Source organism: Octopus sinensis, linkage group LG24 (genome assembly GCF_006345805.1).
Source record: "Octopus sinensis linkage group LG24, ASM634580v1, whole genome shotgun sequence".
NCBI classification, from domain to species: Eukaryota; Metazoa; Mollusca; class Cephalopoda; order Octopoda; family Octopodidae; genus Octopus; species Octopus sinensis.
Window position 1 is genome coordinate 28910606 of NC_043020.1, and position 72089 is coordinate 28982694.

At 40.6% G+C, this 72089-nt stretch overlaps 2 protein-coding genes across 4 annotated transcripts in view; both read right to left on the reverse strand.

The window, feature by feature from the left end:
- Window positions 1–10761: 10761 nt before the first annotated feature.
- On the reverse strand, window positions 10762–38478 carry LOC115224012 (ubiquitin conjugation factor E4 A). 2 transcript variants are annotated; one of them, XM_029794799.2, is made up of 18 exons: window positions 38323–38478; window positions 35070–35289; window positions 33577–33659; window positions 31791–31967; window positions 30085–30235; window positions 26994–27205; window positions 25489–25686; window positions 22839–22956; window positions 21881–22096; window positions 20039–20299; window positions 18755–19011; window positions 16704–16867; window positions 16051–16243; window positions 15368–15481; window positions 13816–14067; window positions 12804–13055; window positions 11861–12018; window positions 10762–10905 (listed from the first exon to the last, which is right to left on the reverse strand). In XM_029794799.2, exons 1-18 carry the CDS (start codon window positions 38404–38406, stop codon window positions 10782–10784), a joined length of 3234 nt encoding a protein of 1077 aa, XP_029650659.1. In that variant the 5' UTR covers window positions 38407–38478; the 3' UTR covers window positions 10762–10781. The 2 variants fall into 2 exon arrangements, with proteins under 2 accessions (XP_029650659.1, XP_029650660.1); XM_029794800.2 differs by lacking the exon at window positions 38323–38478 and adding an exon at window positions 36113–36166.
- A 10451-nt stretch (window positions 38479–48929) lies between these two features.
- LOC115224013 (sialomucin core protein 24) overlaps window positions 48930–72089 on the reverse strand; it is a 30133-nt gene continuing 6973 nt past the window's right edge. The window contains exons 2-3 of one of the 2 annotated variants that reach the window (XM_029794804.2): window positions 51634–52000; window positions 48930–49468 (exon numbers count right to left, since the gene is read on the reverse strand). In XM_029794804.2, coding sequence (XP_029650664.1) covers window positions 49441–49468; window positions 51634–52000 — 395 coding nt within the window. In that variant the 3' untranslated portion in view covers window positions 48930–49440. Of the gene's footprint in view, window positions 49469–51609; window positions 52001–72089 lie in introns of both variants that reach the window. The other variant, XM_029794802.2, reaches the window with a different exon arrangement.

Here is a 72089-nt window from a genome sequence, read left to right on the forward strand (position 1 = left end):
TGATGTTGATGGTATTGTTGTTGTTGCTTCGGGCTCTGATGGTACCGCTGGTGCTGGTGCTGGTGCTGTGTTGAAGTGTCACCTTCCGCCCAGCTATACCAAGCCATGCCCCTCTCGTCGAGCTGGGACAATCGACTGGAAGCACTTCACGCGCGTACGGCAGCAGCACTCTGCTCATATACGGGTGGTTCAGTCGGATGGCTGGCTGTCTTGCTCGGCTTCTTCGATGGCTGGTTAGGATGCAGCAGCCGAGTAGACACTCTTTCTCCCACTCCAAGCTCTCTTTCTCCCTCTTAGCGCCTGTTGTAGGTAACTCTAGTTGTATTCCAGTTGTATTCTCAGCAGCTGATGAGAAGAAGCGTGCTCGGAGTGGTGGTGGTGGTGGTAGCTGGTAACATCAAAGGCAGCGGTAACTAGTCGTGCCATGGCGCTAACACTGATGATGAAGATGATGGTGTGGTTGGCCGTGGTGTTGCTGAAGCTGGTAGCAGTAACTATAGTGGTGATGGAGGCGGCTGCGGTGGTGGCTGTGATGATGGTGGTCGCAACACAACCAGTGAAAACGTTGAAGTTACTACAGATGGTGGTGGTGATGTCGGCAGTACTAGTGAAACCATCAGGAGCTGTAGTACTTTTAGAGTTTACTACTTGCTACTGAATTCGAATGTCAATGGGGCTGGATGCAGACTCTCGAAGAAGTAACGATAATAGCAACAAAAGATATATAATAATAGAGATGGCATTGGTAAAAGCGAGGCTGTTAGTAATAATATGTGCCTGGCAGCACCCACTGTTCGTTCATAGCAACAACAGCAATATTTATATATATAACTGAGGATCTATCGTTAGTCTAAGGAGTGGTGGAGATGGCGGTGGTGATGAAGGAGTCTGAATCGTCAAGTATTCACTTCCATTCTTCGCGGCATACCAACTTATCTGGATGGAGCGATCTGCTAGAAATAACTGACCAAATCGCCCTCAAATCACACAAACACAAACTACTCGGGGATGTTACATAATGTAGTAGTAGAATGTCCCCTAAAAAGGACGAGATGGTCATGGCTCGAAACGATGTCTATGGCCACAGATCTTGCTCGGTCGATCGATCAGGGTGAACCAGTGACTATAAACATCGATGTCCAGTTGTTTTGCTTTCCTTTCATCTACCTAAATATGCCGTTCCCACCATGCCTTCGTCCACACAACCAGTTCCTTTCCATTCCTTGGACATCGATCACTCTTCCTGCCACTCAGAGCCAACTTGTTGCCCCTCCTACTCTGCCACACCTTAGTAAACTCACTGCATTCTTCTTCTCATTAGTAAGTTGCCAAGTTTAGTAAAGACAGACAGACAGACAACCAGGTTGTTATATTGTTGTTTAACCACAGGTCAGCCAGGATCGAATATACTACACCATGTTGAAAGCCATTCCGATTTTGTTTTACACACTGTCTCTGGGTTTACATTATTCATTGTGTCTTTCTCCCCCTCCCACAAATACACCTTTTTGAAAGACAATCAGGTATGATCTAAGGGAAATTTGACTGCTATTTCTAGCAGATTAAGCGACCGTTTAGATTCTTTTTTTGTTATGTCGAACACAATGTGAAAGCTACGTAAGTATTGTAGTATGTAAGGCTATTTATTCACCAGGTCATCTACACCCCTCACCAGTTGTAGTAGTGGCGGTGGTGGTGGTTGTGGTGGTGTGGTGGTAGTGTCGGTTATAAATCTCTCTGACTCAGTAAGCAAGGGAGCAGCCAGATACTTGATGCTCGATGCCAGAATAGTAGATTTTCCAAATAAGGGAAGCTAGGAGTAAAAAGAAGAAGAAGAAAATTATAATAAATAATATAATGTATGGAATGGCTGTGTGGTTAAGAAGGTTGTTTTGGAACCATATGGTTTCAGTTTCAATCCCATTGCACAGCACCAAGAGCAAATGTCTTCTGTTATAGCCCTGGACAGCTCAATGGTTTGTGAGTGAATTTGGTAACCTGATTGTGCGAAAACCTGTCATACATAGACATACACACAAATCATCATCATCATCATCATCGTTTAACTTCCGCTTTCCATGCTAGCATGGGTTGGACGATTTGACTGAGGGCCGGTGAACCAGATGGGTGCACCAGACTCCAGTCTTGATCTGGCAGAGTTTCTACAGCTTGATGCCCTTCCTAACGCCAACCACTCCAAGAGTGTAGTGGGTGCTTTTACATGCCACCGGCACGGAAGCCAGTTAGCCTCTCTGGCAACGATCATGCTTGGATGGTGCTCTTAGCACCCTACGAGCACGGGGCTCAAGTGCCAGTAAGGCGACGCTGGTAACGATTATTGACCCCCTGAAAGGATGAAAGGCAAAGTCAACCTCGGTTGAATTATAAATAATGATAATGCGGAGGTATGGCTGTGTGGTTAAGAAGTTCAATTCCCATCTGCATGTTTTGGGGTTCAGTCCCACTGTGCAGCACCTTGATCAAGTGTCTTTTATAATAGTATAGCCCCGAGATAACGAGTACCTTGTGGATTTGGTAGATGGAAACTGTGTGGAAACCCAGTGTATATGACTGTGCATGTTTATGTGTGTATGTGTGTGTGTGTACCTTTGTGTTTATACCCCCTTCCCCTTAACAACTGTTGGTTTATTTACATCCCTATAATTTAGCAGTTTCAATAAAACAAATAGACAGAATAAGGACCAGACTTTAAAAAAAAGCAAAAAACAAAACACCATTCAAGGCATTGCTCCAGCATGGCTGCTGTGCTGTCCAATGACTGAAACCTTTAAGGTGTAAAAGGTACTGAAAATGATTATCAAAATGAATTAATTTCTGGGAATTGAACCAATATCCTAACCCTTCATCTGTTTATTATTATGATGATGAAGATGATGATGATGATAGGGGAGAAGAAAACAACATAGCATGGTATGTAAAAAATGCCACAGAACCACTATTATTAGAAGTAAGAAGGTCAGGCTTGTGTAGGATGAAAGATTGCAAAGATAAAGCACCATACAAGAAATTGAAAACGAATGGAACTGAAAATAGGTGGGTAAAGAAAAGAATGCATGGTCAATGTATGTTGAAGATAAGACAGACAGAGAAAAAAAGATGGCTATGGATGACTAAAAGGGATTTAAAACCGGAAACGGAGGCTCTAATGTGTGCTGCCCAAGAGCAGGCACTAAGAACCAATTACGTCAAATATAGAATAGATAACACAGCAGAAAGTGATAAGTGCAGAATTGCGGACAAAATGGAGAAACCGTATGGCATATTACCAGTCAATGTACGCCACTAGCCCAGAAGGAATAAAAGAGACGTCATAACAATGTAGCAAGGATTGCCTGTTGGACACTTTGCAACAAGTATGGACTTGTCAGAGCAGAAAAGTGGTACGACCACAAATCTGAAGGCACCATATAAAATGATAATGCAAAGATCCTATGGGATTTTATGATTCAGTGCGACCATGAGATAGAGAATAGGAACCCAGACAGAGTGTTAATTGAGAAAGAAAGCAAACTATGCTGGATCATAGATATAGCATACCCAGCTGACAACAAGGTGTGTGATAAAGAAGAAAGAAAAGTTGATAGATATAACAGGTTAGCTTGGGAGGTTAAGCAGTTGTGGTCGATGCAAAAGGTGGTAGTAGTACCAATAATTGTTGGAGCCCTGGGAACAGTGAGTAAAAATCTTGAGAAGTACGTGGAACAAATAGGGGCTGCAATAAGGGTGGAGCACTTGCAGAAAAGAGCACTGCTTAGAACCACCCGAATACTCCAGATGGTGTAGTACATCTTCAGTGCTAGAAGGTGTGCAAAGGCAATAATAATAATAATAATAATAATAATAGTAATAATAATAATAATAATAAAGTGACAAACCTTCTGAAGTTCTTATTAGAAACTTGAGTTCTTCAAAAGCCATTGTATAGTTTTTCATAACTTAGTTTGGAAAAGATCTGTTCCTCTTTGGTTAGGGGTGTGTCAGGCCTTCATCTGAAAAACAAAAAACAAAAATATTTACAATAAAAACTGAGTGAATAAGCTAACTCCCAACAAATTTTGAGCTAGGCATGGCTGTGTGGTAAGAAGCTTGCTTCCCAACCACATGGTTCTGGGTTCAGTCCCACTGCTTGGCACCTTGGGTAAGTGTCTTCTACTGTAGTCTTAGTCAGAATAAAGCCTTGTGAGTGGATTTAGTAGACGGAAACTGAAAGAAGCCCATTGTGTATGTATATGTGTGTGTTGTTTTTGTGACTGTGTTTGTCCCCCTGCCACTGTTTGATAACTGGTATTGGTGTGTTTATGTCCCTGTAACTTTGGTAAAAGAGACCAATAGAATAAGTACTAGGTTTACGAAATAAGTTCTGGGGGTCGATTCATTGAAACCCTTCAATGCAGTGCCCCAGCATGGCCACAGTCAAATGAATGAAACAAGTAAAAGAATAAAAAAAAGGATGTTATTGTTCTTGTTTAGTTCTATATTAACTCTGATTGATCAAATTCATGATCAAAATATTCCACCCATGGCCTTACCATTTTATTTTCTGACAATGTATCCTGCATTATTATCCAAATTGTGTCTTTGATTCTTAAAGATTATGGTTGCTATTCCTGACAGGTTCTGTGAGCATTTAAAGGGCTCCTCTTTGAAATATCAAGCTTTTTTATGGTTTTCAGGAGCAGAATACTATAACCAGGAATGTCTCAATTCCAATATTTATCGGGGAAAAGTAATTAATTATCTGGGGATATTATTTAAGGTACAAAAACCTATTTTATGCACTGAAACTGGAGATTAATGCTGAAGCTCAAAGACATTGCAAGATTTAGAAGACATTTATTGAACTAGATTATGCTAATACAATGTTAAGCTAGATTAAGCTGTACTACAAACATCTATTAATCCAATTATAATTATTGGCAGTGTGTCTCCATCTCTCTCTGTTTGTGCCCCAAAGGGAGATAACTCTAGTCATTTTAGATCTTTCTCCCTTGGTCACCGTATACGAACTTGAATGGGTATAACTACAGATGTGTGCTCCTCACTCCTGGCATTGATTTAGCCTTTAATTTTTAATCGTTTTTGTCATTCGAATGCAGTGAAGCCAGAACACCACCTTGGAGGGTTTTAGTTGAATGAAGCAACCCCAGCACTTAGCCTATGCTGGTTATCAACAGGTGGTGGTGGGAGCATACACAAACACAAACACACAAACACATACATGCATACATATATGACTGGCTTGTTTCAGTTTCCATCAACCAATTCTACCAGCTCACCACCTTAGAAATATACGAATATTGGAGTTGGAGTGGGGTGCCTTAAGTTTTTCTAAGTAAATGTATGTTGGTGTAGAGCAGTGCTTTTCAACCTTTTTGCTGGAGTGGAACCCCAAGGAAACATTTCACTGGCTCGAGGAACCCCTGTGCAATAATTTAATAGTCTTATTCACATATATCTGCACAGGAAAATTAAAAATCACTGCTGATTTTAGCAGTTTTGTAACTTCTTGCGGAACTCCTGGACTGTACTGGCGGAACCCTGGTTGAAAACCACTGGTGTAGAGCATTTTAAGGTTAGACTGGGGGAAAGATGTTAGCATAGGGAACCTAGAGTTTGTCTAGGGAACTACATTGGAGAAGAGTACCTAAAGACAGCCCAGGGAAATGCATAAATATGAGTATTTGGATCATCATCATTGTCATCATTATTATTATTGCTGAGGTCGACGTTGCTTTTCATCCTTTCGGGGTTGATAAAATAAGTACCAGTTAAACACTGGGGGCGATGTAATCGACTCATCCCCTCTCCCACCACCAAAATGGCTGCCCTTGTGGCAAAATTTGAAACTATTATTATTATTATTATTATTGCTCTGGTTATTATTAAGGTGGCGTTGTGCCGCCGGGGTCGACTTTGCTTTTCATCCTTTTGGGGGTCGATAAATTAAGTACCAGTTACGCACTGGGGTCGATCTTTCCCTCAAATATGAGGCCTTGTGCTTCCAGTAGAAAGGATTATTAAGGTAGCAAGCTGGCAGAACCGTTAGCAGGCCGGGAGAAATGTTTAGTGACATTTCGTCCATGTTTATGCTCTGAGTTAAAATTCCGCCGGGGTTGACTTACCCTTTTATCCTTTCGAGGTCGATAAAATAAGTACCAGCTGTGTACTGGGGGTCTATGTATTCGACTTCCATCGCCTTCCTGAACTTGCTGGCCTTGTGCCAAAATTTGAAACCGTTATTAAGATGGCGAGCTGTCAGAATGGTGAACCCGCCGAGCAAAATGCTTAGCAGCATTTCGTCGACTTTGCCTTTCATCCTTTTCGGATCGATAAAATAAATACCAGTTGAACATTGGGGCTAATGCAATCGACTTATTCCTCCCCTAAAATTGCTGGCCTTGTGCCAAGATTTGAAACCAATACAAGCCTAAGTTAAGGCGGCGAGCAGGCAGGATCGTCAGCATTTTGTCCGTCTTTGTGTTCTGAGTTCAAATTCCGCAGAGGTCGACTTTGTCTTTTGTTCCTTCAAGGTTGACAAAGCAATTACCTATTTCTGAAAAGGTAAATATTTTTTTTTATTTCCACGTGTCCCTATTTACACAACTATAAGGAATGAACTTCCTAGGTGTTTTCATTATAGTTCAGTTTAATTTCTTAAAGATGTAAGAAATTAATTATCCCAGCATCTTCCACCAAAATATCTGAATTCGTCGAGGAAGACCCTACGCGGCGGTTAGGTTTGTTAGAAAATGATACCAAATACTCCTCAAATCAAAACGTATCGTCTTGAAGAAAGAAAAAGTGGGGGAAGTGGAAGAATATATTCAATATTGCAGCCACAGAAAACATTATATTTGAAACAAAAATAGAGTAAAATCAATAAAAGTTGGGTTAATCACCGCTTGAACGAATTTCGTCCCATGTCTCCTGGACCAGGGACAGAGGGGAAACGAAACAACAGTTCGAAGTCAAGGAAGAAATAATTTCATTTTTCATAACATTCCTTTCTTGTATTATAAACTCCATTCACCTCTGGGATACCTTATAGGAACATTTAATCGAATTCAAGGACTTGGCTGGTATTTTTATTTCAACGGCCCTGGAAGAGCCGTGTCTATAACCCAAAAAGCCTTCCCCTCCCTGCCGGGGCAACTGTCCTTGTGTGCCGATTCCCCCTTCACAGGCAGCGCCTGAAGAAGGTTAGACAAGAATGAATGAAAGGAAAATGCTGATGTTGGCGGGATTTTAACTGAGAACGAAAAGGTTCGTAAGTTTATTTTTCTGATATTATCGGAAAAAGTAGGAATGTTTTGGTTAAACAAATACCTTAGAATTGGGGTCAGGTTTGTCTTAGAAACAATTATTTACATAATATGACGCGGAGAACCCAGTTTCGAAAACATTCCAAATTACTGCATTTTAAGTGTCTCATTCACTCAGGAAGATATTAATGTAATAATTTTCCCTCTTTCTTGTCTTAAGAAAATATTCTTGTCTGAAAAGAAATTCTTTATATTTTGGTCGAGGCATAACTACAATTTGGTACCCTTCTCCCTTCCAACTTTGTCACCGCATTAAAAAGATGCACTTTTAAGAAAGTTCTAATTAAAGAAAGATGTGCTTCGACTGATATATTTCCCGACGGATTTTTTTACAGCTTTACAATGCCTTGGAAAAAACCCCTTAAAACCGCAGTTAACATAAATTTGTATCACCGAAATCATTTTTTTTTTTTTTGTTAAACATCACCATCAGCACCTTTGAGAGGTCCTCCTGGCCTCATCAACCGCCCGTTATAAGTAGCAAAGCATCGTCCCATCAGAATCATTTCGTGTCTTTTCCCTCTCATTTTTCAAACAACAAAAAGCCAACAACACCAAGTTCCCTCTGCTCCCATCACCTTGCCATCGTCCCAACTACCATCGAAGCATTTCCCCGTCACTAAAGAAAAAAGTTTTACTTACCAGAAAAGCTAAGATTACTTTTAAGTTGTGGCTGTGAACTACGTGTAAGTTTGGTATCGATCGCCATGTGACAGTTTCTGTTGGGGCTTACGGCAAACAGATTTACGGACTGTTACATACATATTGGTAGACATTGCATGTGGTGGCATCTGGTGAGGCCTGGGACACCAAACCACGCGCTTCTTTTCACCGCGGAATGTGTGTATGTGTGTGTGTCTCCACCGCCGTCAGCGTCATTGTTTTAACGTCCACTTTTCCCTGCTTGCATGGATCAGACGGAATTTGTTGAGGCAAGTTCCCTCATGATCATCATCATCGTTTAACGTCCGTTTTACATGCTGGCATGGGTTGGACGGTTTAACTGAGGTCTGGAAAGCCAGCGGCTGCACCAGGCTCCAATCTGATCAGGCAATGTTTCTACAGCTGGATACCCTTCCTAACGTCAACCACTCCGAGAGTGTAGTGGGTGCTTTTATATGTTCCACTGGCACAGGAGCCAATCAGACGTCCCTGGCTTCAATCATGTTTGGATAGTGCTTTTTATGTGCCACCAGCATGGGAACCAGTCAGTGGGTACTAGCATTGACTGTGTTTGGATGGTGCATTTTACAAGCCACTGGCACAGGAGCCAGTCAAGGGGCACAGGCCACAGCTATGATTTTGGTTTTATTTGACTCAACAGGTGTTCTCAAGCATATCGTATATACCCCCCACCCATATATATATGTAATTCAAAATATGAACAAAAACAAACTATTTAATAAATTTTTAGTTTTCAAAATGAAACAAAACCGTCAGATGGAAAATAATGTATATTTTTCTATTCTTCCATTTTATTTTTATTTGAAAAGTTTTTACTCATTTGGATTTAAATGAGTTAACTTGGGCATTGAAAAAATACATATAACTTAACTATCTTCGATTTTTTATAAGATGTGTTGCTTTTAAATGATAATTCTTAAAACAAGGAGCTACACACAAAGTTATCTTGCAGACATCACACATGTATCTGCTTTCTCTTCAAATCTTCTTTCCTTTAGCGTCTCTCTTCTCTGTACATTTTGCACACTATCTTGTAGGGTTCTTTTTCTTATCACTTGGTGGTATTTCCATGGGAAAGTGACCAGCTGGGGCAAATCTTGTTGGATGTGGGATCGATGACGGTCTTCCTGGTTTCATGGGAGGCAATAAGGGCCTATATTTTATTCAATAATCTTGGTTATTATTTGCATTCTAAATTTCAGCGGTTTCATAGCAGACGCTGAAGTTTCCAAAGATGCTTTATACAAAACATAAACATTCCAGATAGCCAAATCCATCAAATGAAAAAATACTTATTTTTTTTAAACAACACAAGTAAATTCGTGATTGCTCAAACATGAAACGACACAAAACAAATAAACTTGTTTGAGTGCTAAAATTAAAAGTTAATTTTGCCCGAGTATACTCGTCTGGTTCTAAAAAGATACATTTGCAATGCATGAGTAAACTCGGGATAATCCATTAAGGGGTTAATAAAATGAATCATATACTTATTATTTATATATACATGTGTGTGTGTATATATATATGTGTGCGTGTGTCTGTGTATATATATATATATATATATATGATGCCAGCACCGCCACTCGTGGCTGATGCCAGCACCGCCTCGACTGGCTCCGTGCCGGTGGCACATAAAATACACCAATCCGACCGTGGCCGTTGCCAGCCTCGCCTGGCACCTGTGCAGGTGGCACGTAAAAAGCACCCACTACACTCACGGAGTGGTTGGCGTTATAGGAAGGGCATCCAGCTGTAGAAACATTGCCAGATTAGACTGGAGCCTGGTGCAGCCTTCTGGCTTCCCAGAACCCCGGTCGAACCGTCCAACCCATGCTAGCATGGAGAATGGACGTTAAACGATGATGATGATGATGATGATGATATATATAAGGAGAGTTTATGAAAAAAACAAAAGACGAAGACAGGTGGAGTATAAAACAAACAGATGTATTAGTATAATGCTCAGGAATAGAAAAAGTCTTTCACGTTTCAAGCCTATGCTCTTTTACAGAAAGGGACACAGAAAAAACAAGAGAAAAAAATGTGTGTAGTGGCTAACGATCTATCATGGCATCTATATATATATATATATATATATAGATAGATAGATTTTCTGTAGGTAAAATCTGGCAATATGTGGGTTCTGTCTGTGTTTGCTTGATACATATAGACTGTGTATTTGAGTAAACATTAACATAGCAATTTTGGATGGCGTTTGAGTTATTTTGTTAATCTCTAATATTATCGACAGGCATTGATGTTTCTAGCTGCTCTACCCTTAACAATCACCCTACAATGTTCTCAACTATTCACTAGTTTTATCTACCGTTCTTTGTCTCTTGACTATCATAATCCCATCAACAAAATATTGTGTATTATATTAGCACGAGCAAGGATGTATTGAATGCGTTTATTTTTGTATATACCTGGCGAAGACTGTTTCTACGGAACGCTTGCTTGCATTGAGAAGAGACAAACACTTCTGAGTTTGTCATGGGTTAGCCTACACGTTAAATAAAGTCCTTTTGAAATTCTCCCTGAGGATATACCCAATTCACTGGTTTTGAATAAGGAATTTTATTTTTGAAATTGAAGAATTGTGTATGGAAACAGGTGTAGGTAGGAAATCCTATGTTTGAGATTGAATGTCTTCAAATAAAAACTTCTGAACGTAAAGTTTTATCCATTTTCTTGTACAAAAACACAAAATCATAAAATTAAGACATCACGATTAGTTTTATTTAATATGTTTTAATATTCTTTAATTCGCTTTCGATTCTCTCTTAACCAACGGTCAATTTTGTCCTTCAAGTCCACATTGGGTATGACCTTATCCATAGTCAGTGGTTTCCGGCTGAATGGGTCTGACTGGTCACTGAAATATAAACAGACAGATGGACTTCAATAACATGAACAATGGAGTCACTAACTGAAGCAACACACACACACACAAGTATATATACTGTATTTTGACGTGTATAAAGAACCCTTTTTTTTGTCAAAAATTAGGTTAAAAAACAGAGAAAAAAACACAAGAAAAAACAACAATGTGAGGATGTGGTACATGCAAAGTATTAATTAATAAGATGCTCAGGGAAGGAAAGAAAGGGTGTTTTAGGTTTTGAGCAAAGCTCTTCTTCAGAAATAAAGAGGATGAAGACCTTTGGCGATATGCTGCACTTGAGAAGACCCGTCAAGCCAAATGAAATCGTTGTCGTGGCCAATGCTGGTGGCACATGAAAAGCACCTTTCAAGTGTTGGGCCTCACGGAGGCAGTAACAAATGACTGAGGCCTTTGCCATTATACTGTGCTTGGGAAGAAGACCCATCAAGCCAAGTGTAATCATAGTCAGGGCAGATACTGGGGTGACACAGCTGGCACCCATGCTGGGGCATGTAACAACACCCATTACACTCTCAGAGTGGTTGGTGTTAGGAAGGGCATCCAGCCATAGAAAACCATGCCAAATCAAACTGGAGTCAAACTCTCGGCCTTCCTTCATGCCAGCATGGACAATGGACGTTAAATGATGATGATGATGATGATTTATGTGTGTATTTGTGCTTCCTTGTTTTGGCATGGTATGATGGTTGCAAATGAATTCCATTCATTTCCAATATTCCGTGGAAATCTGCCAGGCTACGGGATAACATTATCTTTCTTGGAAACATGTGAGGATTGGCAACAGGGGGGAAGCAACCTGCCATACAGAAATCTGCCTCCACAAATTCCATTTGACCCATGCAAGCATGGAAAAGGGGACATTAAAAAACCATGGTGATGATGATGACAATGATGATGATGATGGCGATAGGTTTTGCAAACTTACCTCAACAGATGTCGTGCAATAACAGTTCGATCCAGGGTTTTCTGTGAAGTTGGCAAGATGACTGGGTCCTTCATTAATGTCCCCATTATAGGGTCCAAGAACTCATCAGGGGCTTCAGACAACATTTCATCCTCTTCTTTCTGTTTCACTCCCAAGTCCTTGAAATAAGAATTTAGAAAAACCGTGTTAGGATATTTAAATTCAAAGAAAAATAACGATAGAGACTAACGTGTAAACTTTACTGATGGCATACGAGGAATCAAGCCATTCTCTTCAACCAATAAACCAGCTCCCCCAACCCACCACCAGAGTGTACATCTATAACCACAAGATCTTTACACAGGGACACAAAGTTCAAGTGCTCCATCCCCAGGCAATACACCAGACATCTTTATAATTATCACACAATGGCAGTGAGTTGGCAGAAGTGGTAGCACACTACACTAACAATGCTTGCCATCATTTCTTCTGGCCCTTTACGTTTTGGGTTCAAATTCTGCCAAGGTCAATTTTGCCTTTCATCCTTTCAGGGGTCAATAAATTAAGTACCAGTTCTAAACACTTGGGTTCAAGTAATCAACTAGTACCCTCCTGCCAAATTTCAGGCCCTGTGCCTTTAACAGAAAGGATTATTATTATTATTATTATGGTGGCGAGCTGGCAGAATCGTTAGAACGCCAGGCAAAACGCTTAGTGGTATTTCATCTGTTGCTACATTCTGAGTTCAAATTCCACTGAGGTTGACTCCAGAGAGTGTACCTGGTGCCTTCAACGTGTCACCAGTATGTGTGTGTGTGTTTGTATTTGTGCCCCACCACACCACTTGATAACTGGGGTCAATTTGTTTGAAAAAACCCCATCAAGGCAGTGCCCCAACCTGGCCACAGTTCAATGACTGAAACAAATAAATCATCAAAGATAAAAAAGAAAAAAACGAACTTACTTTGATTTTCTGATCCAAAGCCTCAAAACTTTCAATGTCTTGTTGAGACCAGCCAATTTTATGCAAGATATGCTTTGCTTTAATCAACAAGCTTTCAGAATACGAACGACCATCCGACAGAACAGCGAAACAGAATTTCTCATTTTCAGCAAGGTTCAGGTAAGTTTTGCAGATATTAGAGACAATCTGCTGTGGTTTGAATTCATATTCGTTCTTGTCTTTCACGTTAAAATTCTTCTGTTTTGGACCAACCTAAAAAAACAAAAAAATAACTAATTAAAACATAAAACATTTCTTCGTAATTTACTCGTCTGGATATGTGAGAACGCCGAACGTATTATGGTAAGATATCTTTTATTCTTTTACAAGCGAACCTCCTGCCCTTTGGCCTAGTCTGTACGGTGCTTGAATGTGTGTGTGGATATTGAAATACGTTTAGGCTAGAAAGAGGGGATCTTTGTGTCAGATGAGGAAAGGTTATAGTGAGACTGAGAGACAGAAACAGGGGTTTCTCTGTAAGAATTAAAAACAATTTACACAGAATGGTCTTCTTCGTGTATTATATTTTAGACTGAATTTAGTGAAAAAACATCAGTCCTGCCACTTAAATAAATAAATAAATGCACCCTTTTAAAGCCTAGCCAGGCTCATGGGCCCGGTTTCCCGGTTTCAATGGTGTATGTGTTCGTTCCACAGCTGGATGGGATGCCAGTCCATCGCAGCGTTACTCATTTTTGCCAGCTGAGTGGACTGGAGCAACATAAAATGAAGTGTTTTGCTCAAGAACACAACATGCTGCCTGGTCCAGGAATCGAACCACAATCTTACAATCATGATGCTGGCATCCTAACCACTAAGCCATGCGCCTCCACTTCTGCCACTTACACACCACAAATTCTTCATTTCACCATCCACTCTCCCAATCCCTCCACGCCCACCACACCAGCAGTAGCAGCAGCTGCTGCTGGTTGCTGTCGCTTCATTCACCCTTGCTGATTCACTCCACACTTACCAGATGCACAAGGAAATAATTCAACATCTCCGAGATCCTGGTGACCATTGAGTCATGGGTAAAGATGGACTTGATGTCTGTGGTCAGCAATTCTATAGCCTGGATGGTAGAATTAGCCATGATGTTGTGGTATCTGGCCAACATGCTGATCTGACGGAGATTTGATGTATGCTCTTGTTGTTGCTCGTCCGACAAGTGTCTCCACGTCTCTGATTCCTCTTCCTGTTGTTTCTCTTTAATTTGCATCATGTACTGCACAACGGATTAAGAGATATAAATAAGATACAGTTAGGAGATAAAAGATAGAGGTAAGACAGAAAGAAGAGATATAGAGACATTGGGGCAGCCTTCCAATTTACCAGCCCTGGTCAAACCGTCCAACCCATGCCAACATGGACAACAGATGATGATGATGATGATCATCATCATCATCGTTTAACGTCCGTTCTCCATGCTAGCATGGGTTGGACGGTTCAACCGGGGATCTGGGAAGCCAGAAGGCTGCACCAGGCTCCAGTCTGATCTGGCAGTGTTTCTACAGCTGGATGCCCTTCCTAATGCCAACCACTCCATGAGTGTAGTGGGTGCTTTTTACGTGCCACCTGCACAGGTGCCAGGCGATGCTGGCAACGGCCACGATCGGATTGGTGCATTTTACGTGCCACCGGCATGGAAGCCAGTCGAGGCGGCACTGGCATCGGCCACGATTTGGATGGTGCTTTTTACGTGCCACCGGCACAGAAGCCAGTCAAGGCGGCGCTGGCATCGGCCACGATTCGGATAGCGCTTTTTATGTGCCAGGTTCAATTTCGATTCCGATAATATAGATAAGAGATAGATAAGCAATGTAGAGATATAGATGAGAGATATGTAGATACAGACAGATAAGAGGTAGAGATAAGAGATATAGATAAGATATATGATGCTGAGTAAAATGTAAGCAACGTTTTGAGACATGAAATTTCATCCCAATATATTTCAACAACGTGGAAATTTTATTCATCAAAGAAAGTACCTTTAAAATCAACAAATTTTTGCCAGCAAGTTATAATTTTGTTTATTCCACTGACATAAAAATCTGGAGTTCCGGAGCTGATGAACTCTTGGAACGCACTTTCAGCATTGGTGTGATTTTTTTTAACTCCTTCTCTCACAGGAAATCATCAAGGTGCTTGAAAAAGTTGTAGTGGGTAGGAGAAAGGTCTGGGGAATAAGCTGGGCGGGGAAGAACTTTGTAGCCAGTACTTAACTTTATTGACCTTGGAGGCATGGAAGGCACAACTGACCTTAGAGGGATTTGAACTCAGAACATAAAGAGCCAGAAGAAATATCACAAGACATTTTATCTGGTATGTTACCATGGGGTACAACAGAAGTTGCAGTAGAGCTTGAATAGTCATTAAAGAAGCATCGTTATCTAAATGTTCCTCATGGTTGCCTTGTTTATTTAAGTAAGCTTCGATATATAACATGCAAGCTGTAAAGATTACAGACCGGAGTGAGGTAGGAGGAGGAAGGGTGCGGCAGAAAGGAAATGCTGGGGGTTACTCACGGATAAAGCTTCATCCAGTAAGAAGATGGCATCGTTGATGAGTAAGTTGATGAAACGCAAAAAGAGGGGGGCATTGGGAGCTTCTATGTTCTCCTCTGCATACACAACCAATTCCTGCAATGAGAAAGAACAGGGTTAATGATGGTTAAAGAGTGATTGGAAGCAGGGGATAGGAATGGAAGGTGAAGTAAAGGAAGGTGGTGTGTTTGTGAGTGAGTGAGAGAGAGAGAGAAAGAGAGAGTAGACATAGATATATAAAGAGAGATAAAGAAACAGAGATACAGATATATAGAAGGACATAAAGAGAGAGGGAGAGAGAAATAAAGATAGACATAGAGAGAGCAACACAACAAGAAAGATAAAGACATATACAGAGAGAGAGAGAGAGAGATACAGGGAGTGACAGAGAGAGATAAACACAGAGAGAAAGAGAAAGTGATAGACATAGATATATAAAGAGACAAAGATATATAGAAAGACATAAAGAGAGAGGGAGAGAGAAATAGAGATAGACATACAGGGAGTAACACAAAAAGAAAGATAAAGACATAGACAAAGAAAGAGAGAGAGAGAGACACACACACATACAGCGAAAAGAAAGGACAAACAGAAAGTAGGGGCAAGGCTGTGAGAGTAGAATAAAGGATGAAGAAACTGATGGGAAACAAAAGAATTGTGAAGACCTTAATAGCTTCTCGATGGAGAGGAATTTCCCAAATGTATTCCAATACTGCGTACATTGGTCGACGGTAATTAAACTTCTGTTCAAATGCGACGCTCTGTCCCGTCATTTCGATACTCACAAATACATGGAGCAACATCTCAGCGACGTGTTTGGAAAGGTAATGTGTGTGGAAAATTTTACCTTCATAAAACCTGGGAAACGGAGAAAGAAATATAATTAGGTTGGGTGTCAACAGCCAGATCATCATCATCATCGTTTAATGTCCGCTGTCCATGCTAGCATGAGTTGGACGATTTTGACTGAGGGCTGGCGAACCAGATGGCTGCACCAGGCTCCAATCTTGATCTGGCAGAGTTTCTACAGTTGGATGCCCTTCCTAACGCCAACTACTCCAAGAGTGTAGTGGGTGCTTTTTACATACCACTGGCACGGGGGCCAGTCAGGCGGTACTGGCAATGACCTCACTCGAATCTTTTACACATGCTACCGGCACAGGTGCCAGTAAGGTGACGTTGATAACAATCACGCTCGAATGAGGCCGTTTCAGCCGGGTTGGTACCAAAACGGTTAATGTAAAATAGACTTCCAAAGACATTAATTTAGAAAAGTCAAAGGTGAAAAAAAACTAAAAAAAAAAACTGATTAACTTACAAGTTAAGGCCAATCATATTCCCATGTCTGTTTTCAGAGGGTGGTATAAGGGACGACAGGCTTTCAGCCAAGGAAGCTCGAAGATGGGGATTGCTCATGCGCTCAGGACTCCCCATAAAAACAAGAATGACAGTCATCAAGTGATCCAAACTATCCCCGGCTGCCTGAAAATATGCAAATGTAAAGACTCTAATTAAAGCAAGGAATTAGTGAAAGTTAATCAGGCATGGAAAAACAACATAATGTAAACAACAGAACAATGAACTCTCTCTTCAATAACACAAACGTTCTGACATCCATCCCTTCATCCGTCTCCTAACTGCGGTACGACATCGCCTTGCAAGAACATCCCTTCTGTCTCCTCTCAGCTCTTCCCTGACCCAATCCTATTTCCTTCACCCCTCCCCCAAACTAATATTTGTTACGCCTTCTTCAATGTCCCATCTCCAATCACCTGTCACATGCTTTAAACACTCAAGTGCACTTACTGATCCCCCCCTCCACCTTCTGTTCCTCTATAAGAGACTGTTTCTAGTCTCTTATATTCACCTTGATCACTGAAGATACACCTTCTCTCACTCTCCAAATGGAGAAGCTATGTATTCACTTCTTCAGCAAGGCACCTATTTCTCCCCTTCTATCATACTTCCACTCCCCCTAATACTTTACCCCACTCAATTGAGGAGCCTTGTCTTGAAAATGCTTGATAACCTCACTAGTGCCGGTGCCACAGAAAGAGCCCCCTGTATGCTCTGTGAAATGGTTGGCGTCAGGAAGGGCATCTCGCTACAGAAACCCTGCCAAAGCAGACACTGGAGCCTGGGGCAGTCCTGCAGCTTATCACTTCCTGTCAAACCAGTCAACCCATGCCAGCATTAGCTTGGTAGCCTCTTTTACAAAATAATCCTTTACAAAAGCCCTTTCCCCCCAGACAATTTCAAGTTAATTTTGCACAGTGGTTTTTATCACATCCAGTACGTGCCTTTTTTTTAAAAGATATTTGCCTAGACTAATGACCCTGAGATAGATATTTATGGAAAGTACTCGACACGGCAAGGACTCATGTAATGAAATTATATTGGGGAACACTGCTTCATTCTCAATTACATTTGTACTTATAACTGATAACAACACAATGTTCTACTTAGATTGTAATCTCAACAAAGATTTCTTTTCAAAATGTGTTTTGCACCAGGCCACTCAGCTGACAAAACTGAGTTGCATCTGTGATTCGAAGGGGCCAGCCTTGTCATTCTCTGGCATGGGTGTTCTTTTGCATTTCACCAGCACGAGTGCCCTTTTGTGTTTCACTGATACGAGTGCCTTTTATGTGGCACCAACTTGGGTACCTTTTAACGTGTCACTGGCACAGGTGCCATTTTGTGTCACTGGCACAAGTGCCTTTTAAGGTGCCAATAACTGAGAAAACATGATCACAAATAAAATCAGCCAAAATGGGGTTCCTCTGAAGGATTTCTGGAGTAATGTTACTTAACAGAGTTTGTAGCTTGGTGATCAGGGAGTCTCTCCATGATGGGCAACTAATTGTCTGCATTGACAAGTCACAGCTTCAGTACTAAGGACATTTGTTTAGAATGCCAAAGGGAAGAATCACAAGAGGGATTCTTCAAACTGAGCCAACCAACAGGAGACTTAGATGAAGACCAAGAACGAGATGGTTGGATTATATCCCTAATCTCAGTCGGTCAGACTTGGGAATCATCATCATCATCGTTTAATGTCCACTTTCCATGCTAGCATGGGTTGGACGATTTTGACTGAGGGCTGGCAAACCAGATGGCTGCACCAGGCTCCAATCTTGATTTGGCAGTTTCTACAGCTGGATGCTCTTCCTAACCAAGAACTGTAATAACAGTTGCTTCTGATAGGACCCTATGGAGGAGGTGCCTGAGAACACTCCCTCCATGACCCTCCCAAGAATAGTGGGTGGCAAAAATAGATAGATGGATGGAAATATGTAAGCAGGAGACAATCTGTCTTCCCGCTTTCATACAACTTTAAGGTAAACAAAAAAAATAATAATAACTTACCTGGTATGTTTCAGGTTTATAATGAGTAACAAACTTTGTGAAGGTCGTTAAGTTGTCCAAAGTAATTTCCGGGATTGTTGCTAAAATTGTGGGAGGTTTCTTTGCTAAAGGGAATGTAATAGCATTCGTTTTGTCCACCTTGCCAAAGACAGCAATCTGAGAGAGCCAGACGGCTGTTGTGATATGGAATTGAAGAGACATGTCTAGAAGTTGGGGTTCAGTGAGTGCTGCTTTCAAACTCAGGAATATTGTCACACCTGCAAAAGATATAATAATAATATTAACCCTTTAATGTTTAACCCTTTAGTGTTCAGATTAATCTGTTAAGTGTAATACTTTTTTCACTCAAATTGTTTTGAATTAATCATACTTTATCTTACAGCTTTGAAGTTTCGATGGTGTGATAGTTTATTCTTAGAATATCAATGTAGGTTAGGTGTGAGGGGCTAGATATGGCCAGTTTGAATGTAAAACATGTAGGATATTTGGGCCGGATATGGCCGGCTTAAACACCAAAGGGTTAAACCTGTCATATCCAGCCCCAAATTTTCTACCTGTTTTATGTTCAAAGTGGGCAGTTCTGGCCTCTCACACATACCCTACAATGTCATTGTAAAAATATACTATCATATCGGTGAAATTTCAAAGCTATGAGACAGTCCACGATTAATTCAAATCAATGTGAATGCCAGAAGGATTAATCTGGCCGATTCAGGTGCAAATATTCTACTTGTTTTATGTTCAAACTGGCCAGATCCAAATAAAGTCTCTGGTAATTTATCTGCATATCATTTCTTCCACCACCACCACCACCCCGGCTGTCATCAGGAGCAAAGTTGTTACCTCTTTGTCGTCATCATTGTCATTCAATGTCCACTTTCCCAAACTCTCGTGGGTTAGGCAGAATTTACTGAGACAGACTTTCTATGGCTGGGAGCCCTCCCTGTTGCTAACCCTCAACTGTTTCCAAGCATGATAATATTTGCCCAGGGCCAGACAGGTTCTCCACGGAAGACTGGGAATGGACAACATAGCTTGCATAACAATGATGTTCATTTACAACCACAACAGGACATCTAGACACACACACACACACATTAATAACAGGCTTCCTTCAATTTCCAAAATCTACCAAATCTACTTACAAGTCTTTGGTGGGCCTGGGGCTATAGCAGAGGACTGCTTCTACACAACTGGGACTGAACCCAAGACCACACGGTTGGGAAGCAAACTTCTTAACCACACGCCCACGCCTGCACCTGTAAACAGAACCGAAATACTTACCAATTTCCAGCTGCTCTTTGATACTTGTAGGCATTCCATCTTCTCCCTCCCGTTCGTGTGCATCGGCGTAGGTGCGCTGGATTCGATGCAACTCTTGGCTGAGACGCATAAACTTATCATTGAGTACTTGAAATCCAAGCATCAAACAAAAATGAGTTAAATAGAAACATTCTGTGATAAAATTGTACGTTTGATTGCTTGACAACGCCAGATCTTCTTCATTTTCGGGTTTTGAAATTAAGCAGGTTAATTTCATTAAATCTGAGCAAATAAAATGTAATTAATTGGATGTTAGACATTGACAGATATATACAAAAAAGACAACTAAAATGGACAAAGTGGTGAAAGACTGGCTGGCTTTATTTAGCACCCCGCTCCGCAACCAGCAGAAACCAGATTTTTTAGCCATTATTTAAGAAATCATGAAATAAAAGCAGTGCTTTGGTTTAAGAGTTTTGCATTTAAATGAGTCATATCTGGACCAAATATTCTGTTTTATATTCAAACTGGTCAGATCCAGCCTCTCACACCTATCCTTCAATGTCATTCTAAATATATACAATTGCATCATTAAAATCTCAAAGCTACAAGATAATGCATAATTAATTGAAAATAATGTGAACAAAAGCACTCAGAGAGCGCAAACCTCCGCCAAGGCAGCACCAACAATTAGTCTGAGATGATTTTTAAAATGAAAATATCTGAAATAATCTCGACTGCTCTCACAAACGAGAATACGAAAAATGAACCTGACCACTCTCAAAAATTAAGTAAAAATTCAAAAAATAGGAAAAATAATCCAGAATTCCTATCCGGTACTGGGTGGATCCCCAAATCTAGTCAGTTTGCACCAGTCATGAGGCAAAACATCTCTGAAACTTTCACCTGAATCCATTCAGCAGTTCTTGAGATATTTTCTCCATGGACAAACAAACTAATAAACCTGACCGAAAACAATATTTCTGCCTTAGAGAAGGCAGAAGTAATAAATAAGCTTTACATTGAACAGAGGAATCTGAATGTTCAGGGGTTAATCTTTACTGTACAGGGACTGAGTATATTCAGTTCCAAGCACTTGAGACAAAAAAAACTTGCTTACTCGTTTGTGATAGTCAGGTACTGTCTTGAACTCTCCAGGTTTCATACGATGTAGTATACTCTTTTACTTGCTTCAGTCATTTGACTGCGGTCATGCTGGAGCACCATCTTTAGTCAAGCAAATTGACCCCCAAGACTTTATTATTTGTAAGCCAAGTACGTATTCTATTGGTCACTTTTGCCGAACTGCTAAGTTACAGGGATGTAAACACACCAACGTCAGTTGTTGAGTGATGGTGGGGGGGACAAACACAGACACACAAAGACATACTTATATATATATATATACACACACACACATATATGTGTATATATGATGGGCTTCTTTCTCAGTTTACGTCCACCAAATCCACTCACAAAGCTTTGGTTGGCCCAAGGATATAGTAGAAGGCACTTGTCCAAGGTGCCCCACAGTGGGACTGAACCCAGAACCATGGGGTTGGGAAGCAAGCTTCTTACCACACAACCATGCCTATAAAACAAGCTTATTCCAGTTTCTGTTTAGCAAATCCACTCAGAATCTACTTTGGTCATCCTGGGGTTATAAAGTATTTGCCCAAGTTGCCATGCACTGAGACTGAACCCAGAACCAAGTGGTTGGGAAGCTAGCTTCTTAACCACACAGCCACACTTGCTCCTATTCAGAGAATTCTTAACACGTCAGTGAAACCATTACAAAGTTGCTGTATATGAACTTAGAAATATCAAATACTTGAGTTGAATCTCAACACCGTTTTGTCTTACCTTTAGCATGGATGTTCCTCTTCTTCGCATCCTCATCACTTGTTACCACGGCAGCCGTGTATGTTGGGTCGATTTTGAATATCTTCGAAGAAATGTTTTTACAAAACGGCTGACAAAGTTTCAACATCACATAGCAGAGATTAAGAAAGAATCGGTCAGAACAGTAGATGTTATCAAAAGGGTACCTCATCTGAGCGGTCCAAAGTTTGGCTCGATCTGTGAAATCAGATGATTTGGTGATTTAAGTAAAAAGCACACGGAAGAGAGAAAAAAACAACAAATAAAAACATCAACCACAATTAAAGTATAACAGAGTCATTCTTAACTGTAAAACCTATAAAACAGTCACATTAAATTATGTGGTAATCCTGCTCAAAACATGAAGAATCAAAAGAAATACTGCCAAGCATTTGGCCTGATGGGATCTTTTCTGTTTAGCTGCCAATTTTGAATTCGTTCAATTTTGTTCCAATTGATTTGCCAGCCCCCTCTGGCCCCTGTGCCGGTGGCATGTAAAAAGCATCCACTACACTCACAGAGTGGTTGGCGTTAGGAAGGGCATCTAGCTGTAGAAACTCTGCCAAATCAGATTGGAGTCTGGTTCGCCAGACCTCAGTCAAATCGTCCAACCCATGCTAGTATGGAAAGCGGATGTTAAATGATGATGATGATGATGAAAAGCAAATTAGACAAAAGACAACACAGAAACAAGTAGTTAAATAAAAGCTACAAAAATTGAATGTTTTATGTGAGATATTTGCAGGATGATGGAAAGAAGTCAGAAGGGAAAATCAAATGTGACAACAATGATGAATGATATCGTTAGATGCACACACCCATCTCCACAGCTCTGTAATCAGTATTGAATACACCTTTGCACTAGCAACATTCAGTTATGTGCAGTGAACATGGAAAAAAACAGAAAAACAGCAAATACAATGCAAATGCAGTAACCTACCTTCGTTAGAATGTAGGCAATTAGCCAACCAATTTAGGACTTGATGTCGTGTTTCGTCAGAGACTTTAATAAGTCCATGAAACAACTGGTGGACTTTATCACCAAGGTTTGCCAATGCCTGAAGAGACAATATTATGTAAATATAATGAACTTATTATATATACAGGGTTCAGAGGTGCACCACAACTCATCACGAACAGTACAGAGAACAGAGAACAATGCACAGGAAGTGCAACAGTAAGGGGTTGGCATGGGGTGGGGGGGCATCGGGTGTACTGTTGGCAAATTTCAGGAGGTAAGGGAGTTTTTCAGTGATGTAGTGCCCTGACAGCTAACAACTGATGTGGGTTGTTTATTCCACGCTTCATCAATTCTGAGTATGAAAAAAATGTTTCCAAAAGTCATGAGTCTAAGTCATATGGAATTCAAAAAACTGCTCAAAGTTAATAATAATAATAATGAAATTATTGTATACAGTGCTCAGGTGCACCACAACTTGTCAAAAGTGCGTATAAAGCATATGCAGTAATGTACAAATGTCTGGAAAGCGAACAATGTATGAGTCAGATACATGCTTGCTTGTGTATGGAGGGGAGAAAATCAGGTGTGGTGTTGGCGAATCTCAGGAAGCATGGAAGTTTTGAAGGATGCAGTGCTCAGACAACTAACAACTGATGTTGTTAGTTGTTGTTGTTGGAAAGACAGTGGATAATCTTGTGGGTATCGACCAATTCGGTTGCCAGACATTGAAGCTTTAATAAATAGAGATAGTAAATCCTCTGGATAATCCGCCCTCCTCCTTCCAAATATCAGTGGACTCTGATCCAGTCTAGATCCCCACACACTACTTGTCAGTTAAGTCTATTTTAACATATCCTTAACCCTTTAACATTTAATCCCCTTCCCTTACCAACCCCCTTTACACTGCCCTTTGTGCTGTGACAAAACTTCTTGTTTTAAAGTCATCTAAACTAAAACCCCTCTTCAAAATGTTCTGTTAATTTATGTTCAACACCAATTAATTTATACTAATTTTATGTTAATTTATGTTCCAAAATTTTCTGTTAATTTATGTTCCAAACACCAGCTTAATAACGACAAAGTTGTTTTACTGAATTCTTCATCATTTTCTAAATTAATTGAATTGAAGCCAAGGTATTTCATGATAACGAAGAGGCCAAACTAGCCATACCTGGCCCAAATATTCTACCTGTTTAATGTTCACACTGGTCAGATCCAGTCTCTCACACTGACCCTACAATGTTGTCCTTAAAGTAACAATCATGTCACCAAAATCCTATAACAAGAAATAATGCAAGATGAAGCCATTTCCTTCTAAATATGAGAGTAAATACAGTGAATTTTTTTGTCAAAATGTGAGGTTTTTTCCCCAACATTTGAAGTGGACTGATGTTTTGGGTAATTACTAATTTGGCTTCAGCAAGTAGTGATTCCAAATTGGAAGGGTTTACACTTGTAGATTTTACAAAATGTAGAAGAAACTGCTTGATAAATGGTGTTGGTTTATTTATGTCCTCATAATCTATCAGTTTGGCAAAAGAGACAGATAGAATAAGTAACCAGACTTTAAAAAAACTAAGTGCTAGAGTTGTTTGACTAAATTCTACAAGACAGTGCTCCGGCATGGCCAGAGTTCCATGATTGAAAGAAGTAAAAAATACAAATTTTCAGAGATCAGATTATTAAGTAATTTCTTCAACATGGAATTTGAAATTTTTAAGGGCTTCACAAACATCATACACATATCGTATGTCCTTATGTATTTCATACATTATTGCAAATACTTATTTCTTTATTACCCACAAGGAGCTACACACAGAGGGAACAAACAAGGACAGACAAACGGATGAAGTCGATTATATCGACCCCAGTGCGTAACTAGTACTTATTTAATTGACCCTGAAAGGACGAAAGGCAAAGTCGACCTTGGTGGAATTTGAACTCAGAATGTAACAACAGACGAAATACCGCTAGGCATTTTGCCCGGTGTGCTAACGTTTCTGCCAGCTCGCCACCATATTATTGCAAATACTGGCATGGTAATGCACCAATTCCAACATTTCATAGAGGAGAAGATGGCAAAAAAAAGAAAAAAAAAAAGCCAAACTTGCAGTCTTCACTTCAGTTTCCATGCCCATCCTCACTTATGGACATAATTGTTGGGTAATGATCAAAAGAGTACAAACATTTAATACAAGTGTCCAAAATGGGGTTCCCCAAAAGGGATCTTTGGAGTAATGTTAATTGACAGGGTGCTTAGCTTGGAGATCAGGGAGTCACTCCAGGTCAAGCCTCTGCTTCTCCATGTTAAACGGTTGTAGTTCCAGCGATATGTACAGGTGATTAGAATGTCGCGGGAAAGAATCGCAAGAGGGATTCTTAAAGCCAAGCCAATTGACAGAAAACCTATGGGTGAACCAAGAATGAGATGGTCAGGTGATAACCTTGGTCTCAGTCTCAATTGGTCAAATTTGGGAATCCAGCTGGGAAGTCTAATGACATCTGCTTCTGATAGGTGCCTGAGGATTCTACTCCTATGACCCTCCAAAGAATAATGGGCAGAGGAGATGGAATGGGCACATTATAGAACGTTACACACAAGGACACAAAACTGAAATACAAGTCTTACCTTCCAAATATTGGCTTCAATAATGTCATTCTCTGTTTTGGTACCTGCCGATGGGTTGTTAAAGAACTCGTAAGGACCACTGTCTGAGACAGGAATGCAACTGAAGGAGAGAATGCAACCAAGTAATGTCTTTTCATAAGATTTGGGGCTGCTGGCCTGTCCTGTGCTGGCCTGTGGTGTGCTGTGTTCTAGGAAAGCCTGCAAGTAAAATCAACATTGTTACCAAAATCAGCGCCCAAAAACGAAGATTATTTTTTTGTTTCTCTTTTGATTTCACCCTTTCTTTATTTGTCTAAGCTTTCTTCACTGATTTCTTCACCGAATTCTTCCTAAATTTCATCCCGTTTTCTTCTTCATACTCTCTTCTCTGTCTTACAATTTTGTCTGCTGCAGTATCCCAGCTTCTGTCTTGCTTCTCTCTCACAGCTATGACCTGTTTTACTAGTAACTGATTGACATCTACCACCACCACACACACACACACACACACACACACATATATTGTTGGTGCAGGTGTGGCTGTGTGGTAAGAAGCTTGCTTCCCAACCACATGATTCTGAGTTCAACCCCACTGCATGGTATCTTCGATGTGTGTGTGGCCCTGGGCTGACTGACGAAAGCCTCGTGAGTGGATCTGTTGACAGGCAAGGCGTTTGGACATAGAAAATCTGCCTCGATAAATTCTATCCAACCCATGTGTGCATGGAAAAGTGGATGTTAAAATGATGACGACGTGTGTGTGTGTACACACGACAGGCTTCTTTCAGTTTCCATCTATGAAATCCACTCACAAGGCTTAGGTCAGTCCAGGCTACAGTATGAGACACTTATGAAAGTTTCCATAGTAGGAGTGAACCAAAGGCCACCTGGTTGGGAAGCAGGCTTATCAACTACAAATCAAAATCAAATTCAATGACTGGCATCCGTGCTAGCGGGGTGCAAAGAGCACCATACGAGTGTGATCAGTGACAGAGCAGCTAACTGGCTTCCGTGCCAGTGGCACTTAAAAGGCACCGTTCAAGCGAGATCGTTACCAGCATCACCTTACTGGCACTCGAGCTCCGTGCTAGTAGGGTACTAAGAGCACCATCCAAGCATGATCATTGCCAGAGTGGCTATCTGGCCTCCATGCCGGTGGCACATAAAAGACACCATTCGAGCGTGATTGTTACCAGCATCGCCTTACTGGCACCTGTGCTGGTGGCAAGCGTAAAAGATTCGAGTGAGGTCGCTGCCAGTACCGCCTGAGTGGCACGTAAAAGCACTCACTACACTCTCGGAGTGGTTGGTGTTAAGAAGGGCATCCAGCTGTAGAAACTCTGCCAGATCAAGATTGGAGCCTGGTGCAGCCATCTAGTTCGCCAGCCCTCAGTCATTCGTCCAACCCATGCTAGCATGGAAAGTAGACGTTAAACGATAACGACAGCCATACCTACAAAACCCTGCATTTCTTCAACAAAACCATTTCAAGAGAAAAAAAAAACCGAAAAACAAAACATACTGACCAGAGCAAGAGGTTCAGACCTATGGAAGAACGTCAGGAGGTCAAGGTATTCAAAAAGAGCCACGTGCATAAGATTCAGTTCATTCGTCATATGTTGATAAATAACATCTAAAATAGGTTGGAAGGCTTCCTTCACGGATCCGTCTTCCGTAAATTTATGAACTTCATTAGCAAGTCTCGTGAAGAAGTCGAGCATCACCATACAGTTGTCCCCTAGGTGCAGAAGAAGAAGAAGAAGAAGAAGAAAAAAGCCAGCCAAGATGTTAAATGGTAATCAATAACTGACCGATCAATGTAAAATCAAATTAATGTCAATTCCTCGTTAGCATCTTGGATCAATAAATCATGACTGGTCTTTCGATAAATGAATGTCTCAAGACAGTGCTCCAGAATGGCTGCAGTCCAATGACTGAACCATATAAAGAAATAAAAAAAGAAAAACAACAAAATACTAGTATCCTGCCCCCCTTTTTTTACACAGCTTTTGATAACACTGTGTAACGAGATTTTTATGTTTTTGGTCAATAAGTGTTGTTTCCTATTTGCCTTTATCTAGAAATCAAAGGAAATGGCTACTCTTCCCTTCAAACTCTGCTTTTCTGACCTGGACATCAATGTTTTGTAACTGACCTATTTCCCATTACATTTCAGACAGACTCAGCACGGAGTTGCTCAAGCAGAAATATCGTTATAGCAAATATTCTGCTCAATACCATGGGTTTGCTTGTCAGTTGATTGACCTTAACCCTTTTGTTACCGTATTTCTGTTCAGATGTTCTGTGTTTCTTTCAATTAATTTCAAATATAGCAAAGAACTTAGAAAAATAACTTAGTTATCATTAAGCTAGTGTTCTATCTATCTATCTGCTCAGTCGAAGTCGACTCTCGGTCACTTGATGGATCAGTGTCCTCCAGTCAGTTCTATCCTGGGCCGCTTCTTTCAGATTGGCTATGTCCATTTTGGTATCACTCTTGATGGTGTCAAGCCAGCGGGTTCTTGGTCGGCCTCTTCCTCTCTTGCCACTGACCATTCCGAGCATGATGTCCTTCTCCAGGGATTTTCTACGCATAATATGACCGAAATATGCCAATCTCATGTTAGGAACATTAATTGTGACTAAGGTTTGGTGGAAAATTTTAATTCAAAACTTATGAAAACAAGACATTTGTACTACAGAGCCAGAGGCGGTTTCAGGTGGGTTAGTAATGAAAGGGTTAACTACTTGAGCATGTCTTTTAGTGGCTGACGACACGGGCGTCTCTGATCATGAGCAGAAGTGGTGAGGGAGCATCATAGCCATGTATTGAGAGGGATTCTTTGCGGTTTGAATAAATAACAAAAACAAAGTTTGAGGGAAATATTAGCCATTTTTCATACTTTCCTGGGGTCGGCAAATGGGAGATAACAGTTGCTACTCAAGTTCAAAAATTGTGTTACAGTGTAATGAAGTAATTAGATATTAATAAATCATCATCATCATCATCATCGTCGTTTAACGTCCGTTCTCCATGCTAGCATGGGTTGGACGGTTCGACCGGGGTTCTGGGAAGCCAGAAGGCTGCACCAGGCTCCAGTCTAATCTGGCAATGTTTCTACAGCTGGATGCCCTTCCTAACGCCAACCACTCCGTGAGTGTAGTGGGTGCTTTTTACGTGCCACCTGCACAGGTTTTTAGAATAATCAGGTATGATGATGATGGTGGTGATGACAGAAACAATGTGTGTTTGTGTGCACATAAGTATATGTGTATATGTATGTGCATATGTGTTTCTGTATAACTAGTATAATGACGTAGATTATTGTAGATAAGGAAAGAATGTAGATTAGCGGTAGTGTTTTGTAGATAAGGTGATAAGAGAAGATCTAGGGTGGTGGGCATGGCTGTGTGCTTGAGAAGTTTGTTTCCCAACCATGTGGTTTGGGGTTCAGTCCCACTGAAGAATACTTTAGCAGAAGTGTGTAATGCTTTTATATGTTTGGTTATTTAAGCTTAAATACCGCAGAATGGGCTCAGCAGAGCCTTTTCTTTCCATTGAATCACATGACCCAGTGGCTTGCCAGACTAGTTGCATGCATTGGTCAGTTACTAACTGTCCAATCGCGGGTTTGCAACAGTTTGTTCCCAATGCAGGAAAGACCACTCTGTTATAGAAACCCTTGTATTCTTCCTCGCTTGGTCTTTGGCAGCAGCCATTGACCACACACACACCACACCTCTTTGGACTAGTGTCAACAAACCAGAGACCCAGCCAGTCTCACAGCTTTCTTCAACCACCCTTCTCTGGTCTTCATCATAACCACAACAGACAGCAGACTACAGCCACAGCAACAGACCCAGCAGAACTGAAGTCATTCAAATTCTTGTTCCAGACTCTAATATAATCATCATTCTCTTTCGGCAATCTTATTTTTATAACGAGAGGAATAAATCGGCGCTTATTCAACTTATCCAGATTTCATCGTTTGCTACTTTTTTTTCTGTTATAGTACCTTGGGTAAGTGTCTTCTGCTATAACCCTGGGTTAACCAAAGCCTTGAGATTGGATTTGGTAGGCAGAAACCGAAAAGAAGTCGGCTGTGTATGTGTGTGTGTGTGTTTGTGTTGGTTTATCTTAGACATGACAGTTGTAAGTGATTGTCACTGTTATATAAGCAGTGACATTCATTTCCGAATGTTCTGCAAAAACAAGTCTGGCTATGGAGAAAATATTATCTTCTTGGAAACAGTTAAGGGTTGGTGACAGGAAGGACACCTGACCTTCATTGTCATCACTTAACGTCCGTTGTCCATGCTGGCATGGGTTAGATGGTTTGACCAGAGCTGGCAAGTTGGAGAGCTGCACCATGTTCTAGACCGATTTGGCAAGGTTTCTATGGCTGGATGCCCTTCCTAACGCCAACCACCTTACAGAGTGTGCTGGGTGCTATGACATGGCATCACATGGGTGCTTTTGCATGGCATCACGCGAGTACTTTTACGTGGCACGACATGGTGTCTTAGAAAATCTTTTTCAATAAATTCCGTCCATGGGAAAGTAGATGCTATGATGATAACTGGGTAGAAAGAGTAAATGGCAATAACGTGGCTTACCTAAGACTGTCTTGTAGTTGCTGAAGAAGATGTCAATGAATTGATTTGGCAAGCTTTGACTGCAGACAAGTTCTGGTTGCTGTAGACACAGTTTGGCATTCGTTAAGGCCACGTTTTGACATCCTTTAACATAATGTTCAAAACTGGTCCCCTGCAAGAAGAATAGAACCATCACAGAAAAAAAAAAAAACTGAAGATTTCTTTTATCTTTTTATCTTTCATGTGTTGCAGTCTGTGGCCATGCTGGGGCACTGCCTTGAAGAAATTTTTAGTTGAATGAATGAACCCTAGTATATATATATATTTTTTAACCCGGTATTTATACTATCGTGCTCTTTTTGTTGAACTGCTAAGTTATGGGATGTAAACAAACCAGCACTGGTTGTCAATTATCTTTTTTGCATTCATATTTTCACAGTTTAGATCTTAATTATAAAAAAAAAATATGAAACCATTATTCTCTGCTAATTTAGTTAATTTTGTCAAGCTCCCTTTTCAGTTTGTAAGATAGAAATTTAAATCTAATAAACTGTTTTAAAAGAAATTTAAAGTGCCAACGTGATAACTGCAAACCTACTTTAGGGCCACCCTGTATGTATGCAGTGGCACCCACTTGTGCCCACCCCATTCAAACAACTACTTTCATGCCAAGGGTTTTTTCAGGTAGGGTTAGCGATAGCCCTAACTGACTGGCACTCTGTCAGTGACGACCACGAGGGTTCCAGTTGATCCGATCAACCGAACAGCCTGCTCATGAAATTAACATGCAAAGTGGCTGAGCGCTCCACAGACACATGTACCTTTAATGTAGTTCTCAGGTTGATTCAGAACGACACAGAATGTGACAAGGTTGGCCCCTTTTGAATTGAGGGTATGACTCATTTTTGTCAGCTGAGTGAATCGGAGGAACACGAGATAAAGCATCTTGCTCAAGGAACACAACACACTGCCAGGAATCGAACCCATGACCTTTCGATCCTGAGTCGAATACCCAAACCACAAAGCTCGATGCCTTCACAATGAAGAATAACACCTAGTATGCTGAGAATTGATACGGTTCTTCATCATCATCGTTTAACGTCCGTTCTCCATGCTAGCATGGGTTGGATGGTTTGACTGGGATCTGGGAAGCCAGAAAGCTGCACCAGGCTCCAGTCTGATCTGGCAGTGTTTCTACAGCTGGATGCCCTTCCTAATGCCAACCACTCCGAGAGTGCCTTTTACGTACAACCGGCACAGGTGCCAGGCGAGGCTGGCAACGGCCACGGTCAGATGGTGCTTTTTACATGCCACCGGCATGGAAGCCAGTCAAGGCAGCGCTGGCATCGGCCACGTTCTGATGGAGCTTTTTACGTGCCACCGGCCCGGAAGCCAGTCGAGGTGGAGCTGGCATCAGCCACGTTCAGATGGTGCTTTTTACGTGCCACAGGCATGGAAGACAGTCGAGGCGGAGCTGGCATCGGCCACGTTCTGATGGAGCTTTTTACGTACCACCGGCACGGAAGCCAGTCGAGGTGGAGCTGGCATCAGCCACGTTCAGATGGTGCTTTTTACGTGCCACCGGCACGGAAGCCAGTCAAGGCGGAGCTGGCATCAGCCACGTTCTGATGGAGCTTTTTACGTACCACCGGCACGGAAGCCAGTCGAGGCGGAGCTGGCATCGGCCACGTTCAGATAGGTTGGAAAACAAAACCAATGATGCTTACCCGATATTTAACCAAGAGGTGTTGTGCTCGAAGAAAGCTGCCAAACAAATAGTGCAGCGATTTCTGTTCGCTTGCATTTTTCCAGTCCTGATCCAAGTGAATCTCGCTCTTTGCACTTTTGCTGTCGAATAGTATACACTCTTTGGGATCTTCAAGTAGTAAGCGCTCAAGCACAACCTTCAAAACAAAAAAACAGACACCTTGTGCTTGAGGAGTGTGTGAAATGCAGAGATATTATGCAGCAAGAAGGAGAAATATTGGAGAAAAAGGATGTTTTCAGTCTGAACGGCAGTTTTTTTAAAACAATTTCCACATAACTAAACACTTTTAAACTTCGTATATTGGTAGAATCTCTCTCTATATAAACGGCAGTTTGTCTGTGTGTGTTTCTGTGTGTCTGTTTTCTCGTACCCTCACCCTGACCACGGCTTTCAACCGATTCTGATGAAACTTGACACACACATAGCCCAATGTCATAATTCAAAACTAACGCAGCGAAAATTTTGAAAAGTTCCCCCAGTTCTGAAAAAAATCGATAAATTCGACATGGGGTCGAGAATCAGAAACACAAACCACAGACTGTCTAGGGGACGCAACTCGACCTTTTTAACTCTCAAAAAAATTTACCATCATTTTTTCCCCATTTTTTTGCAATTTTTTGGCTATAACTCTCTAAAAATGCTTTATAGTTATTTTCCTTACAAACCCGAGCAACGCCGGGCGATACTGCTAGTGTGTTTATAAAACATCTTTTTCTCTTGGCTTTATTGAGAAAATTCTATAGTTTGTAAGATATTTGTTGTTTTTTTCTCTTCAATTTCTGCAATTTCAATCAATCAATGATGTCTATTAAGGTGAAAACATTCTATGCCGTATGAATATGTCCCTTGTTTAAGAAACAGATTGGGTTTATTTACATTTCTGAAGAAAAAAGGATACCCTTCCTCCCACCCCTAACCCTAAAAGAGATTGAAATGCAATAGATCGATACTAGGGTCATAATTATGGGTGACAATTTCATATGACACCGCTAGAAGAAACTGCTGTTCAAACCGAAAAGATCCGAGAAAAATAAAGGAAAACCGATGGAAAATAGCAATGTTTTAGTTCAGCTGAAAGTAAAAACTTTGGCTGAGCCAACTAACAATTAACCCTCACAGACCTGGGCCCCTGTATCTAACTTTACCTGGCACCAGAGCTACAAAGCCAAAAAATAAATAGTCGCACACCAAGTTCAAGAGTAATAACTGCAGGAAAACTAATGGACAGAATCACAAAGAGACATTCAGCAGAATAACAATAATAGGCCTGTGTGTGGTTGTAGGGGGTAACTGAAAACTAGTAACATTGAGGAGTGGGGGGGATGGATGAGGGATAGTAATGTTCAGATTAAGGAGAAATAATTGTGCACAGTGAGGGAGGGGGTGCGTGTGTGTGTGTGTGGGGGGGTGACAGGAATGAATAATCTCAGTGTATTGAGGGATTTTTGCATATGTCATTGAAAATAAAAATAACCCTCTCTGCTATGGCAACAAGCCCTGAAGTTTTTTGTGGGGGGGACCAGTTGATTACATCGACCCCCCAGTGTTTCACAGGTACTTAATTTATCGACGCTGAAAAGATGAAAGCCAAAGTCGACCTTGGTGGAATTTGAACTCAGAATGCGAAGACGGACAAAATGCTGCCCAGTGTGCTAACGATTCTGCCAGCTTGACGCCTTAATGAAAACGAAAAAAAAAAAAAAGAAAAATATTATCAGGAAAAAAAAGAAAAAAAGGGGCCAAACCTCATTAAGACATTCAAGATCCAGCCATGTCTGTGAATTGTTAATGTCTTTCAAGTAAACTTTAGGACAAGAGTAAATGTCATCTAAAAAAGAAATAAATGAGAGAAAGAGAGAGAGAGAGAGAAAGAGTTAGTCCAACATATTAACGAGAAGTGGGAGTCGAAAAACATGGCAGTTCTTGCTTTGATTCCCATCCAGAATCTGTTATCAATTATGCCAGCATTTATTTTTCAATCTTACAAAATGTCTTTTAGTCTCAAAAAAAAAAAAATCTCAGATTCTTGAATTCTTTGCTCTTTGGATGATTCTGAGAAACAATGGGAAAATTTTATAAAGATACGAAATAATAATGATAGTATAGATAGGAGCACTCCGTCGGTTACGACGACGAGGGTCCCAGCTGATACGATCAACGGAACAGCTTGCTCGTGGAATTAACGTGCAAGTGACTGAGCAATCCACAGACACGTGTACCCCTAACGTAGTTCTCAGGGAGATTCAGCGTGACACAGAATGTGACAAGGCTGGCCCTTTGAAATACAGGTACAACTCATTTTTGCCAGCTGAGTGGACTGGAGCAACGTGAAATAAAGTGTCTTGCTCAAGGACACAACGCATCGCCGGGAATCGAACTCTCGACCTTACAATCATCAGTCGAATGCCCTAACCACTAAGCCACGCGCCTTCACAATAATGATAGTGATACTTCACACACACACACACATCATGTGACTGACCAAACTTTCAGATGATGTTACACATCGCTGGTCACAGTGTGCTTTACATCATTTCAGCCTTCGAGTGACACCAACCTACTGACTTGGCAAGCAGCACAACATTCTGCTCTGACTGAAAGTGGGGCAGGAGCAATGCGAAATGAAGTGTTTTGCACAAGAACACAACATGCTGCCTGGTCTGGGAATCAAACTCATAACCTAGTGATCGTGGGCACAACACTTTAACCACTAGGCTGTGCACCTGCACATACACATCATCATCATCATCGTTAAACGTCTGTTTTCCATGCTAGCATGGGTTGGATGGTTTGACCGGGGTCTGGGAAGCCAGGAGGCTACACCACACACCAGGCTCCAGTCTGATCTGGCAGTGTTTCTACGGCTGGATGCCCTTCCTAACGCCAACCACTCCGTGAGTGTAGTGGGTGCTTTTTACGTACCACTGGCACAGGTGTCAGGGGAGGCTAGCAACGGCCACGAACGGTTGGTGCTTTTTATGCGCCACCGGCACGGAAGCCAGTCAAGGCGGCACTGGCATCGGCCACATACGGATGGTGCATTTTAGGTGTCACTGGCACAGGTGGTAGGGTAGGGTAGGGGGGTTCACACACACACAGACTAAAAAATTTCAGTTACATTTGATTATTTGCCGTCCCAACACAAAGTTGGGATGACAAAATGATTTTTACAGAAAGCTTACTGAGTACAAAACAAAACAAAAAGAAACCATAACAACCAGAGATGAATGCAATTTACCTGGATCCAAAGTAACAAGAAATATTTCTCCTATAATACAACTGGCTTTAAATCTCTCAGACAAACCGTCATCTGTTTTGGCCGTATCAGCAACTTTGTCTTCATTTGCAGCCAATTTCTTGGTGCACTCTTGTGGATGAGAACCCGAAGGAAGAAGGGCTGCAAACGGGTTGCTGGAAATATCTTCGCCACTCATCTTATATTTGGCATTATCCAGTTTCTGAAGATACAATTAGAAAAATCAAAAACATCAGTAATAAGAGACGACAGTAACGATGATGATGATGAAGATGAGAATGATAAGAGACAGTTCATATGAGATAGATGTTGGCCAAAATATAATCAGCCACCAAATGTTTCATAGCATTTCGGTAACCGGCGGCTCCTCAGTCGTTCTGTCCCTGCGTCTGCGGACAATCTGTGGCAAACAGGATGTCTCTACATGCGGGATTGTTGGGGACCGCTTGTGAAATCTACATATTCCCACGAAACTTCTTCCATGGTTCGAGATGCCTCGAGGATGGTAGAAGAAGCTGACTCAACCCGCCCAGGGTGAATGTCGCCACAAGTACAAGTAAGTTATTTATTCACGGCAACCAACACTAGATCCTTGAATCTGCCATTTACAATCTGGGCCCAAAATTCAGCAAACAAATATGGCTGAATTTGTCATGAACCCCTTCACATTCCTTTACATCAGGGGCTCTCAACACCGCCGGAAGTTGTTGTTGACAAACAACAGCAGTAATTTCATTCAGCTGAATACACGTCATTGATTGGTTGAAATTACCGAAAAACGACAACTTTAACATGAAATAACTTTGAAAATACAAACTTTTCTCAACAAAGCTAAGAGTAAAAGATGTTTTATATGACACATTCTATCAGTGTCCAAAGTTTGAAATTGTTTAGTTACAAAAAATTAAATTCTCGATCTGCTGTTCAAAGGGTAAAGATCCTAGTAATTAAAGGGGTCCTTAGATAAAAAAAAAAAAGAAAAGAAAATGGTTGAGAACCATCACTCTAAATATACAGGGATTTACCAGTAAAGGTGTTCGGAGTTCCGGGTCTGATTTGTGCATCTTCACAAACGTTATCCATTTAGGGTTGTTTTATACATTTTAGGTGTTGGACTTAAGAGTTCCGAATGAATTGTTTTTTGTTGACTGAGTACTGAGGATTCTTGGCTATTCATAACCTTTACTACTACTACTACTACTACTACTACTACTATTACTACTACTATCACCACCACTGAAAGACAATGGCATCTGTAGAAACATTTTGTATTTTTCGGTGAAGTGTTTGATCTTCAAGTAGCTGACCTGGGTGAGATGGTGGCGGTGGGGTTAAACAACAACAACTACTACTACTACTACTACTACTACAACAATAGAGAAGCTGAAAGCAGTTCAATGTTACAAATATTGAACAAGCCATGACTGAACATTTCAGTTTTGATTTTGAAACTAGGATGTTAAGCACCGATTCACAAAGGGCCACTCAACAAGCAACGTCTGTTTCTTTTTTTCACCCCTTCAAAACATCCGTATTCTGAGAGAGTGGGTGGTGGTGGTCTGTGTTGGAAACAATTAGATGAGTTCAAATGGCATAACAAAAGAACACAGTTTGAACAGATAGATAGATAGATAGATACACACACACACATATATATATAGAGAGAGATATATATAAATGGATAGATAGATAGATAGATAGACAGACAGATAAATAGATAGACAGACAAATAGATAGATAGACAGAGAGATAGATAGATAGACAGATAGATAGATAGATAGATAGACAGACAGATAAATAGATAGATAGAGAGAGAGAGAGAGATGTCGCATTGACTGCGAGTTAATAAATTTACAAGTCACCGTAGTCGCCAGGCCTGCTAGAAATAGCAGTCGAATTGTCGTCAAGTAACATTACACTGTCTACAAAAATAGGAACGATACAAATAATATGCGGAAGTGTATATGTGAATATATATATATAAAACGAAATGGCCAAGTGTAGAAGGACTTTAAACACCCGAAGATCTGCTCCTTCGGAAATAACAGGAAGCTTAGCAAACCCATTAATGTGTCTAGATGGTTTAACCCTCAGAAAAGAGGTCATCGCAAGAAACGTTGTTCTTATTATTATTACTGCGATGAGCTGGCAAAATATTTAGAGCGTCGGAAGAAATGTTTTGTGGTATTTTTCTTAATTTTTAAATCCAAATTATTACATTCTGAGTTCAAATTCCGCCAAGGTCGACTTCGTCTTTCATCCCTTTCGTGGGGTAGATTAAAAAAAAAAAAAGGTAGCAGCCGAGGACTGGGGTTAATGTAATCGACCTGTCCACCTTTCCTTTCAAAATGTTTGGCCTTGGCCTTGCGCCAACATTTGAAGCAATCTCAGAGATCAGCTTTGCCTCTCGGAGTTGATAAAATAAGCGACAATCCTTCGATATTGGTCGCATAAATAATTCCGCCGAGGTCCACTTTGCCTTTCATCCTTTCGGGGTCGATTAAATAAAGTACCAGTTTCGCACTGGGGTCGATGTAATCGACTTAATCCCTTCGTCTGTCCTTGTTTGTCTCCTCTCTGTTTAGCCCCTTGTGGGCAATAAAGACATATATTAGTCGCATAAACATCGAAGGATTGCCAAACAAGTACCAATAGGGCACTGGGGGTCGATGAAGTCGACAAGCCACCTCCTGGCCCCACCTCAAAGTCTGTGCCTAATTACTATTGCTGTTGTCACCTTTAAAAACAGGAACCAAGTTCTAGTAAAAGACAAACATGGGCAGTCATTTCTAGAATGGGTTTATCTTGTAATCAACCAACCATCAAAACACAAACAGCCCCGATCAATCCATCCGTGGCTTTCTATATGTAACCAGGAAAAAATGTTTTTAGAAGGAAGGACAAAGAATGGCATATTTACCAGGACCAAGAAAATTCCCAAGGAAGATCCGTGGATCTAAACCCGAGCAGTACAGCTGGTATTTTCAGACCCCCGGGGCTGTTCTTGTCGGGTTTTCGTTGGATCCTCTTTTGCCAAGAAACAGAATTTCCTGCTTTGACTTGGAACAGCAAATATTTAGATAAATAAATTCTGAGGATTTAAGCGTCCTGTTACGGTCGAATTTGGTTTGGGTAATCGAGGATGTTGGACGGGTTTGGTCCTTAAAAATCAAGCGAAAAGGAAAAACGGAAGGGGTAGAAAATAATAATAATTTGAAAGAAAAACGAATCTCACCAACAAAAATCTGGGAATTCTCCGACACAATAAATAATCTGAAAAACCACTTGTAGCTCTTACCACTTCCGGTGGCGTGCGCATGCATCGCAACCGGAAGTCAATTACGTCGCTGTCGCGATTCGCTGCGGCCAAGCTGGAGCATCTCCCGAACGGGGTTTCAGAAAAAAAACGAATCGACGGTACTAATTAAGAAGGGTACTACTAGCGAACGGTGGTCCCGGTGCGTGCACTCGCGTAGTCGCGCATCCGCGCTAGCTAGTAGTGACTAGTCGATCCTACAACGACTACCTAACAAAGTAAATAAAACACAAAAACACAAAGTAAGGATCGACTAGTCATGACTAGCTTACGCGAGTGCGCGCACCGGGACCACTCTTCTTAAGTAGTACCCGAATCGACCTCAGTAAAAATCTGTGGTTAGGCGGAATTCTAGATTAAGCACCCCAAATAATCCCTCATATCTATTTTTTTAAATTTCAGTTTGGGGAATTTTTCAGAAAATGTCTGCGAACTTGTGTTCTACAGACGGGAATGCATACGATTACGGAAGGAATAAAAATTTTGTGTGTGTGATTTCGCCGTTGTTTTTTGGCACACCCCACGACCACCTGATATCGTCCTCCTCATTTCTTTGTCATTCTGACATGTATTCATGTTTTTCAATACTTTTCTCCCCCAAAGCATATTTAATGGAGTGATAGGGCACTCAAGGACGATCCACTGCTGGGATTCAAACAAAGAATTTCGACTGTCCGTATTTTAAATTCTGATTTTTAACAAATTATCGGAAAACAAGTGGAAATTTTAGGCTATATATAGGATGGGGGGGGGGGAATAAAAATTTTTTTCATTTTCATAATCCCATGAATTCCTGTGTATAGAACACAAATTCGCAAAAATTTTCTGAAAATTAAAAGAAAAATGAAGTTATGTCTTTTTTTTCTTCATCTTATACCTGGTATTTATTCTGTCGTTCTCTTTTTGTTGAATTATAGAATTACTTGGCTGCAAACAAACCAACAATGGTTAGGAAGCGCTGGGGAAGGGGACAAACGCAAGGATGCTCACACACACTCACCTCCACCACACAGACATATATATATTGTACACGACAGGCTTCTTTCAGTTTCCGTCTACCAAATTCATTCACAAACCTTTGATAGTCATGGAGCCATAGTAGAAGATACTTGCCCAAGTTACCATGCAGTGGGACTGAACCCCTGGACCATGTGATTGGGTGGCAAAATTCTTACCTCACAACCATGCCCGGGAATTATTATTATTATTTTTTTTTTTTTGTCAAACTGGCAAAACTTGACGTTCAAGCGTAATCAGTTCTTTTACTGAAGAAGCAGAATTTTGGAATTGGTATCATTATTTCAAAGGTGGCGAGCTGGCAGAATCATTAGCACGCCAGCCGGAATGCTTAGCAGTATTTCGGCTGCCGTTACGTTCTGAGTTCAAATTCCGCCGAGGTTGACTTTGCCTTTCACCCTTTCGGGGTCGATAAATTAAGTACCAGTTACGCACTGGGGTTGATGTAATCGACTTAAACCGTTTGTCCCCTCTGTGTTTAGCCCTTTGTGGGTAGTAAAAAAATAGGTATCATTATTTTATTTGGAAAGGAGGGAGGCGGAAAACTGGGTATTGTTTTCCTTTCAGTTCTTTTTTGTTCTTACACAGTAATGGACCGTTTATTTTGCTTTTAGAAATCCAGAATACTATGCGATGTTTCTGAAGTGGATTAATTTGCATATGGTGTGTTGAAAATAGTTTAATTCTTTTTAAGTGGATTAATAAAGATTAAACATAATTCTGCTTTAGAAGCGCATTAATTTGTACCAGTATATGTTAAATAAAATCTTTACTCGATTAATTTTCATCCTATCAAACAGACCCTAAGGAGCGTTCTGTCAGTTATGATGACAAGGGTCCCAGCTGATACAATCAACAGAACAACTTGCTTGTGAGATTAACATGCAAGTGGCTGAGCACTCTACAGACTTACATACCCTTAACCCAGTTCTCAGGGAGATTCAATGAGACACAAGATGTGACAAGGATGCCCCTTTGAAACACAGGTACTACTCACTTTTGTCAGCTGAGTGGACTGGAGCAACATGAAAATAAAGTATCTTGCTCAAGAACACAATGCGTCGCCAGGAATTGATCTCATGACCTTATGATCGTGAACCAAACGCCTTAACCACTAAGCCATGTGCCTTCACAAACAAACCCTACTTTAGAAGTGTATTAATTTGAATCTGATATACACAATTTTGCTCTTCATTTTTGATAGTTTATTTCAGATTCTAAGTACAGGAATTACAATTCTGATTTGTTTTTCCTCAAGGTGCTGCACAGTGAGACTGAACTCAGACCCATGCAGTTGCAAAAGGAGCTTCTTAACCACACAGCCATGCCTGAATTTTGTTTTACCCTTTAGCATTTGAACAGGCTGTAGCCAACCGAAATATTCTACCTGTTTTGTGTGAAACTGGCCAAATCTGGCCCCTTACACCTACTCTACAATGCCATTCTACAAATAAACAATCATGTCATGAAAATCTTGAAGCTGCAAGATGTTCTTTTATTCTTTTACTCGTTTCAGTCATTTGACTGCGTCCATGCTGGAGCACCGCCTTCAGTCGAGCAAATCGATCCCAGGACTTATTCTTTGTAAGCCTAGTACTTATTCTGTCAGTCTCTTTTGCCGAACTGCTAAGTTACGGGGACGTAAACACACCAGCATCGGTTGTCAAGCGATGTTGGGAGGGATAAACACACACACACATACATACATATATACGACGGCCTTCTTTCAGTTTATGTCTACCAAATCCACTCACAAGGCTTTGGTCAGCCCAAGGCTATAGCAGAAGACACTTGCCCAAGGTGCCACGCAGTGGGACTAAAGCCAGAACCATGTGGTTGGTAAGCAAGCTACTTACCACATAAACACTCCTACACCTATGCATGATTAATTAAAAAAAAAATAACGAGAATAAATAAGCATTACATTTGACAATAATTTGAACGCTAAAGGTTTAATATGACACCTGTGCCAATGTCACATAAAAAACACCTGTGCTGGTGCCATGTAATAACACACCCAGTACATTGTAAAGTGGTTGGCATTAGGAAGGTCATCCAGCCATGGAGGCCATGCCAAAACAGACAGTTTGAAGTCTGGCGTCACTCTCTGGCTGGTCAGCTCCTGGTAAACTGACCAACCCATGCCAGCAGGGAAAAGATGATGACGTCACATTGCAACCAACTTGTTCTTGGTCGACCCATTAGGTCTCCTCCTGGTTTCCTCAGCTTCAAGAATCTATCTTACAATTCTTTCCTGTGGAATTCCAATCACATGTTTGTAGGATCAGAGCTGTGACATCTCGATGCACCAAAGTGGTGGCTTCACCTGGAGAGACACTCATTGACCTCCAAGCTGTACACCCTGTTAATTAACATTACTCCAGGGACCATTTGGAGGGCCCCATTTCAGCCTCTTCTATTTGTGATGGTACTGTTGAGGAACTCCTTCAACCATTCATCAACACCCGTGAAAGAAAGGAGCCACTTGTGTGTGATTTTGATGTCACATTTGTTGGAAGCATGCAAAATAACCTGGAAACGAAAAAAAAGAACCCCACAAAGTAAAACTCCATTGCTGGGAAACTCAGAGTTTCCTGGTGACCCAACGGGTAGTATATATATATTTATATATCTATATCTATATATATATATATATATATATATATACTAGCAGAAATATCTGACATTGCTTGGGATTAAAATGGTATAGTTTTATATTCTTTTACTTGTTTCAGTCATTTGACTGTGGCCATGCTGGAGCACTGCCTTTAGTAGAACAAAAGGAAAGAAAGAAAGAAAGAGTGAAGAGTGTGTGTGTGTGTGTATGTGTATATATGTATGTATATAAGTATATATATATACACACACACGCATGTAGGGTTTAAATGTAACTGCTGTTGCAGTGAAGATGTAAGGTTCTCTAATTGGTGACCCCAAGTGAAGAAGAATACTGAACAATAGAAAATGGTATTCACATGTTTATTTGCTTGCAAGTGGTGAGAAAGTCTGTTGTCTTTCAGGACAGCCATTAAAAAAAATTTTGTTTTTTAGCTAAATAAACACAGACACTATACATTCGTTCTTCACTCATTTATTATTGTTCTTATTTTAACTTGTGTCCATTGTCCAGAAATCTTTCATCACACCTCTTCAGCAACACTTTCCATTCTCACTGCTCTACTTGGTAGTAATTGTTAATAATTGACAGGGACAAAGCTTCGTCTGTTGGTTGTTGTGAATTGTGCTGACAGAGAGAGAGAGAAAGAGAAGGATTACACTCTGTTGACAAAGAGAAACAAAGGATAAAGATGGCATTGTCCTCTTTTGATTCTGGCCAAAAGCTGCTCTTCAAATGGGACTGGGGAAAGAAATGCCCTCTGTTATATACTCTATGGACAGGATGTAGGTCAAATCCAAAGCCAAGGACAGACACTTCCGTGACCAGCCGAGGTTCTTTGAAGTCAAGTGTTTTCCATTAATCATCCGGTGTGGAGATGCAAACACAAAGGGATTTCAGACCTGTTTGACAAACAGCAAGCAAGTGGATTTAGTTTCAAACCTCAGGCAGGGCAAAGCGAGGTCCGTGACCGCTTGTGTACCATTGGCGATATTTTTCCTCCGTCTTCCCTTCCTTGGACCTTTCCTTTTCCTGTTTCTGACAAAGAGCTCCGCTCGAAACGTTAAGTCCTCCTTCTTTCTTTCCTTTCCTGAGCGTCTAATAACACTATACTTGTTCCACGTCCTCACGTTGTTTTCATGTTTGGATTAACTTTACATACACACACACATATATATATATATGTGTGTGTGTGTGTCTTCTTGTCATGACATCACATTATTGTTGTAAATGAGCATCACTGTTATACAAGCAGTATAATTTGTTTTCTAATGACACCCCTGAAATGCAACAAAATCTGTTTCAACATGCAAAAGGTTACCACTTATTTTGTGTAAGAATTTGGTTCGTAAAATGTTTATTTTAGCGTAATTTATTTGCATCGGGTTATACTGAGCTGACAATTCCAAAAGGTCTTTATAATTTTATAGGAAAAAAGAAAAAAAAAAGAAATATTAAATATTCCGCGCTTCTTCATTTTTGATGTAAAATTCAAATTTGAAATCTCAGTTTAACTTAATCTAGACGGGATTGTCCCCCCTTACGATATATTATCTTTTTCATTACGCCAAGGAATAAGGGAGGCTACTCATGATCTACTTAATTTTTTTCTTCTTCTTTATAATCCGAGTAGTTTTCATCAAGGGGACTCAAACTTTAAGGTCTGCACTCTGAGTGGTATGCCACTAAAATTCCGTTTTGAATAGCAGTGATTTTGTGGCTGCCTTTCTAAAGCGACTAGAAGTGGATTCCCGTTTAGCAAGTAGGTACAAAATAAAACAGAATTGAAAAGGCAAACGTTTTTATTCACCTGCCTGACACCCGTGGACATGTTTAAAAAGTCAGAAAACAGCACAGCTCCTTCCATGACTTTCGGAAACATTTTTTCCTGCTAAGAGTTGCTGAAGCATGGAACAAACTGCCGGCATCAGTTGTTAGTTGTCGGAGCATCCTTCAAAACCTCCGTGGGTCCTGAATGTTTTCTGTACGTAGTTTTACGTATACGAGAGGTATAGTTAGTAGTAATCCACAGATAGCGATAGAATGATGTTGTAAGAATAAGAGCCAGAGAGAATTATAGGGTGTTGTCCACAGTAAACTTCATTTCTCCCTCTGGTCAAGATTGTAGCTGGTCAGCCAGACTACGTTCTCCCCGAGTGGTGACTAACTCTGGTTGACTCTTCGTCACCGGCTGGTGAATAAAAACTGATTTTTGCTTGGGATATGCTTGCTTATATAAAGATCCAGAAGGATAGATATATCATTGAGAAGAATAGATTTAGTTGGTGGTCTTGTTATCTATTCTAGCTTTTGGTGAAGTAGAAGAGGTTAGAAAGAGTCAAGTGGTGAAGATATTATTTTGGCCTAGCTAAAGGCATCTGGAAAATGTGAAAACTGCTGTCAGAGAAAACCCATTGTTTCACTAGGGGGAAAAGTTCTGTAGCAGTGTTGATTTAAATTTGGCTATGTTGGATCTAATCCGCTTCTTGCATGCAAGATTCGCTACATATATAAATATTTATACAAGTTTTCCAAGAAAAGGGACAATTGATGTTGCATTGCTGATATGCCCAGCCCGTTACAGTACAGGGAGCAAAAATATGGAAATAAAAATGGATACTGAAAAGGTGATAATATACATAAAAATCATGGTTTTGTTCACCAGATCGGAGGTGCATTATATTCTTGATGAAAACACTTCATTTCTCGTTGCTTCAGTCCACTCCGTTGCAAATGGGTCACCCAAAAACAGACTGGCGTTCCATTCAGTGGGGAATGTCAGCCTACCTGCCTAGGAATGCGAGGAAGTGTATTGTGATCAGTGGTGTATAACATCGTGGTGATCTCATTCTCGCCCACAACATCATAAGCGGAAAGTGTAACCTCTCGAAAGAGCTGTTCTTCACTCCTGCTCCAGAGCGTCGGCTGCGGGGTCATTCCGAAAAGCTCTACCTGCGATGATTTCATCTCAATCGAAGGAGAGGAGCTTTCTCCGTCCGGGTTGCGGATCCGTGGAACAAGCTGCCAGACGAGATGGTGAAGATGCCAACGACCGCTTTGTTCAAAGCCTCCCTGGACCTCAAGTGGCCTGAACTCTTTACATGAACACCACCCTGTACTTAACTCCATGTCCCCCTACATGGCCTTGCTATTTGCTTTTGAGCCAAATTAACTAACTAACTAACTAACATCCGATTGTCTGATTGGTACAGTGACAAAGACAATAATGATGGCTCTTATGATGGTGATGTTTGATAGAATGCCCTGTGGTACTGGTTCAAACTCTTTGCATTGTGAGTTCAAATAATGCCAAAGTCAACTTCGTCTTTCCTGGTTTAGTGATCAATAAAAACCTATGAAGAAAGGGCAGTATCTTAGCAGAGTTGTGAGACTGTTAGACTGGACGCCTTGAAATATTTGTTGCAGCAAGGGATTTCTGAGTTCTAATTCTGTCATGGCCTGCATAGACGATAAACGAACCAGGGGCCTGGCTTAACATCCTGTTTGCCTTTATTGGAGTGCTCTCTGTTGCAAACATTCCGGCCAGCTCTCCAGTTTGAAGATAGCTTCCAAACCAATGAGCTAGCGTTCACTGGGGCAAACCTTCAATGGCCAGGTGCCCTTCCTGTCACTAACCCTCACCTGTTTCCAAGCAAGGTAATATTTCTCTCGTGGCCAGACATGTTTTTGCAGAAGACTGGAAATGAATGACATACATTTACAATAGTCATACAATGTCAAGACAGATAAAAGGGGGTAAAAACATACAAACACACATTCATATGTACACACACACACACACATCAAGCATAGCTGTATGGTTAAGAATTTCATTTCCTAACCATGTGGTTGCAAATTCAGTCCTACTGTGTGGCACCTTGGGCAAAGTTATAATCAGCCATGAGCTGATCATAAATCTTGTGAATAAGATTTGGTAGATGGAAACTGAAAGAAGCCTGTTGTGCATATATATATATATATGTGTGTGTGTCCATGCATATCTGTCCTTGTCTTCACATCATGTGATAGCTGTAAACAAGTTATTTCTTTACTATACAGAAGGGGCTACAAACAGAGGGGACAAACAAGGACAGACAAAGGGATTTAGCTGATTACATCGACCCCAGTGCATAACTGGTACTTAATTTATCGACCCCGAAAGGATGAAAGGCAAAGTCGACCTCGGCGGAATTTGAACTCAGAATGTAACGGCAGCCGAAATACTGCTAAGCATTCCGTCCGGCATGCTAACGACTCTGCCAGCTCTCCGCCCTAGCTGTAAACTAGTGCCACCATCATACATACAGTGATTTTGGTTTTCAGTCTTCCAAGTGTGGACATGAGCAAGAGTTGCCTTGTCATATAAAAAGGTGAGGGTTGATGACAGGAAAGGCACCTGGCCATAAAAAAAGCTGCCTTAATGAATTCTGTCTGACTCATGCAATCAAGGAAAAGTGGATGTTAAAACGATGGCAATGACGTATAGCATCCATAAAAGTGGTGCCATGCTAATCTGCAATGGTCATCTCAGAAACCGAAAGAGGCGGAAATACATACTTTGCAATGCACCACCATTGCAGGACGATTTTGGTCTGCTCCTGATATATTTCCGTGTGTTTTCACACGGAAAGCGCTCACAAGGCTTTAAGGACACACTGAAAGCCTTCAACATCGACCACGACACTTGGGAGCAGTCTGCTCTAGACAGAGAAGGGTGGCGATCAGCTGCCCACAAGGGTGCCAACACATGCGAGACCAATAGGATCGCTGCTGCAGAAGACCACAGACAAGCCAGGAAGAACAGAGCTAACAACCCTGTAGCTGGCACTACCATTCCCTGTCTATACTGTCAAAGACTCTTTCAGGCGCATATTGGCTTCACTAGCCATCTGCAGACTCACAAAACAAGCCACCCCATCCCAGGATGACTAGATGGTCTTTGTTGCATCAACGGAAAAAACTACACACAGTAGGTCCATAAGAGATGCTGTCTTGAGATGAATACCACAGTTTAGCACTCTGTCAATGAGAGACTTGCTTTAACCGTTTTATCACCATGTTCATTGTTTCTATTAATTATGAAAATAGTGAAGGTTTTAGTAAAATCACTTTGACGTTATTAAGCTGGTGTTAAGAGCGAAATTAACTTGGAAATATGTTGGAAGATTTTAATTTGTATCAGAGAAGGGGAGAATATTACATTTCTTGGGGAAGACAAGTGTTGGCAACAGGAAGGGCATCTGGCTAGAGAAAATCTGCCCCAACAAAATGCCCTATGACCCATGCAAGCATGGAAAGGTGGATGTTAAAAAGATGATTTGCAGGTCGAGACAACAGGCATCTGTGTGTGTGTGTGTGTGTACATATATACATGTGTGTGTAGAGGCACGTGGCTTAGTGGTTAGGGTGCCAGCACCATGATTGCAAGATTGTGGTTTCAATTCCTGGACCAGGTGACGCGTTGTGCTCTTGAACAAAACACTTCATTTCACGTTGCTCCAGTCCACTCAACTGGCAAAAATGAGTAATGTCCAGCTGGGGAACACATGCCATAGAAACCGAGCCCATAAGCCTAGTTAGGCTTTAAAAAGGGCTCATTTATATATATATATATATATCATCGTTTAACGTCCGTTTTCCATGCTACCATGGGTTGACGGTTTGACCAGGGTCTGCACCAGGCTCCAATCTGATCTGGCAGTGTTTCTACAGCTGGATGCCCTTCCTAACGCCAACCACTCCGTGAGTGTAGTGGGTGCTTTTTACGTGCCACCGGTACAGGTGCCAGACGAGGCTGGCAATGACCACGATCGGTTGGTGCTTTTTACGTACCACTGGCACAAAAGCCAGTCAAGGCGGCGCTGGCATCGGCCACGTACAGATGGTGCTTTTTACGTGCCACTGGCACAGGTATCACAACTACAATTTCCATGAGATTTTTTGATGTTGATGTACTTGACTCAATAGGTCTCAAGCACAGTAGGTCACCCTACGATCCAAGGCCCTTTGTATGGGCTGGGGCCATGGACCTACAATTGAATAAATATGGAGGCATGCAGCACTGCATATGTATAGCTTTTTTCTTTTCTTTATCTCCAGAATGTTACATATGCAGCTAAATTGAAAGAACTGCATCAGTTTCTGTATCTTGGGCGGGTCTCTCACTCCTCCCACTTACTCTTCTTTCCTTCCACCATCTTGGTTTTTTTTTTCTTCATCTTATTTAGTTAGTTAGTTAGTTAATTTTTTGGCTCAAAAAGCAAAAAGCAAGGCCATGTAGGGGGACATGGAGTTATGTACATTATGTACAGGGTGGTATTCATGTAAAGAGTTCAGGCCACTTGTGGTCAAGGGAGACTTTGAACCGAGCGGTCGTCGGCATCTTCACCATCTCATCCGGCAGCTTATTCCACGGATCTGCAACCTGGACAGAGAAAGCCCCTCTCCTTCAATTGAGATGAAATCGCCACAGATAGAGTTTTTCGGAGTGACCCCGCAGCCGACGCTCTGGAGCAGGAGTGAACAGCTCTTTCGAGAGGTTACACTTTCCACTTATGATGTTGCGAGCAAGAATCAGATCACCACGGCGTCGTTTTTCGCCTTGCTCAATATTCTGGTTCTTTCTACCGTTTCGATCCAATTCTCAGCTTCTTCCCTCCCCAATACATTCATCTCATACCAGTAATTTCGAACTCCACCACACCACTGCTCCTTGCCACTGTCCTAACTTCAATTTCTCATTTTTGCAGCCCAAGCAACAGCACTTCACCTGGGTGGTAAAGAAAAGAGAAAAGCTTGAAATCCCCAACAGAGACCGTCACCAGTTTCTTTGGGCAACTGAAGAATTGGAAGTTTTAGTCAGAAAATTTCAAACAAAACAAAAAAATCAATATACGAGTCAAAACTTTTATTCAGAATTAGAAGATAAAGGGTCTGTTACTGGGTTCCAGTCTCAATGATAGCAAACTAAGCTCACCTCCAACGGTAGAGAGAACAGTTCCTAGTAGCCAGAAAAGGGAATGTTTGTTAAAAAAATAAAAATAAATAGAATTATAAGTTTCCGCTTGGATTACAACCAGGTTTTATTTTTCACCAAAATATAATCTTTGATATTCACTCTAGCAACCTAAACATAAAGAAACTTTCATTTGAACAAGAACTAGGCATCATTTAGTGGTTGCACTTTTTATCCCAGGACAAATCTCTTGCATTCACATCATGAGTTCACTACCGACCTATTCGTGAACGGAGAGGAGGAAAGAACATGAAGAAAAAACCCTTAGCTCTAAAATTAATCTGTTTGGAGGTGGGGAAACTAAATGAAACCTATTTAGTACTAATGCATCAGATGACAAGGGAGCAGTTAACTACAATCAATGATGAGGGACCAGCTAGAGCTGCAATCAATAGCGGGCGACAGTCGAACTCGTCCTGGAAAGAAAAAAAGAAAGAAAAAAAAATTGTACAAATAATTGGAAATATTTTAGAGGAAAACAAGAAACTAACATTAACTTAGCATTAATTAAACTACACTATGCATAATATAATCAACTAAAACTGGGACTGAATAACTTCAATCTCGCTCTCTCTATATATATATCTAGTCAAAATCATAAGCTGCTAGAAGATGGTATTAAATTATTTTAAACAAGTTTTCAAATTGGTTTGCAATGAAAATTAATTGAAAATAAATTATTCTAATTGGTTAGATTCAAGTGATGTTAATTCCCAAAAAAATTTATTTCCTACTTTCTCTACAGAAAATTCTTGGGAGCCACTAGATATGGACACAGAAGAGATAATTGTTATTTAAGAAGAAAAAACCCAGAAACAAACCTTTTTCTCAAAAATCTTTCTTCTGTGCACATAAACTACTGACAGAAAATAAGGAGAAATTAATTTTTCAACGGAGTAAATAATAATGATAAAAAAAAAAATCCTCTAGTTCAGAACAATTTTAGTAGAATTTGAATTTTACATTGTATAAGAGTTTGGAAGAGTTCGACAAGAATTATTAAATCTAGAAAGTGAGTGCCATTTGCTAGTAAAAAAATAAAATTTCTCCGATTTAACATTAATTTAAAATTTAATACAAGTATATATAATTGAGTATGAAGATTATTTTAGTTCATTACAAGAAGAATATGACACCAGTCCAGTTCCAAATAGAATGTTCTTTTAAGCATACTGTCATGTAAGCCTCCAGACATATTCAGTATTTCATATCTAATATGGTCCCATTTTAAATTGATTTAAAAATTCCTTGCAAACACATTGAACAGTTAGTAGTCAATTATATATATGTGTATATATATATATATATATATATATTAACAAAACTCCTTTATCAGTTTCATATGAATTATAAAGAATTATGAAAATAAAGACTTTTATTATATATTTTCTGGAAACACAAGTTATCTGCAATCACTTTGTAAATAACTACCAACTAATATTAATTATAATTAGTAAATATGTAATTGATTGATAAACATGAAAACAATTAAGGAAAAAAAAACAAAACAAAAGAAAATAAAGATTCCACAAAGAGCATTCAGTGGAAAAAAAAAACCCAACAAATAGAACAAAAATAAAAAGAAAGAACTAAAACAACATTTATATAGAAAAAGCAAAAAGGCTTCAAGAAATGTGAGAAAATAGCAAAATTTAACTAAACTATTTTTTATTCTTCAGCAAATAACAATAAACGTATTTTAAATGTTTAAAAACAGAACTCTGGGGAAAATTTTGTTTGTTTCAATTCTCAAAGGTTAAATGAACAAAATATGAAAAATTAACGATTCAAGTTTAATTAGAACCTTTCGTTCTTCTCCTGCTGTGGAATCAATGATTTCAAGTGAAGCTGCAGAAGGGGACAGTTGAAATATATATATTGATAGTAGGGGGCTCTTAATGCAGAGGAGGGGGCCTTTCAAACACCTGATGCATGAAGAGAGAACTACAGCAGTGGAGGGGTGTGTGTGTGTGTGTGTGGTGTGTGTGTGTGTGTGTGTGTGTGTGTGTGTGTGTGTGTGTGCATAAGCACTAACTCTAAATGCAACTAGGGAATAAAATGATGTCCCCAAGAATTAATGGCTGCATCAAAAGCTTCTCTGAAGACGGTAAAAAAAAAAAAAAAATTTTTTTTTTTTTTTTTTTGCATTTCAAGGAGTCTCTATGAAATATTAATTCCTTCCAGAGAAAAGGACGAGCCCCCTCCCCCCACCCCGCAATAGGAAATACTGATATCATTGTGAAGAAGAAGGGGAAGAGAGAGGTGGGGGTGAGGAAAAGAGGAGAGGAGAGAGAGAGAGAGAGTGTGTGTGTGTGTGGTAAGATAAAAGGCTCCCACTAGAGAAATACTGATACCATTCTAGAAACATGAGCCCTCACTAAAAAAAAGGGGCCCTTATTGATAAATTCCAGAGGCACAAAGCTACTCAACAATAGGAGAGGAAAGTTTGAAAAAAAAAAAAAAGACAGAAAATAAACATGAACAGAAAAACAAACAGAAATAAAATAAACCAGGTTTTTTTTTTTCTTTTTTTTTTGTTTCAATTCATTTTTCTTACAAAGTGTGATAATTTCTCTCTTGCCTGGCCTTGTAGAATTTACAACCAAAAAATACTATGGCAATCACTCCAGCACACAGAATAATACCACCAATGAAAGAGGCTGCATCAAAGTGTTGTTTGGTCGATGAAGCAGGGGAAGTGGGATGTGTGGTTGAGGTGAGAGGTGCTGCCGTGGATGAGACGTTAGCTGAGGAGTTAGATGTCGTGGATGGAGGTGAAGCGGTAGTAATATCAGACTGAGTGGTAGTAACTGGATTTGTTGTAGTTATAGTTGTACTTCCATTTGTAATTACTTCTGTCGATGGTGTTGTCACCGATGTTGTGGTTGGTGCTGGTGGTGGAGTAGTTGTTGTTGTTGTTCCGTTTGTGCCGATTCCATTTACTCCAGCTGTGAAAAAAAGAGGAAAAAAGTTAAGCTTTCTGAGAGGTTTCTGTGATATCTTTTATGAGCACAAAATCTTTATATATAAAACTAAAGTTGTGTGTGTGTGTGTATCTGTCTACTCCGATTTAGATTCCTAACTACTCCCACATTTTGCGGTGCAGTTTAACCAAAAGCGGGTATCTTATAGTTGTGATTCATATCGAGCCCTTCTGGGTATTAGCGCGCGTCTACGATGAGTCTACGATTTTAAAAAGAATTTACCATCATTTTTCAGCATTTTTAATGATTTTTGCTCGGATCATATAAGGGAAGTAACTCTAAAAATGCTTATATAGTTATTTCCCTTACAAACCCGAGCAACGCCGGGTGATACTGCTAGTTAATGATAAAGATAAAAAAAAAAGGTGTATTATATGACTGGTATTTATTTTATAAACCTTGGATAAAGACCCCCTTCAGTCATGAATGACCAGGGGATGGCACCAAGAAAGTTCCCCTCTGAGGCACAAAGTCTGGGCAAAAGTGTTTGTGAAAGACTTGCAGTCGCCCATGCATACCGACCTCCCCTCTCCACGCCACCGATGTTGTCCAAGGGAAAGGCAAAAGGGGCCGATACAGCTTGGCACCAGTGACATCGCAACTCATTTCTACAGTTGGATGAACTGGAACAATGCGAAATAAAGTGTCTTGCTGAATCAAACACACAATCTCACAATTGTAAGCTCAATGCTCTAACCACTCAGCCATGCACCTTCACTATAAACCCCAACAAAGATGAAATAAAGTATTACTCTTTTACTTGTTTTAGTCATTTGACTGCGGCCATGCTGGAGCATCGCCTTTAATCAAGCAACTCGACCCCGGGACTTATTCTTTTTGTAAGCCCAGTAGTTATTCTATCGGTCTCTTTTGCCGAACCGCTAAGTAATGGGGATATAAACACACCAGCATCGGTTGTCAAGCAATGCTAGGGGGACAAACACACACACGCATATATATATATACATATATACGACGGGCTTCTTTCAGTTTCCGTCTACCAAATCCACTCACAAGGCTTTGGTCGGCCCGAAGCTATAGTAGAAGACACTTGCCCAAGGTGCCACGCAGTGGGACTGAACCCGGAACCATGTGGTTGGTAAGCAAGCTACTTACCACACCTGCACCTATTATGTATAAGTTGCACTATTTTGTACTTTAACTGGGGTGTGACACATACCTAGGGCAAAGCTAAAACTAAGAAATGTAGACAATGTGTATCAAATTAGGGAGCAAACACTAAATTAGGGATGTGACTAGAGCCCAAGCAAATATGGTAAATTACTTCCAGTAGGATTTTCATTGGAATGTAAAAGAAAAAAAAAAAAAAAAAAAAAAAAGGAACATTATGACATTTATTTGCTGCCATTTAGCTTTTGCTAACCAACCACATGGTTCTGGGTTCAGTCCCACTGCATGGCACCTTGGGCAAGTGTCTTCTGCTATAGCCCAGGGCTGACCAATGCCTTGTGAGTGGATTTGATAGACGGAAACTGAAAGAAGCCCGTCGTATATATGTATATATATATCTATGTTTGTGTGCTTGTGTTTGTCCCCCTAGCATTGCTTGACAACCGATGCTGGTGTGTTTACGTCCCCGTCACTTAGCGGTTCGGCAAAAAGAGACCGATAGAATAAGTACTGGGCTTACAAAGAATAAGTCCCAGAGTCGATTTGCTCGACTAAAGGCGGTGCTCCAGCATGGCCGCAGTCAAATGACTGAAACAAGTAAAAGAGTATAATGAAGTATGTCAGAATTCTGGTGTCAGGTGTAATAAAGTAATCATTCACACAAATGCTTAATTACAAAGGTATATACTTGAATCTCAGTAAGGCGTCGAGCTGGCAGAAACGTTAGCACGCTGGGCAAAATGCTCTGTGGTATTTCGTCTGCCACTGCGTTCTGAGTTCAAATTCCGCCGAGGTCGACTTTACCTTTCATCCTTTCGGGGTCCATAAATGAAGTACCAGTGACGCACTGGGGTCGATGTAATCAACTTAATCCGTTTGTCTGTACTCGTTTGTCCCCTCTATGTTTAGCCCCTTGTGAGTAGTAAAGAAATAGGTATATACTTAAATCTCAGTTTAGGGGTGCCCACCCACACACCTACCAAATACGATATCACCATCAGGACATTGGAAACAAGCTTTCTTAGGGGGTTCCCTGATCAAAGTAACCCCCAGCCCCACCCTGTCTTGTTTTCTACTTACCACATCATTAGCCTTGACTAAGTTAAGGGCTTTCAATTCCAGGTTTGCTTTCCTGGCAAGAGTCCCCTCTCCAAAAAGGGACAAGGTCATCAGCATACAGGTGTTCCCTACGAGGGATGGACTGGGATGACTAGAATGAAGTGCACGGGGCTGAGAAAGGAATCATTATGGACCCCTATTTGCATCCCAGATATGCTGCTGAACTCATTACAGATTCTCACCAGGCTTAGAGTAGACACACTTGCCCAAGGTGTCATGCACCTGAAGCCCTGCAGTTGCAAAATGGGATTCTTAACCATACAGCCAGCCATACCTGTGACTAGGTAGGAATCAGGTTAGTGGTCCTCAGCAGGTTCTCATGTAGAAACTAGTTTTCTGGAAGTTTCTACTCTTCCCCCTTTTTGTTTTATGCCAAATTGTTCGTATCTATGACTGTCTGAAGGGTTTTTCACCTTCCATGTTTTCTCGCTCCAAATTTCCATATAAATCCAAGCCACTCTGGTTTCAGGTTCCGTCCCTGTATGTGGCACCTTGGATAAGCATCACACTAAAGCCCTGTGAGTGGATATGGTAGACCGAAACTGAAAGAAGTTCCGTGTGTGTTTCTTTGTCTTGACTGGACGTGTAGTTGTTGTAAACGAATGTCATTCCTTTCCAATATTCTGTGAAGACATGTCTACTCATCAGGAAATATTTACCTTGCTTGGAAACAGGTAAACGTTGAGAGTAGGAAGGTTACCTGGCGATAGAGAGCCTGCCTCGAACTTCACCTGGCCCATGGAAGCATGGAAAAGTGAAAATTAAAACAATGATGATGACAAGTCTAGCTCTTTGATTAGTTGTTAAAAATTCCAAAATATGTTGAGTGAGAATAAAGTCTTGTAAGTTCACCTGACAGGTAGGTGATTAGGTGGTTGGCTGGTTTCTTGAAATTCAGACTCCAAATGGGTCATTTGCATTACAGAATTCCAAGAGCTTTGATCCTTTCTCAATTCTAGCACCATGTGCAAAAAGAAAAAAAATCATGATTCTGACCAACACATCCATTAAAATCCATTTAAATTGCCATGTATGGTGAATGAAGCCACTGCTATTTATCAATGTATTCTACATGAGGGCCATGTGGAAGTGGTCTCTGTTCATCTGCCGACCAGACTATGGTCTACATGCAGAGATAACTTGCTGTTGCCTTGTCTATGACAAGTCTATCCATCCATCTCCCACCATTCCTGGAATGGTCCTCAGGGACCCCCTCCTCCATATGGGTCCAACTGTTAAGTAACCAGCATCAGGCTTTCCTGCAAGATTCCCAAGAATGACCAACAGAGACTCTGGACATTATCCAACTACCTCACATTTGCTCTACCCCCCCCCCCCGATCTCTCCTGCTCTTTGGCTCAGTTTCAGGAATACATCTACCAATTCTTTCCTATGACATCCTAATCACGTCTATTGTACAGGAGCTAGAATCTCTCAATGTGGAAAAGTAGCAGCTCATCTTTGTCGTTGTTACAATTTCTTTCTCTTTTTTTAAATAATTTTGTTCCAATTGTTTACAAATCTGGTGGACCAGTTTAGCTTTGTATACTAATTATGAAAATGAAATTCATTTTTGCCACAAATTAATAGCTTTTCGGTAATTTTAGCCAATCAAAAGGTACCAACATATTGGTGCCTGTTTCCGTAGTAACGTAAGCAAAGCTGTAGTCTGCTGCTGCCTGAGCCATCATCACTGCTACATTTGTGTTCTTTGAGCCTGTGTAAATTCTTTGATGACGAGTCAAACCCTAATCCTAATGTACGGTTTGTTTTGTTTTTTGGAGGATTTTTTTTCTCATGGCCACAAGGATTCCGGTTGATTCTCAGTGTCAACGAGAATGCTGGAAATCCTAAGACACAAGTTTGCCATTACCTTCTGCTGGAGCCGCGTGGAGCTTAGGTATTTCGCTCATAAACACACACGTCGCCCGGTTTGAGATTCGAACCTGCGATCCCTCAACCACAAGTCCACTGCTCTAACCACTAGGCCATGTGCCTCCAACCATACTGTTGCATGATATTGAGAGATTGAATGTGATATTTACTATATATTACTATATATAAACTGCCACGGACAATACTGGTGACATAAAAAGTACCCACTACACTCTTGGAGTGGTTGACATTAGGAAGGGCATCCAGCCGTAGAAACCAAGCCAAAATCAGACAGGGGTCTGGTACAGCACTCCGGTTTACCAGTTCCAGTCAAGCTGTCTAACCCACACCAGTATGGAAAGCCGACACTAAAAGGCAATGGTGATTACTTAACAACAAGAAGGATTAAGACTCTGGCCATGATACGACTACCTTCAAAACTACGGTCAGTTATATCAACCCACCACTTGAATAGTAATCAGTTTATCAACAGCAAAAGTGGCCTGGCAGGATTTGAACCCCAAATGTAACCAAAATATCAAAAAGTTCTGTCCAACGCTCTCCTGACTCTGCAAGTCTTATCCAGCCAAATATCTTCTCTGACTACTTTTGTTTGGCAAGCTGTGATAATCTTTTGCTATTTATGGGAGCCAAAGAATCGCCAAATTGAACAAGTATATCTAAATTCACCCATGTTAAGAAAATATTAAAATTGTAATGTTTTTAAATATGAAAGAATATATTCTTATCGTCTTGTCAAAATTACATTAAATAAGGCCTCTCTCAAACATCCCACCAATCACATCGAATGCGCCCCATCGTCTCGTCAACCATCACATCGAACACGTTCCATTGTCTTGACAACCATCACATCGAACATGCTCCATCGTCTCGTCAACCATCACATCGAACACGTCCCATTGTCTTGACAACCATCACATCAAACATGCCCCATCGTCTCGTCAACCATCACATCAAACATGCCCCATCGTCTCGTCAACCATCACATCAAACATGCCCCATCGTCTCGTTAAACACCACATTAAACATGCCCCATCGTCTTGACAACCATCATATCAAACATGCCCCATCGCCTCGTCAACCATCATATCAAACATGCCCCATCGCCTCGTCAACCATCACATCAAACATGCCCCATCGTCTCGTTAAACACCACATTAAACATGCCCCATCGTCTTGACAACCATCACATCAAACATGCCCCATCGCCTTGTCAACCATCACATCAAACATGCTCCGTCTCATCAGACATACCCTTTTGCCTCATCACACAGTATTACACTAAATATGCTCTATCATCTATATTAAGTGAAGGATTTAGGTCCCGCACAAGAGAAATGAATTCAGGATATAAATAATGTTAACATATTTTTATCTACTCTAGGCACAAGGCCCGTAATTTTGAGGGAGGTGGCCAGTCGATAAGATCGACCCCAGTACACAACTGGTACTTAATTTATCGACCCCAAGAGGATGAAAGGCAAAGTCGACCTCTGCGGAATTTGAACTCAGAACGTAAAGACAGACGAAATACCGCTAAGCATTTTGCCCAGTGTGCTAACGTTTCTGCCAGCTTGCTGCCCTAAATAATGTTAACATTGGCTACAACACGAGAGCCCTACATGTTTTTGTCCATCCATCCATTGTCGCCACCTGCTATTTTTGAGAGGGTCGTTGGGGTAGGATTCTCCAAAGCAACCATCTTGGGATCTTTTCGGTTTGAACGGCAGTTTTTTCTAGCGGTGTCATATGAAATTGTCACCCATAATTATGACCCTAGTATCAATCTATTGCATTTCAATCTGTTTTAGGGTTAGGGTTGCGGGGAAGGGTATCTTTTTTCTTCACAAATGTAAATAAACCCAATCTGTTTCTTAAACAAGGGACATTTTCATATGGCACAGAATGCTTTTTAACTCAATAGACGCCAGTGATTGGTTGAAATTGCAGAAATTGAAGAAAAAAAACAACAACAAATATCTTATAGACCATAGAATTTTCTCAATAAAGCCAAGAGAAAAAGATGTTTTATAAACACATTCTACCAGTATACGAAGTTTAAAAGTGTTTAGTTACAAAGAAATTGTGTTAAAAACTGCCGGTCAAACCGAAAAGACCCCCATCTTGTCCTTGTACCCTAATAGAATCAACTGGCAACAAAGTCTGCTAACCAGTCGCTCAATGCACAGAATAAGAATCTTTGCCAACTCTACCAAAAAATGAAGATGGATTGGGGTTGGTGGTGGTGGGCAGGAAACTAATATGCCAGCTGCATTTATTAGTTGCAATCTAATGAGGAAATTATTTTAGCTGCCATTCAAAGAGGCTGATTTAAGGTGGATTAAGATTTCAAAGATAGACTGACTTAGCAGTAGCAGATATTTTCTTTTATGATGCAATAGGTGCAGGTGAGACAAAGGTTGATCTTGTGAGTGGAATTTAGTAGAGACGTCTGGTAAAAAGGTTTGATTCATAACCTTGTAGTTTAGGGTTCCATCCCTGAGCAGCAATGGCATCTTGGGTGTCATCAACAAAAGCTCCAGGCTGACCAATGCCTTGGTGAGAAAATTTACAAGACAAAACTGTGCAGAAGCCCATCATACTGTTGTGTGTATGTTACTGCTTGACACTATGTAACTTAGCCATTCAGTAAATGGTGACTGATAGAATAAGCACCAAATTTAGAAATAAGTTCTGTGGTTTGATTTTATTGCCTAGAACCTTCAAAAATAGTAAAAGACTTTGCCTTTCATCCTCTCAGGGTCAATAAATTAAGTACCAGTTGCGTACTGGGGTCGATCTAATCGACTGGCCACTTCCCTCAAAATTACAGGCCTTGTGCCTAGAGTAGAAAAGAATATGTTAACATTATTTATATCCTGAATTCATTTCTCTTGGGTGGGACCTAAATCCTTCACTTAACATAATAGAAGGGCTCAGGCTTTGATATTGACATTTTCTGAACCACAAGGTTTTGGGTTCAGTCCCACTATGCAATACCTTGGATAAGTGTCTTCTACAATAGCCCCAGGCCAACCACAGGTATTCCAGCATGGCCACAGTCCAATGATCCAAATCAGTAAAAGAATAAGGAGAGAGGGAGAGGAGAGGAGAGCAAGCATTTGATTGTGCTTTCATGCAACCTCAGTAATTTGTTTTGTACGAGTTCACTTCAATAATGGCTCTCAATTAGTCGTTATTAATTTCAGAAGGTCGTCTGCAACCTTCCAGTCTCCAGTTCTTGTCTCCGCCATAGAAACGAAGTGAACTTGTGACCGGCTCACTGAAAACCTGCAGCCAATTACATTATTGTTCACAAAATGCAATGGCCGACCAATGCCTTGTGAGTGGATTTCGTAGACGGAAACTGAAAGAAGCCGGTCGTATATATATATATATGTATGTGTGTGTGTGTTTGTGTGTCTGTGTTTGTCCCCCCAGCATTGCTTGACAACCGATGCGTTTATGTCCCCGTAACTTAGTGGTTCGGCAAAAGAGACCGATAGAATAAGTACTGGGCTTACAAAAGAATAAGTCCCGGGGTCGAGTTGCTCGATTAAAGGCGATGCTCCAGCATGGCCGCAGTCAAATGACTGAAACAAGTAAAAGAGTATCAAACAACATCAGTCGAGAGCAGGGCATGAAAGCCTGTGGCTCAGAGGAGAGAGTGTTGCACCTACAATCATAGAATTGTAGTTTCAATACTTGGCCTGGGTGGTGCACCGTGTTCTTGGGCATTAACATTAAGTTTTTATGGAAATTCCCCAAGTTGAGGATTTGTAATGAAATTATGTCACGTTTTTCAGTTCACTGGCAACACAACACTATTCGTATTGTTTGCAATACAAACAAAAATGATTTTATTTCTTTTTTTTTTACTATTTATTGGTTTCAGTCATTGGACTACAGCCATACTGGAGCACCACCTTTAGCCAAACAAATCAACCTCAGTACTTTTGGTTTTAGAAAAAGTCGGGTGTTTATTTTTGCTGAATCGCTAAGTTATGGGGACAGTTGCCAAGCAGTGAAGACACACACATACACACACACACAGGTGAAAGGCTTACTGCTGTTTCAATATACCAAAATCCACTCATAAGGGTTTGGTTGGCCTAGGGTTACAGCATAAGACACTTGCCTAACATACCATGCAGTGGAAACTGAACCGGAAACCTTGCGATTGGCAAGCAAACTTAGGTTCTGAAGCATAACCTACTTAGAAATTGAAACACCGTCTCCAAATTGTCTATCAGCCACTCCTCAGGTGGCAGTTATGACGTGTCATTTCATTCTGACCCCACCCACCAATCACTGGTGGGATTATTGACACAAATAAGCTATTTACATTAAATAATGCTGTTGACTAATTCATTCTCCTCTGACAAACTTGCACCTACTTGAGTCGACTCTCTGGCATTTTATTTCTTAATCATAAAAGTGTAAAAGTTGACCAACAAGATTTAACCGACAACCACAAAGCTGTGAATGTGACACAGTATCTCATCTGGACCAGATAGTCGTGCCCGACCTTCACCGATACTGAACAATGGCTGATTGGATGTAAATGAAAATTCTATTCAACAAAATTGAGTGCAGGTATTGCTGTATACACAGGTAGTTTGTATAGGTGAGAAATTTACTTCATAATCGCAGGGTTTCAAGTTGTATTTCACTGTGTGACACTCTGGTTAAGTGTTATCTACTTACAGTCACAGGCCAACCAAAACCTTCTCAGTGGATTTGATAAACTTTATGGAAGCATATAGTGTGTGTGTGTGTGTATATATATATATATATACATATATAGGGAGGGTTTACGAAAAAACAAAAGACGAAGACAGGTGGTGTACAAAACAAACAGATGTATTAGTATAACGCTCAGGAATTGAAAAAGTCTTTTATGTTTTGAGCCTACGCTCTTCTACAGAAAGGGACACAGAAAAAACAAGGAGAGAAAAAAATGTGTAGTGGCTAATGATCTATCTAAATGCTTCCTTCTTGAGCCATACCAGATTCATAAGGTCCAGTTTCCTGGTTTCAGAGGCGTAGAAATTCCCCACCAGGACAGGACGCCAGTCCACCACAGGATTACTCATTTTTGCCAGCTGAGTGGACAGGAGCAGCATGAAATGACTTGTTTTGCTGAAGAACACAATGCATCGCCTGGTACAGGAATTGAAACCACAATCTTATGATCATGAGACCAACACCCTAACCACTGTGCCACAGACCTCCACATATGTGTGTGTGTGTGTGTGTGTGTGTGTGTGTGTGTGAAAATGTTAACCTGTTTTTGCTTGTCACTGGCTGATGGGATTCCATTCCCTGCAGACCACATGTTCCATCACTGTGGGTTTGAAGAATAAAAAATCCCTTACTCGAAAAACAAGGGTTGGTATTAGGAAGGGCACTACTGTCATTTTTTAAAATTTTCCCTTTTCCATGCTTGCATGGCTCAGATGGAATTTGTTGAGGGAGATTTTCTATGGCCAGAAACCCTTTCTGTCACCAAACCTCACCCGTTTCCAAGCAAGCTAACATTTCTTCAAAGCCAGACACGTTTTTTTAAAGACAACTGGAAACAAACATCATTTGTACGAAGGATGGTGCTTGTTTACAACCATCACATGTCAAGACAACACATTTCTTTCGGTTTCTGCATACCAGATCCACTCACAAGGCTTTGGTTGGCCTAGGGCTATAATAGAGGACCTTTGCCCATGGTGCTGCACAGTGGGACCAAACTCGAGAGCGCATGGTAGGGAAGCTTCTTAGCTACACCATCATCATCATCATCATTGTTTAACATTCGTTTTCCGTGCTAGTATGGGTTGGACAGTTTGACCGGGGTCTGCGAAGCCAGGAGGCTGCACCAGGCTCCAGCTGGATGCCCTTCCTAACGCCAAACACTCTGTGAGTGTAGTGGGTGCTTTTTACGTGCCAGGGGAAGCTGGCAGCGCCACGATCGATTGGTGCTTTTTACATGCCACCGGCACAGAAGCCAGACAAGGCAGTGCTGGCATCGGCCACATTCGGATGGTGCTTTTTACGTGCCACCGGTAACTGTATCTATGGCATCCAGTTGTAAAATGCTGCCTCAAATAAGTCTCTGTTCAACCCATGCCAGCATAGAAAACCAGATATAAAAGGAACAAAGATAATGCAATTTCCTAATTAGACTAAAAGTCTCAACTCATAAATATGTTGTAAGTCTTTCAATCATTACATCCAGACATCTTAACTGATACCTATCTCTTACACAAGAAACCCAGTCAGACACAGAACAGCCAAACACATTGGCTATATTCAGTTGCGAATATGAGATATGTAGCTCGCATGACATCTAGATTTCTGAATATATAATCAACTCCTTTGTATGTACAACGTTTAGAAGAGAAATGGAAAAAGTAAAAAAAAACCCAGAAAACTCATTGGCAAAAATATAATGATTGTGAACATTTCATTAAAAAGGCATGTCATGTTTACACAACAGTATCAGTCTGTCTACAAAGTTAGAAAAACGTCCTGGGTTAAAGAATACTTAGGATTTGATATCTTTTACTCATTTCAGTTAGAGGACTGCAGCCATGCTGGAGCACCACTCTGATGGGTTTATAGTGAAACAACTTGACCCCAGTTCTATATTTAAGAGATGAGGAATTATGTACATTATTTACATTTGACGGATATTTGTCCTCATCTTGTTTGTTGTTAACACGTTTCAGCTGATATACCCTCCGAGCCTTCATCAGGTGTCTTGGGGAAATTTCAAACCCAGGTTCGAAATTTCCCCAAGAAGGCTAGAGGGTATATCAGCTGAAACGTGTTAACAACAAACAAGATGAGGACAAGTATCCATCACATGTAAATAATGTGAAAAATTTGACCCAAGTACTTATTCTATCAGTCTCTTTTGCCAAACCGCTAAGTTATGGGATGTAAACAAAGCAAACACCGGTTGTCCAATAGTGTGCATGGGTGTAGCATGCTTGCATGGGTCGGATGGAATTCACTGTGGTGGCTGCCTTATGGATGAATGCCCTTCCTGCTACCAACCCTCACCCATTTGCAAGTAAGGCAACATCTCCCCAAGGTCAGATATATTTTCACAGAATACTGGAAATGACAGATATTGTTTGTCTAATAGTGACACTGGTCTACAACTGTCACGTAATGGCAAGGCACAGAGACAGTAGTACACATACAGTGGGCTTCTTTCAGTTTCTGCCTACCCAATTCACTCAGAAGGTATTGGAGTACAAGATACTTGCTCAAGATGTTACACAGTGGGACTGAACCTGAAACCTTGCGGTTGTAAAGCGAGCTTCTCAATCATAGATGGCCATTGGTGTATATAAAGAAAGCTACCTGCATTTTAGGATAACATTTAATACTTTTGCTCTGGTGTTCTCATCCAGCTTACTTATTGCTCTCAGAATTCTTGGTGGAATATCAAATACTTTAAGTATCTTCATCATCATTCCTGAAACATGGATGCTCACTGGAAGCACTCCGTCGGTTCCGACGACGAGGGTTCCGGTTGATCCGATCAACGGAACAGTCTGCTCGTGAAATTAACGTGTAAGTGGCTGAGCACTCCACAGACACGTGTACCCTTAACGTAGTTCTTGGGGATATTCAGCGTGACACAGAGAGTGACAAGGCCGGCCCTTTGAAATACAGGTACAACAGAAACAGGAAGTAAGAGTGAGAGAAAGTTGTGGTGAAAGAGTACAGCAGGGATCACCACCACCCCTTGCCGGAGCCTCGTGGAGCTTTAGGTGTTTTCGCTCAATAAACACTCACAACGCCCGGTCTGGGAATCAAAACCGCGATCCTACGACCGCGAGTCCGCTGCCCTAACCACTGGGCCATTGCGCCTCCACGGATGCTCACTAAAGAAGCAGCTGGATGGTTGTTATACGAAAATTCTTAGAATGGCACTCAATGTCTCCTGGAAGAATCATACAACAAATGCCGACTTGTAACAGGGACTACCAAAAGTATCATTGAAGACACAGCATAGGATGAGGCTAGCTGGACACTGCATCAGACATACCAATGAAATTGTTAACAAGCTAGTGCTCTGGCAACCAATGGAAGGAAGAACCAGAAGAGGAAGGAGGAAGATGATCTATATTGACAACTTGCCGGAGGATACTGGTATGGAAGGGGTACAGGAGCAGAGGACCATTATGGAAGATCGAGATGAATGGGGAAAACGTGTGGAAACAGTCTTGGGGCATCCTGGGGGACGGCCTAGATAGATAGATAAGTAGATGAAAACTGAAAAGAAGCCTGTGATATGTATGCATGCATGCGAGTGTGTGTATGTTTGTGTCTCCTTGTCTTGACATCATGTGATTGTTGTAAATAAATGTTGCTGATATGCAATATCCCGTGAAATGTTTAGCCATTGGGAAGTATTACCTTGTTTGGAAACAGGTGAGAGTTGTTGACAGGAAGAGTATCCAGTCGTAGAATATCAGTCTCAATAGACTTCATCCAATTCATGTAAGCATGGAAAAGTGAGTGTTAAAGCAACGACAACATATATATGCATATATCTATGTGGGAACTCACTGGCCCCCAAGCAGTCCTGCTCCTATTAACTCTTCAGATGTAGTTGGATATCAAACCCCAAAATACAACCACAAGCAGTGGGAAGTCACATCTCCCTTTGAGATGCAAAAAAACTTAAGGCTGCCACTGCAGAAACTGTAGAAATGCTTAAGCAGAAATTAGATGATGTATGCTGTATGCAACAGTTGAGATGGAGGGGAGCCTCAGATGATTTCTGACAGGGTGGAGTAAATAGACTGTGGCTGAAAATTTGATAAATAAACCGAGGTAGTCAGAGTATATGACAGAATAATTAAACTTAATTTTGACAAACAGTTGAATTGCAACAATTTCTGCCTATGTCTAATGGTCAAAATTGACAGATGAGCAAGAGGACTATTTCTATAAAACTTTACCACTCTTTATTTCTCTTCGCTTATTTTTGTTTAAAATAACAGAGGATATATCTTGTAAAGAGAAAAGCTGAAAGTAAAAATTTGCCAATATTGTGAGCTCTGAAGATCAGAGGTACAGGGTATTCCAGATGTGGCAATGCATCGGCATATATTAGGATGTTGTAGGTGAAAAGTGTGTAATGGGATGATAGAGGTACACTTGTCCTTATTGATGCTGAGGAGAAAGCATAGACAAGCAACTTCGAGAGATTGATGAATAAAGAAAATGTGTAGAAGGGAGGACTATTTTTAGTGGATCCTAGAGAGTGACCAGCTATCGAGGTTGACAGCTCTAGGATCAGAAAGGACCATTTACCTGTTAGTATTTAAACCGGCCATATTTGGTCCAAATATTGTCTTTTGTTAAAGCTGTCCAGGTCCAGTCTCCCACACTTATCCTACAATGTTAATCTAAAAATAAACAACCACATCTGCAAGATCTCAAAGCTACAAGATAATAGAGGATTAATTTTTAAAACGTTAAATAAACGTCACATCTGACAGAGTAATCTGAATGCTGAAACCCTTTGGTTTAAGGATATGAAGAAAGCAGGGACCACAACAGGACCATCAGTGACATAGCTGAAATGCTGAAAATATCTGACCAAACAGGACACATGCAAATCAATTAGGCAGTGTGGGGAAGTGGGCATCACTAGTAATTGGTACAACAGCATCAGGGCAGGGAAGCTGCTCTAGAAAGAAGCAACAACATCATCAAGTTAGTGTACCAAGTTATGAAAGTGACAGAGTTATAGCATAGCTAATTAAGAAGAGAATTAGTTTAGATGAAATGCGAGATTTGTGCTAGGTTGGGAAAGTTGTCAGCTAGGAGTAGTAAGCCACTATACTGATTCATTCACCTGGGGGAAAGAATTTGATAGAGTACTGCTCTATGTATGATAGTTGCAAAGAAGGAGTGTAGGTGAATGGCTTGTAGATGCTATGTAGCAAGGTGAGAGCAATGTGAGGAATTTAGCAGGTAGTTGGACACAAAAAAAGAGTTGAAAACCAACAGTTCTGTGGCTGAGAATGCCTGCATGTCGACATCTTAGTTCTCATTCAAGAATTAATCCAAGAATTAGAGGTAAAGTTCTGAATGTGCAAACAGAGTCCAGAATCGAGAGGTTTAAAAGGCCAACTTGAAAAAGACAAGTCTTAGTTAACAAAAAGGAAAACAGAGGTAGACTTCCAACCTATATTCTCTATGAAGAAAGTTAGCTGAGTAGAAATTCTATACTGTGTATCAGATATAAACTATGCATGCACAAAAGGTGCAGTGAGATCTCAAGTAGGCTGACGGATTAAGTAAAGAGACAACAGATTATGCAGAAGTACAATATTTGTTATTCTGTAAGAGCAGGTCACTTTAAGATTGACAAAAGAAAAAAAACAACCCAACTTAATAAGAAAATATAACAAAAACTGATTACAAGTGTTTTCTTAGTTTTTGTTTGCAGCAAATCTTAACTTGTGTCCTCATTTTTTTTTCATTTCACAAGAGGATTAATGGACTCATTGTTTGGTAGACATAGGCACACAACTTTCACTTGGCACCTACCACATTTTTCAGGTTCTTAACTTTATATAGTCAAAAATTATAGTTTTCAAGTTAGTGCATAGAGAGAGTAAGGTCTCTGTAGCCAAATCTTTGAGTCTAACAATTGACATGTCAACTCTGAGTGACATTGGACACTAGTGTGTCTATTCCAGAAAACTGGCCATACAGGTGAAATAATTTATGCTATTCTATATACACAGTTGTGACCACGCAGTTAAGAAGTTTCTCAACCATGTGGTCTTGGGTTCAGTCCCACTGACCTGGTAAGTATCTACTATCGCTCCAGGCTGAGCAAAGCCTTGAGGGGATTTGGTAGACGAAAACAGAAAGAACCCCATTATACATACACCTGTGTGTTCTTGTGTACACCCTTGTTTTGATATCACATGCTGGTTGTTGGTAGGTATCCCTGTCGTACAAGCAATGTTGCTGGTTTCTAGTCTTCTGTAGAAAATATGTCTGGCCATGGGGAAATATTAACTTGCTTGGAAACAAGTGAGGGTCGACAACAGAAAGGGGGCATCTAGACAGAAAATCTGCTTCAACAAAATTCTGTTTGACCCATGCAAAAGTGGATACTTAATCATGATGATGTCATACATAGTTTGACTTCCTGACACTGAAAAATAGCAAGGTTTCTATGCAACCTTATATTCTCTGACTGATAAAGCCTTCTCCGCTGCATGAGTAACAATCGATATGTCGACTAACCATCACACCCTTCTGAAATATCACCCCTTCTTATCCCTCCCAATCCAATCCTCTGTACCTATTACTTAACTACTAAACACAGAGAAACAAGGACAGACAAACGGATTGTCGATGACATCAACCCCAGTACTTAACTGGTACTTAATTTATCGACCCTGAAAGGATGAAAGGCAAAGTTGACCTCGGCGGAATTTGAACTCGGAACGTAATGGCAGCCAAAATACTGCTAAGCATTTCGCCCGGCGTGCTAACCACTCTGCCAGTTCGCCACCTCTGTACCATTAACTAAATAACCAAGGTATGGTTTGATGCAAACTTTCAACTGCCCATGTGATTCAGAAGCTTGCTTTGCAACCATGTGGTTATGAGTTCAATCCCACTACATGGCATCTAGGACAGGCATCTTAAACTATCGCTCAGAGCTGACCAATGTCTTGTGAATTTAATTTGCTAGACGGAAACTGTGTGGAAGTTTGTTTTGTGTGTATGTGTTTGTCTCCCCTACAGCACTGCAAGACAAATGTTAGCTTGTCTATGTCCCTGACTTAGTGGTTCAGCAAAACAGACCAATATGATAAAAAACAGTACTTAACAAATAGCAACATTGATTTGTTCAATGAAATCCTTTAATGCAGTGCCCCAGCTGGCCACAGTCCATTGACTGAACCCAAGATATACAAGAAAGAGTAGCTGACAGGCCTTATTATTTAGGTGACCAAATCAGCAGTGAAATTAGGTTTTGCAAGAGTATAATTGGCCTCATTTAAAGACGGGTGGGCAAAATCCAGAGAGTTATTCTATTGAGAATATCTCTTTAACCCTTTTGTTTTCATATTTGTTGGAATGCTCAATGTTTGTTGTTATTAAGCTTGTGTGTTCAGAACATAAATTAACACAAAATGTTGATGGATGGTTTTTTAAATTTAGATCACTAACCTTTTTGTTACTGTATATCTGTCATTGTGTCATTTAAATTTGAAAATAATAAAGAATTTAGTGAAATAACTCATTATTAGACTGGCGCTTGGAACATGAATTCACATGAAATTGTGATGGATGGTGTTAATTTAGATCACTTTAAAATGGGAAGCTTGTATCATAGAACCAGGAGCAGTCTAAGGCAGGTTGGCATCAATAATGGTGAAAAAAGGGTGGAAAAATTTAGAGAGGTATTACTTCTATGGACAAGAAAGGGCTTCTCTTTTGATTGTACAATATTTGTGCGTGAAATACGATAGAGCGAAAAGGGCACTGAAAGGAGGAGTGTGTGAAAAAGCTGGTGAGAAATAAGGCAAAACTGTTTCATTGGATGTGTAATATCAGTGTACATGAATGATGCAGCAGAGAGGAGCCGAGAAGAAAAAGATGAAAAAGGGAGGATGGGAAAGAGGCAGAAGAAGAAGAATCAGATGTAGAAGAGAGATTAATAGAGACATGTGATTCATAGAAAAGATGACAGTTGGGTGAAACGTGCCAAGCAATCTAAATAAAAGGAGTCTGTAGAAGAAGATGACCAAGGAGAGACATGGAGTGGGTGGAGAGCAATAAAGGCCAATTACAGGATGCTGAGTCTTGTGAAGGGGATACATAACTGCTACATGTGGTGAGATGCTGTGCTGAAACACTCATTTTTTCCATGATGGCATGGATTGTAATCCATAAAATGATCTCTCTCTCTCTCGCACACACAAGGTTTCAGTACATTATCCTTTACTTGTTTCAATCCTTGGATTGCTGCCATGCTGCAGCACCATTTCAAAGGGTTTTAGTCGAGCAAAGCAATCCTGTTATTTTATTTGTTTTTTGTAAGTCTGGTAATTATTTTACCAGTGTCTTTTTCCAAACTTAGCTATGGGGACACAAACAAACCAACAGTGGCTGAGGTAAGACGGACACACACACTTCCCTTCTACCAAATTCACTCACAAGGTATCGGTCAGGCCAAGACTAAGTGTAGAAGACACTTGCCCCAGGTGCTGCACAGTGGGACTGAACCCTACACCACATGGTTGCAAATTGAACTCCTTAACCACACAACCACGCCTGTGCCTATAGAAGTGCCTATGAAACTAAATCTTTTGCTAATATTAAGGAGATTATGTGTTTTGTGATGTCCTGTAGGCAGAAACAAGCTAAATAAGCCAAGTGCAATGTAATATGCACTTTACCATTCGACATTGGAGGACAAAAACATCTCTAAAAGAGTATTTTTAGCTGAAACACTTAACCATATTAAAAGTGGCTTCCTGCATCTGCGTTCTCAAACCAAGATGGGTTACGTAGCAAAGAGAACAGCATTTCCCAATCCGCACGTAGCAAAAATGCCCAAAATCAGAATATTTTGTAGAGATTACAATTAGACGATACCACCCACTTTTTGGAGGGAGGCCTGCGTGTGGTCTAAATGACACCCTATTTAACCCTTTTGATACTAACCTGGCCAAAACCAGCTCTGGCTCTGTAGTATAAATGTCTTGTTTTCATAAGTTTTTCATTAAAATATACCACCAAACTTTAGTCACAATTTAAGATCCTAACAGTAGCTGAATGATAACTAAGTTATTTTACTAAATTCTTTGTTATATTTACAATTAATTGAAAGAAATCCAGAGCATCTCAAAATGAATACGGTAACGAAAGGGTTAATGTAAAAAAGATATTTGTAGCGTTTTTTATGCACTACCCCACCTCCTCCATGACCCGCAATAATTTTCCTTATATTCTCTCAAACTGTAAATTCACCACTGCCCCACACCTCACCAATTCTGTCTTCATCTCAATTGTCTGTCATTCCTTCACACATCTTGCAAACCTCCCTACCCATCCAGCCATCCTCAATTCCCTGCCCCCTATTCTCTCTCCACCCATCTTCCTGTACTTCTATGTCACCCAATGCTGGATTAACCATTAAGCAAAACGAGCAGGTGCTTGGGGCATGAAGGGGAAGCGGAACACCACAGAAATAGTAGATGCCTACAATAGTATTTATGGTGCACGACACATTTGTCTTGGATTTGGAAGCTTTACAAATTCCAGTGAACCAAATATGACATTCACAGGGCGAACTCAAGATAACAATCGCCCCTGTTCATTCTACGTCAATTTGGTTTTCCCTATTAAACACAGCTCGGGTGTGACACATACTTGGCAGGTGGCTGTAGTTGTTACAATTATGTATATATTTAGGCTCAACACACATACACGCAAACGTTCTGAACTTCCCACTTGTATTACATTAATATAAGAAAACAAAGAAAAAGGTCCCATAATATAAAGACCAAGGGATGCTGAATATATAAACAAAAAACCAAATGACGCAATGACGGACATAATTATCGACCGCTTATAAAACGGCGGGACAAATAAACCATTATATATATAAATATATAAAGCTATTTCCGGAAATTTTCAGTACCAAAAACTATGCGTTTAACAAGTTCCGGTTAGGAAGGAATGATCACAGCCATTATTTTCGAATTTCCCCACCTCTCACATAAACGTAAATCTATATAATTCCAAGCAGTGGTTTTCAACAAGGGACCATATATTGGCCCCCAGGGGTCCACATAAGATTTTAGTGTTAAAATTTATGTCCAATAAACTGATTGTTATTCTACAACACAGGAAATATTTTTAACGATTTTTTGAAAATACAATTATTAATGGTATTTAATTTTAAAAGTATTACTCTTTTACTTGTTTCAGTCATTTCACTGTGGCCATGCTGGAGCACCGCCTTTTAGTCGAACAAATCGACCCCAGGACTTATTCTTTGTAAGCCTAGTACTTATTCTATAGGTCTCTTTTTGGGGGGACAAACGGACACACTATCACACACACACACTATATATATATATATATATATATATATATATATATATACGACGGGCTTCTTTCAGTTTCCGTCTACCAAATCCACTCACAAGGCTTTGGTTGGCCTGAGGCTATAGTTGAAGACACTTGCCCTAGGTGCCACGCAGTGGGATTGAACCTGGAACCATTAGAGGATTTTTCAAACATTGAATTGCTATGAGTGTCTATCAGAGTTACATAGGAACCACAGGAGGTTCCATAGGTAAAAAAAAAAAAATGGCCTAGAAATACTGACTTAAAGAGTATCTGCGGAAAATCTTCACTTTTAAAAAGAAATCCATACGTTTTTAAGAAAGTTAAGTCGGGGTGAATGGGGGTGGAGAAATTATCCGAAACTTTTCAAATAAAAGGGGAAAAAATTTGTTTTACAACTTTTTCAAACATAACCGTAATCTACATTTTATCTCTGAGAAATTTTCATTGGGAGAAGACCCACTTCTGTAGTTATGTCATGTATAAGAAGCAGGCGTGGCTGTTATGGTAGGATGTTAGCTACCGCACTGCATGGCAAGTTAAAGGGTCTTCTGCTAGAGGCTCAGACCTACCAAAGCATTGTGAGGGGAATTGGCAGACGGAAACTGAAAGAAACTAGTCTTGTGTGTGTCTTAGACTCCCTACCACCGCTTGACGACCCGTCGTTAGAGCCCGTAACTTAGGGGTTCGGCAACAGATACCGATAGAATAAGTAACGGGCTTAAAATAAGTACTGGGGAAGGATTTATTCGGTTAAACCCTACAAATCGTA

Coding starts and splice junctions, on each gene's coding strand:
- LOC115224012 (XM_029794799.2), bottom strand. CDS start 38,406: ATGCGCACGCCACCGGAAGTGGTAAGAGCTACAAGTGGTTTTTCAGAT. Junction 35,290..38,322: donor GAATTCCCAGATTTTTGTTG/GTGAGATTCGTT, acceptor TTGTATCTTCAG/AAACTGGATAATGCCAAATA. Junction 13,056..13,815: donor ATTATTTCCTTGTGCATCTG/GTAAGTGTGGAG, acceptor TTGTTTTTTTAG/GTTGGTCCAAAACAGAAGAA.